Source organism: Labrus bergylta, chromosome 20, assembly GCF_963930695.1.
Source record: "Labrus bergylta chromosome 20, fLabBer1.1, whole genome shotgun sequence".
Taxonomy (NCBI): Eukaryota; Metazoa; Chordata; class Actinopteri; order Labriformes; family Labridae; genus Labrus; species Labrus bergylta.
In genome coordinates, this window is record NC_089214.1 from 23001806 (window position 1) to 23071805 (window position 70000).

Here is a 70000-nt window from a genome sequence, read left to right on the forward strand (position 1 = left end):
CGGGTCTGCTCAGGCTACTGCTTGCTCATGTTAGCATCCAAGCACCTGCCCTGCTGTCTCAACAGGTGAGATTCTCGATCACTGTTCTGCAAAGTGACAGACTTTTGGATGTTTCATATTAAGTCCAGGTGACTTCATGTCTGAGGTGGAGAATTCAAAATCACTGCGATCATTTCTGATGTTGTTTTATTTCTTCTTGTGTGCTAAGTTACGCTAACCGGCTAGCCCTCCGAGCTCACGGTATGTCATGTCATGAGAGGTGAAAGGTCAAACTGAGTGTCTCGAGAGATTGAAGACGCTGAACACAGAATTTAGAACAGACCTGGTTTGTAGTACGTTTGTACAGATCCAGGCCTCTGCGTAACGATTCACTCACTTTCAAAAGCTTAAAAAGTAATTGCAAACGTCTCCACAGTGCAATCATTTCTCAGATAAAATTCATATTTTTTTCCATCACCAGCATGTTTTCACTGAAACCAACCGGAGCCTCCATTAAAATGCTTCTGAATTCTCGGCGGCTCTTTGGGATCAAATCAAATGGAGGGCTTTGACCGACGGGCTCAGCGTGCATGTTAGCAGGAGATGAGATGTTGCTCTCCTCTGACTGCCTGTTTAACTAAGAGCCACCAGGGAGAAAATCTGAGTGTTAAGCTGCAGAAAAAAGGACCCTCCAGTCAAAAGGAGGAAATAGAAATGACCTTCTGGGCGGTAAGCAGCAGTGTGAGCTAAAGGTCAGACTCAGAGGAGTGGGAAATGGAACAGCTGAGACCGACATGGAGGAATATAAGCTGCTGGCACATTATGTTCAAGGATTGAAGAAACTGAAAATCATGCTCTACATAAAGCGAAGAGAAAGGTAACACGGCAGAGGGAGAATAACGAGAAAGGGAGAGGACGATTTGGAAAGAGTGAAGCACTAATGGAGGAGAGAGAGAAAGAGAGAGAGAGAGAGAGAGAGAGAGAGAGAGAGAGAGAAATCAGATAAGACAAAAAACACTAAATGGAGAACTTCAGGATTCAAGACAAACACAAAGAAGCTGAAGGGAAAAGAAACAGGAAGAGGACACATTGAGTGAAGAAAAAGACAAAGGAGTGATTAAAGATGGATGACGTGTGCAGTGGAGATTCAAACTGTGAGAGGGGAAGCAAACAAAAGACCCAACTGAGATCTCATTAGTGAAAGTGTTGAAATGTTCCTCTCTCACTTCTAACTGCAGAGTTTTCAAGTTCAAACGTTTTTGCAGAATAATATTACTGTTAAAACTAATTTCAGTGTCTTTAGAAACGACGTGCTGAGCTTGATTGTTTCGTTCCGTGCCTGAGCGCGATTGTTTTGATTTGATGAAGGATAAGAGTTATTCACAATAAGGCGTGTAGCTGACCTGATTGACAGGTGGGCGCGGTGTAACGGTTTGTCAGGAGGTTTAAAACCCGCCTCAGCTCCAGCTCTCAGTCTGTCGTTAGGTTGACTGAAAGTTAGACTGAGACAGCATTTCCAGCATGGAGACCGCCATCGATGGGACTCCAGCGCCCCCTGCAGGAACAGAGGGGTGACATCACTCAGGCTTTAAACATTAATATTTACAGTCTGTGTATGAGACTCATCACACTCTGTGCTCTGTGTGTCTGACCGACACGACACTCAGGCAGAGAGACAGATGCTCTATGTCTGTGATGCTGTAAAGTGAGAGGGTCCAAATTAAAGATTTAAAAAAGTGGGTGGGCTTTGAGTCAATTGTATTAAATAGCTCCGACACCAATGCACTACACGACCCATTCAGACCACGAGATCACACACCTGCTGTTTATAATAACCATTCCACAGACACGGGATCTCACAGAAAGTCACATGATCAAACGGGACTTAAGAAGAAAAACCAACATGGAGGGTGATCGTCGTCGTCAGCTGGCTGTCCTGGCATGGATGACAAAAAGAACATGGGTGAAATCATGGCTGAGAAGTTGCCATGTTTGTAGGCTGTTTAAGTACGCAGCCTCTTGTTTTGGTGACGCTTCCTGGTGTGCTCGCTCTCATTGGCTGTTTGGCTGACGGTATTCCTTTGGAGGCAGCCACGACCTGGGAGGCTCTGACTCGATCGAGAGCAGGAAAAGAATCTGACTGACACCAAGTACTTGAGTTGGTGAGATGATACAAGTCAGGCCCCCCCCCCCCCCCGCTTGTTGGGTGGGTGGATAGGGGGGCAGGATGGTGTCACAAATCCCTCGTGTGTAGCCAGCCTAAAGGACTCGCTGCAGCTGTTACTCAAACACAGTGACAGTACATTGTTAAGAAATGGCGTTTGGATCATTGTGTGTATTTATGACTTTGAAACAGAGAAATGAACCCGGCTGTGTTTATGAACATATCAGATGAATCTTTGCTGATGTTTCAAACATGAATGAAGACGGCGTCACACCTGGACCAGAACTTCAGGACCAAACTTTCTTTCTTTGCACGTTATTAAAAAGTTTGATTCCCTGAAGGCATCAAACTTTTATTTTTCTCGGTCATGGTAACCGTTAACTCCAAACTCAGCAGAAAGCAGAGAAAGCAGAACGTCGCTTCCTAACACTTCCTCAGGAGGACGAACTGCTGCTCGAGGATGGACGCCACTCATGATTTTTTTTCTGGATATTTCGCCTCGACACCTTGTTTGTAATCCCGGAGAGTCCTGCTGGGTGCGGTGTGATGATGAGAGAAGAGAGAACAGAGAAGCTGGTTTCTCCTACTGTGACGGAGCTTTACAGAGAGTTATGCTTCGATGTTTCAGTGACATAAAAATGCGTTTTAATATTCTTTTAGTGATTTTTATGTTGCAGACTCTTGGCTGTTTCTTATTTGCTCACGTTGCTGCATCAGGACTCTCCCCCCCGTGCCCTCATTATGAACCTCAGATGTCTGATTGAGCTGATGAACCATCCTCTGCACTTCCTGATGATGCATTCACCGCTCTCAACATTTCACTGGATTTCGTCAGATTTTTAATAAAAGTCAACATGCAATTAAGACGTTTTTTAATCTTGGGGATATTCAAATTCTTTAGCTGGGAGTGTTCTTCTCACTGCACTGAAAATAAAAGTCTGGAGGATGCTGAGAGTCAGGAGGCCGTTTAAGGTTCTCCTGAGCTCGTGAAAAAGCCAAAAAGAGTTTCTTTAAAAAGTGCTTCTCGAGCTGACAGCGATGATTAGCCCTCCTCTCTACATCTCCTTCACAGGTGCTATCTGAGCAGCTGATTCATGTTCGTCTGAGTGCTGCTGTCAGATCGGTGAGTCCTCCGGGTCTCACTGTAACGGTTCTCCTTACTTCAGCCTGAGGCGGCTCCTCACCGAGGGGATTCATGCAGCGCCACTGTCCCGAGCCGCAACACTGAGAATGTCCGCCCGCTCAGACTCTCTGCACAGGCTCAATGTGATGAAAGGGCCGTGGTCTCTCTGTGGGACGAGGGCTTCATCATGCAGATTCTGGTTTTTCACACCCCGCCAAGAGTGTTTGATGCCCGTCTTCTGGTCAGGACGTGGCTTTGAATATTAAAACCTGCAGAACAGTGCAGGAGAAACTTTGAAGGAAACATCTGCATCAAAAACGGCTTCACTGAAACCTTTGATGCATTTCTTTAATGAAAGAAAAAGAACTTCAAATGGCTCTAATCAGCACTTAAAAAAAAAATTGACCACATTATTTCTTGTCTAAAAGTCCATCCTGCTGATTTAAGCCTTCGTTTCGGCAGTTCCCTCCGGTATACCTCGTTCTTATTTCTCTAACTTTAGTGTACCGCTTCACTCTCAAGGTCCAGCGTTGTATTTTTGCACAGCAGGCCACCAACATTTTGTATACTCTTATATGGATGCTTTTGAAAAATGGAGAGAGGTTAGAATGCAGAAAGGTTTACAGACCCATGCAGAGTTGGCTAAAACAGAGGAGGGGGGGACAGCTCTCTACAATGGTTAGACTTTGGACTGCAGTACCCATTTTAAACACTAGGGGTCAGAGTTACATACTGCTCCTTTAACTCCTACACTAGTTAGGTGTAAGTGCTCACTGATGGGCAATACCTGTAAACTAGTTAGTTTGTAACCAAAGTTGTGTCATTGTTTGGTTACAATGGAGACGTAAGCTGCATCTTAACTAGAAGAGCCTGACGTCCAAAGTAACCTAAACATTTTGTCTGAAATCAGGCTTGAACTTGATGAGACCAATCAGTGAGCAGCATTTTTTCTTCCTGCAGTGTTTGTTTCTGTTCACCGACATTCATCCACAAACAAAAACAACAGCAACAAAAACCATAAATGTTAGTAGAGCGTACACTCTGTTGTAAGATAATAATATAGAACATTGCTAAATAAATTCAGAATAGTTGGAGCAGGAGTTTAAAAGTCTTCTAGTTAAGCCAGAAACCAGACCAACAAAAAGACATCTCTGCAGCGTCAGACACTCTCAGAATGAGTTTCTCTTTGTTGCTTGTTAAGCTGGAGTTTGAAATTCTATTTTAAATTTGTCACATATCTGTTTGTGAAAAACTTGCAGACCTGTAGGCGATGATAAAAATGTAAGCAGCGTCATTCTAACATTCTTCAAACGGCTCCTGCTTCAGAGGACGTTTTCAGATCTGCTCTGCAGTTTGAGAAGAGATTCTGAAACAGTTAAATAATTTAAACTCTTTGTGCTTTAATGTCTCATCAAACCAAACACCTCTGCAGTGGAAAGTGACAGTAAAGGTGAGCTGAAGGCTATTGTTCTGCAGCTGGAGGCAGATTATAACTTTATGTATATGGGGCGGGGGTGACCTCGCCTGGGGCTAAATGATCTGTGAGCGTCCCTGAAGTGATTGTTACCCAACAGAGAGACCAACCTGCGCTTCAACCATCATCCACAGGACTTTTCAAACCCAGCGTCCGAGCGGAGCTGCAGCTGACATGGGGCCTCCTAATGAACATTTCCCTCATGTATAAGCATGAATTGTGTGCAGATAACGAGAGAAAGGTGAAGAGAGATGAAGCCGCGCTCAATCCGATCTGCCTCCTCTGCCGTGAGTTTCCTCCAATGGGGAACAGAGCCGCCTGAATCCGTAATGATCCGCCTCTCTGTAGCTGCATTATAACTGCATCCTGTTTCATGTTTCATGGCAAGATAAGCCAGCCTGCTGCTCCTGCACAGCTGCTGTATGGGAGGGTCTGTGAGTGAAGCTGTAAGCAGAACCCTGTGCTATAAGTTCAATCACTTCCTGACTTTCTGCACAGCTCCCCCTGGGGAGGCAAAGACAAAGCGTGTAGCCTGAAGGCAGAACCGAGCCGCCTCAGAGAGCCGCGGTGGAAACGACGCTTCCTTGCATGTGTTTTCCTCGCGCTGCTAGCTGTGCAGAATGTAATGTGGATGGTACAGGCATGGTGTGATTTATTAGCTCTGAAGACAGGAGGCGGAGTGTTTGAAACCTCCGAGTGTATGATGTAGCTCCCGAGGCCTCGGATGAATAAATCTACACGCTGCGCTGTGTTCATGTGTCTTCAATTAGGTGCCTCTTCTTTTATCCATGTCGCTAAACTTTGATTCAACCTTCTGTTTGAATAATCTCCTCCACAGATTACTGACTTGATTTACTGATCGCACTTCAACAATTTACCACCGTTTCTGCAGATTTGAGTCATTTTGATGTTTTTTTTAATTTTCCTCCCTGTTCTGGCAGCTTCAGGTTCTTCAGTCAGAGTGTGATTCACATCAGCAGGAGGAGTCTCAGCCTCGACACCTGACATGCATGAAAACAGGAATATTCTTCCTCCTCTGTCTGCACATGTTTCTGCTTCTGTCCTCCTCGGCTGCTGCAGGATGATAAGGAGGCGTGGACCTGCAGAGTAATGATTTCCCTCCATCTCCGCTCTTCTTGTCTTTTATTGTTGACCCTTAAAAATGTCACTGCAGCTCGGGGAATCTCTCAGTCACTCCGATCGACACTTTATGGATTATTTTATGGAGAGAAGTGTTTCTTCCTAGTTGTGCTACGTGACGGCAAGGGTGAAGTGGAGTCTCATCGGGGGGGAAGCGGGTGGTTCTTTCAGATAATGCCCGCACTGACTCGATTGACTCTTCGGTTTCACCCCATGTCCTCACAGCCTTCATTCTCCTCCTGCTCAGTTATCATTACATCCTGTAACATGGTATGTAGTGTCTCCTGTTAAACATGTAAAATATTCAGGACATCAACGTTTTTTTCCTCCTGTGCTTCCCTAATCATAAATGCTGGCTTTAAAAATGGATGCAAGTCTCAGAAGCACAAAAAGACACATACCAGAGTAAGCTTGTATGGCTTCTTGATGATTGCATGAATTTGAGCGAGTGAGCTTCCTGCTTAACTTTAATAAAAGTTGCGACCTTCTCGCTGTGCCTGCAGGTGAAACTTGGTTCAGATCAAAGCCTTTTTTACACATGCACTCCTGAAAATGTTCAGCACATCTTCCTGAGTTGCTTTTTTTTTGTTTTTTTGTAACTGCGGTACGATACAGTTTTGCAAGCAGATTTAGACAAAAACAAACAAAACAAAAGAAAAAGGGTCCGTAAATAAAATAAATGAATTAGAAAGAGGGACAAAATAAGTAAATGAGCAAACAGGACAAAGAAAAACATGGGGACAGTATAGTAACAAAATGATGTAAAATAAAACTGGTGGGATATAGGTTGTACACATGGTGATGATTTTTCTTGTTATTTGTTTTGTTTTTTGGGGAAACTGTGGCTCATTTGGTAGAGTTGTCACCTCTCAACCGGAAGTTTGAGGGTTCAATCCCCAGCTGAGCAACATGTCTGTTGTGTCCTTGGGCAAGACACTTAACCCTGAATTGCTCCCGCTGCTTCAGTGTTGGTGTATGAATGGGATTAATTACTTCTGATGGATGATACTACATAGTGATCACTACCATCAGTGTGTGAAAGGGTGTGAATGGGTGGGTGTGACATGCAGTGTAAAAGTGCATTGAGTAGTCGGAAGACTAGAAAAGCTCTATATAAGCTCAAATCCATTTACCATCCATTTACCATTTCACTTTGTATGGGTGCTAACCATAGACTGTAAATATTACTGGACGAACCCTGACCCGTCTGTGACATAGGCAGAAAATGAGTCCAATCGACGGCCGCATCCATATTGGATTTGCAGTCTCAACCTAACTTCGGATCAACCTAGCTACAGCAGTAAGGCGGGACCGGCGGGACTTAGCTCCGCCCATTCAGCTCGACGTTAGCAGTCCACTTGACAGCATAGCTAACAGCTAGGCTGCTATCATCCCCTATTCCTGCTCGTCCTGAGAAAACTCTACAAACAGTAAGTTAACATTTAACTTTTCTACAACACAGTTAAAACGAATTATATTCAACACAAATATTTAATTAAAGTCTTAAAACTACACTTTTTTAAATATACAATTATGTTTATGAGTTATTTGTTAGAGAAGTTAGACTTTGTCAGTGTTAGCAGAGCAATACATTAACAAAGTTTTATCCATAAACTGTAAATATGAGACATCCAGAAGAAATCAATATTACAAAGCATACAGTTCATGTTACTGTTCTGACAAAGAGGAATGTCTGTGTCTTATATTTACTGATGTCAACAGCGATGAGGTGAACATGACAATTGAAAAATAATGATTTAGTATTTATTGTAAGACATTTGTTTTCTATAGAACCCCGTGAAGTCATGGAGTCTGTGGACAGTGTCAGCTTCACACCAAAAACTAAGTATTAGAAAAAATAGTGTTTAAGACTGGCATCTATTATGATGAGTTGCAGCTACCTTGTTCAATATTATTCCTGCAGATGTGGCTAATAACAAAAAAAACACCCTGAGCTGTCACATGTAGTTAACTGTACATTTTGTCTGAGGCATTAATTGAACATCTTTGTATTTCTCCTATAGACACAGTGTGGATTATTGGTGACTGGTCCATCGAGGTGCCCAGAGAGCTGCAGAGACAGAGGAAGAAACCTGAGCCTCAACAACATCTGTATTTGTTGGTTCTTCTGGGGTGGACTTCGGTTGCTTCTCTTCAACAGGTCGCTGCGAGGGAGGTCTCCCCCGGATGGCCTGAGTGATGTCACCCACAGGCTGAGAGCTGGAGCTGAGATGGGTTTTAAGCCTTTTGACAAACCGTTACACCACGCCCACATGTCAAGCTGGTCAGCTACACGCCTTATTGTGAATAACTCTTATCCTTCATCAAAACATTCACCCCCCCCCCCGTACAGAGTGTGTCTATCGAGGCATGAGCTAATCACACCTATTTGTTTGTTTTGTACCAGGCTGTAAACATGTTAATCTCTGCTGTAAAAACAGACTTTTTTTAATGTTGTTTTTCAGATTAAATAAATATTTCTATATAAATGCACTCCTTTATGTCTACTTATGAGTATACATTTCAGATTAATGCTCAACTGAATAGCTAAGGGAAGGAAGTCTACTTTTACACAACTTTTTATTCTTTTGACATTTTACCAAATACTAATGTAGTTCATTTCTGAAAGTGGGATGGAACAGAGTCATTGCAAAAATTTGCCCTTAAACACAGCCCCATTCTTAAATCAAGATACATGGAGAGTAAATAAGATCAATAACTTGTGAATAAAAACACAGTTAAAAATGATTTAGAAATGTAGTCTTCCCTGATCAATATCACATAATATCAACTTCTCTCATCTAAACTGGACAAAGGGTTTTAAAATAGGAAGAAAATGGTTTGATTGCAAGTTGTTTGGAGGAGATCTAGTTTTATTTGAACAGCATGAATACAGTCTTCCAAGGTGCAAACCCTCCTCCTCCTCCTGAAGCTTGTGGAGCTCCTTCATGTACTGCGGTCCTATCTGCTGGCCATCTTCTCTCAGCAGAACTTCAACTGTTGAAAAGTCATTCAGAAGAAGCTCGAGCATGTGACATGGATCCAGGAGAACATGGACTTTTAGTGAGGGGTCTTCAGGATGGCAAAGAAAGAGAGAAAAAATCAGTTATTCATTAAATCATTTTGTTTGTTCTCATCTATTTTTCTGTATTCATCTGTGTGTAAGAGCACATTTATAAATTCAACAGTGTACTACCCAGACAACAAAGGTACAGTATTCAGGTAATCAACATCTATTCAAAGTTAAGAAGATAAACATTATTGTAATCATGCTGTTTTCAGCTCTCTCTCTCACTCACTTGCACAATGATATTCCACATCAAATTGTCTCAGATTTTGTGAGGAAAAATTCAGCAATTTATTGTGGATAGTACTTCATCTTAACATGAAACAAATATAACCTGAATTATTTGAATCATTAACAGGTCCCAACTCTCTGTGCTTCAGTACAGAACATACAGTAACTCATTTATTATTAACATGAGCTCAGTACATGGCTGTATTCTTCAAACTATTGCTTATACTTTATATCTATGTGCTTTATATCTTATTTTCATTCCATATGTTATTTATATTTTATATTTCTACAGCTATATTCTGTGTATGAGTTCAGTGAAAATTAATATGGTTATTAATATAGTTCTTAATGGTTACAGATGCTCTTACAAAGTGAAGTTTTTTTTATTTGTTAACAGTTTGCTCAAATCTCAAGACACTACATCAACCATGTAACTTTAATATCATCCTCTATAACCTACACAGCATATTAGGTTCAGTTCAGTTTATGTTACTGACGGATAATTACTACACAAAGTTTGTTTTTTAATGTCCACATTTACGTGGTGTATAACATTCATCATAACGTCAGATAACCATATTTACAGTCTGTGGTTAATCACCGAGGTGAACCTTTAGCTTCTAACATCACACAAACTCACTATTTTCAACAACAACATCTTAACAACAAACATTTCTAAACCATTGACCGTAAATAATGTAAATAATGAGCTACACAGTTAGCCGACTGGTTTACAAGCTAACGCTAAACAAGCTAGGTCCGTAAATATAAACACATGAGTAAGCAGTAAATATAACACTACTATATCACTTACCGAAAAAAACTGAAGCATCAACTTCTTGGATGGTCTGTTAACCGCACAGCAAGCCGTGTATGTTGTCAGATATGTGTTAAACAAACTCTCCAAACGATGTAAAAAAGAGGAGAAATCAGACGGATCAAGCTGTTAGCCTCCTGACCTGCTGACCTGACAGACAGATGCAGCGCGCACAGCTGTCAATCAAATCTGACACAACCAAATATGGGCATAGTCGTTTTCCTTAATAGAATAAAATCCGATGAGTTATAAAAAAATTCACCCCCCCCACAGTGTGAGGAGAAGGGGCCGTCAACTTCTCAGATACATCTCGTTTTTTGAACCAGGCTGTAAACATGTTGATTCCTGTGGTAAAAACGGGCTTTTTTGGCTGTGGGCTTATGGCACTTCCGGCGCTTCTGCAGCCAGCCTCAAGCGGAACCTCGAGGAACTGCAGTTTTTTGTACTTCCGCATAGGCTTCATTTTTCGAGACCGGAGGTTGCCCCTTGGTGCTAACATGATGATTGCCAAATACAGACTGTTTGTAAATGATATTAAAATTGTTGTGCTAATTTCCTCTCTCCTCCTCGTTGACCTGCCTGGTTCTGCTGTGGCATCAAAATGGTGGTGAGAATTGTGGAGTATATTTTGTTGAATTCTGTGAGTTGGTTTTTGAGTGTGGCTGATTGTTGTTCCATTGATATCTGTTGTGTAAGGAGGTCTAACCATTGTGATGTGCTGATCTTTTTCCTACCTGAGCTGCTTGTTAACATTGTGCACCTCACACAGGAGGAGATAATCCCTGTCGTAAGGGAGGGTGCGTCTCGGGAGGCGGGACATGACGTGAAAAAGAAAAGAAAGATTTAATGGTAGTTTCACATTAGGGACCCGGGCCCGAATCCCGGTTGTGCTTGACCCCAAACTCTGGTTCATCTGATGAGTGTAAACACAGACTTACTGTACTCGGGTACGGTGCCCGAGGCGGCTTGAAGACGTGGTCTGGGGCACGATTCATGTGTACTTGAATACGGTCCATGGGAGATGTTAATGCAACTGTGCTAAAAGGAAGAAGAAGACCGCTATACGACATAATCCTAAACGGCTTCTGTCTCTTCTGTGGTGTCCGTGGAGCTCGGGTCCGTTTGGTCCTCTGAGTTGCATGATGGATGTGGACATCGTTGTTGGTGTCTCAGACATAAGAAAACATCCACAGTTAGCAGGACGGACTGCGAGTGGTTGCCATGGTTGCTTCTTCTTTCTGCTTTTTGGCGGTGTGCAAACCCTCCTGTTGAGAGAGGAGGGGGGAGCAAGACGACAACTCACCTCTATTTTCTTGTTGTTTAACTCGAGCAGGACAAATAATGTTGGTATTTTCAAGACAGAAAGCTCACAGCTGAATGATCACCAGACTGTGTTTGTTTACTGCACAGGATGCTGCTGTCCAGATTCAACCTCGAGTGGAAGCAAAAACAAGTAAAGAAGACAAATCATGATCAAACAAAACATTTTAAAAAACGTCTTTCTCTGAACGCCATAATCACACGAGGTCCTGGTTTAATGCAGAGACTCCAACGAGGATGAGTCCTTCAACACCTTGTTTTGTCCTTTTCTTGCCTGTTCTGCAGTCAAATGAAAATCATCCTGTTTTTTTTTCTCTTTCCACTTGAATGAAACTCTTATTCATTCCTGTGCTCGTATGAACAAACTGTGTATCTGTGGTGTTGAGAAGAGCGGCTGATGTGTGGGCGGTTTGAAGATCTGTTTACTGTTGATGTGAAAAACAAAATACTTCTCAGCAGCTTGGTTGTAATTTGAGCGAACGGCTGGAAGCGTGATGCGGCTCTTTTCTCTCTTCTTCTTCTCACTCCAAACAAACACTCATCATCGCTCTCCAGCTCAGAAATTCATCTGAGAGAAAGTCCAGAATGAGGAGCCGAGCTAGAAGAGTGCCGTGTAGGCTATGTGAAAATGTGGTGACACAGAGAAAGTAAATTACAACAATCTATCACTAAAGAAGTCCTGGAACACACAGCAGCGATACCAGATTGGTAATTTGGGGCCAGAGGAGGTATCTTTTCTTAAAGCTACAATCTGTGCTGATAGTACTGGCCCCACACCTCTCCCATTACCCTCTTGTGGTGTCTCAGACCTGTCAGGAGGTCCAGGACTCACTGAGGCTCATTAGAGAGCCACACACACACAATCTGTCCCACTGATTGGACGAGTCAAAGGCTTCCTGTGGGGAACAACGTCTGATCAGAGACGGAGGGCAGCTGTAAAGGTAACTGTGTGCTACGCTGGTTGAATTTGTTGTGCATTCTGACGCAACTCAAATATACTTTGAGCCCGGCTCAAAACTGAAAACATGATTGGTCGAGAAAAGAGGTGAATTAAAGCCCTGCTCACTTTGTGATTCACTGAACAACAAACTGGTAACAAAGAAAACACTGCCCTGGTTCAGTTTGTCATTTACAAAGAGGACAACAAAAACCTGAACTGGGGCGGCTGTGGATCAGTGGTAGAGTCGATGAGTTAATACTGATGGACTCTTTACTCAGCAGTCTCTACCATCAGTGTGTGAATGTGTATGAATGGACGAGTTAATACTGATGGACTCTTTACTCAGCAGTCTCTACCATCAGTGTGTGAATGTGTATGAATGGATGAGTTAATACTGATGGACTCTTTACTCAGCAGTCTCTACCATCAGTGTGTGAATGTGTCTGAATGGATGAGTTAATACTGATGGACTCTTTACTCAGCAGCCTCTACCATCAGTGTGTGAATGTGTATGAATGGATGAGTTAATACTGATGGTCTATTTAGCATTACCATCAATTGCCCGTCAAAGACCTTAGAAGACACCATTTCCTATTGGATCCAGGTATTATATTGTACCTTTAGCTCTTAACCCTGGTAGGTGTAAACACACTTTATTATTTTATGATTTATAATGTTCATGGTCTGAACGCTCAGGAATCTGTGGTTTTAAACCTGGACTCGTTACTTCCTGACAGCGAGCCTGCAGGTGGAGCATGTGGCCGCAATCAGGTGCAGAAGTTCCTCTCCAACTCGTCCTTCTGTTTTTATTTTCTTGTTCTCTGCTGCTCTGTATTCCTCTCTATTTTCTGCTCCCTCCTCTGAGCTCTTTGCTAAACCACAACGTGTTTCTGCAGCACACATGAATGCAGATCAGCTCTCTGAAAGCACCAGAGTTTCCAGCCTCACTTTATTTTTCTCAATTTATTTTTTATAAAACTCAGTGCAGGTTATTGTATGCCTTAGGATGCCTTCTTATGGTCAACACCTGTAGGATCAATGCATGTAGTGCTTGTCAGCTGGTCGTGCAAGAGTCACAATGTGTCCACTTTAATAATGATAAATAGATCACAAACTGTGTCAAGCTTGAATGTAGGATCACCTCTTTGGATGCATTTATTAATATTATTCATTATGCAGCTTTATAGGTATTAAAGGGTTGATACATATATCAGAGATTTTTCCTCTGCATCGTGTTTCTGCACAGACCGTCCTGCACTGAATGTGGTCAAAGCGATGATCACAGCAACGGTCAGAGGATTTGTGGTGTTTCGGATTAAATACATTTGCATTTGTCAGAGTTTGGACCTGGAGCCGGAAGGGTGGATTTAAGTTTTCTTGTCTGTGTGTGTGTGGGAGGAGCAGGAGGAGCAGGAGGACTGCAGGCTGGAGAGTAACGGCACCAAAGGGAGTCGTGATTTAAAGGATTTATGTTGTGAAACTGTGAATGTAGATGAGAGGAAAGTCACAGGACCAAAAACATACCATGAAGTCAGCTCTTCTTCTTTTAGTCAAATTTTAAAGTTTGAATCTTTTCAAAACTATTCTTGGCAGCCATGTTTTTTCAGCTTTAGCAGTTGTATGTATTTTTGGGCTTTCCCTCTTCTTGTGTTGTTGGAGTTCTTATTTCTTGTGCTGCTGGAGTTCAGGTCTTCTTCTCACACGCACTGCGCCCCTGATAGCTTCTCAACACGATCCAGGTAAGCTGCATGTGTGAACGCAAACTGCAAATATTCCCCCCCCCCAGCGTTATCCCAACTCTTTCCTGCAGCCTCTTGTAAAAAGTTTGTTTGAGGTCGGGGGGTGAGCTGATGTGTGAACGCAGCAGCGATGATGTTGGTCACGTTGAGTGGCGTTCCTCTGCCTTACACTCTTTACTGCTCGCCTCGGTTCTCTCCTGCTGTGTTTATGTTGTGGTGATCTTTACTCCTCCTCCTGCTAACTCAAGGACTAATGGTAGTTAGATATTTCAGGGCTGTATCCTCCAACTCTCCCACAGAGAAATTAAGACTTCACATTCATTAACATGTGCTTTCTAGAAGAAAATGGAAGGAGGTAGTTTGGGGGCCTGGAACAGAGATATGGCTCGATGTATGTCTTTAGAAAAACATGCATGCACACTCAGAGTCATTGTCCACTCCAATCATCCTCAGTGTGGTCTGACTGGTGCACGCTGCTGGCAGACTGCATCGATAGAGTTCTGGATCAAACAGCTTTAGCAGCCTGCAGCGCAGACGTGTCCTGAATGATAAACTCTGTTATTTATCAGGGCTGCTGCATGAGAAGTTAAAGAATAACTGAGATCGCCTTTATTTGCTCTGTGTTCGGCTTGTTCGGTCTGAAACTGTGTGAACGAGAGCGTTCAGGTAGAGAGAGAAGACAGAGTGCTTCCTCACTTGCTCCTGACAGGTTAAAGAGTCACTGCAGAAAGAAACTCTCATTGTGCCTCTCAGGTGATCGACACGTTTAGGCTGCGAGTCAGAGCGTTTAGACATTGTGAGGGATGTAAATAATTTGCACAAGATGCTATCAGGTGGAGCTGTCTGTGTGACTAACACAGAAAGAGAGAGCGGGTACAACCCCGAACATGAAAGGTTTAAAGACCTTTTCCACACTTAGAGACGTGATCTGTGTCTGAGCTTGACTGGAGTTAGAGCAGCAGAGTCTGAACCTTTATAGATGATTCTACAGAAAAGTTATCAATCAACATGTCAGATGAAACTGCTGCTGTTTTGTTCCCTTTGTCTACTTCTCAACTGAGACTAATTAAAAGTAATATATTATATAAAACACACTTCCCCATGTTCCTCTAACTCTAATATGTGTCCCTAGTCTGTCTACAAACCACCCAATGATGAGAAAAGTTCATCCTCTCCGTCTTTTGTCTGCTCCACTTTCCAGAAAATGTGTGCTCAAACAGGCCGTTTGGAGATTTTCCCTTCATGACATCACAAAGGGCAGTAGCCCCTCCCCCAGGTGGGTGACACTCCCACAGCTAGGTGTTTGTTCTGCCCTCTGAGTCTGCCTTCTCACCGTAAACAATAGGACTTGGAGAAAGAAAGCCCGAGTACACCCGAGCCCTTCCAGAGAGGGGGCGTGGTCAGCCACAGCTCATTTACATATTTAAAGGTACAGACACAGAAACAGCCTGTTCTGAGCAGGGCTGAAATAGAGGGGTTTATAGACATGATCAAATACAGGATCAGAAACTTTACACACATGTTTTGAGGAGCTCTGAAACTTGTTTAAACTGGTTGAGGAGGAGGAGGATATGTGACCTTTACAATTAATTGTTTGCACGTCTTTCAGTGTATTGTGATCGAAAGTCCCTGAATACAGAATCTTATCTTTCTTGTCACACATTTTGAGTATCTTGCAGCTTTGTTAGTCCTCATTGATCGACTGTTACCAAAGCTCTAATGTTTTTTTCCCCCTTGTATAGTGCCTCTTACAATGATATGTATGTTTTTGGATGGTTATAGTTCATAAACACTCGTGCATAGTTTAAGAAGCTCTTTATTACACAGAACAGAAATGTTATCTCACTACTGTATCACTCAGAGTCTCTTTGCATCATTAATATATTCTAACTTCTTCTCTGACATTGAGAGAATCTGCACCTCTCCTTCACTCTCTCGATGAGTCCAGACGACAGTTGCAGCCACCGAAGGAGAAACCGGCTCCAACGGTCGTAAATCTGGTCGCTAATCACTCACAGCCATGAATGAAGTGTACTGTATGTAAATCTGGAGCTGAATATTAATCAGAAACCTGTTAAATGATGACACACAGTCTGAAGCGTGCGGGACGTTGAGACAGTTATGACGACGCTCTTTTCAGTTCTCTGCTCTGTCTTCTGGTTTTTATTTCAATTAGAGGAGAAACAATGTGCGACCTCCCTCCTCATTAAGAGAGAAACGAGTTGGAATACGACTGTTTCCATGCAAAGCAACTCTATTTGCATTTGAGCCTCAGAAATTAGCATTTATAGTGTTTCAGTCGGCTTGTTAAGTTGTGTGTTTAATCATCGGGGTTATTTCTGTAAAGGAGAGCCTCATTAAACCTCTGTAAAGTCTCAAAGTATTAATGCAGTGGGCATGTCTGTCGGTGTAAACAATAGAAGAAGAAGAAGAAGAAGACTCCAAGTTTTGATGAGGTGAAGTTCAGAAGTCCAAAGAGGTGATTCTCCTGACTCAGAGAGATTTATGACAATGTTTTGGTTGACACCCCGTTGCACACACTGGATGTAAATAACAGCTGGAATGATTAATTTACTCCAAAAAGTGACACAGGGAGGCGAGCGTGTGCAGAATGAGAAGCAGGGCGGCGAGTAAATCGAGTCAGATTTCATTATGAAGTGAATTACTCTCTCCTCTGTTATTACAAGTGCGATAAAGAGCAGCCACGGGCCTTCTGAACTCATCCGCTGCTCTCTGCACCGCCACTCTCTTTAATCAGACGGCTAAATTATATTAGAGCGGGCAATCACACGGTGTAACAACGCAGATCAACAGAAAATGTGGGAAATATCAACACGGGAGAGACATCGAGCACAGGAGGAAAAGAGACGTTCAATGACATAACTCACTTTAAAGGTGGAGTCAGAAGAAATGTTTGTAAACATTCAAATGTGGCCCCTCCTCCTGGGCTCATCTCCCACAGAAGCCCCACCCCCTGCAGGACGTAATATGTACATTTACTGCTTGTAGCTTCACTTCAAGCTAACACATGCTAGCACAAGCTAACGGCCGGTGTTTGTCACCTGCCTGTCCAACAGGAAGTAGACCAACTCCACATCCACGGGTAAAAGACAACACAAGGTTCACCCTCGTTTTAGAACGAGCTTTATCCACTTGGTGTTTCTCCTCACTCTGATTATATTTTCTCTTCTTTGCTGCTACGTCCACGTCCGTCATATTCACCGGTTTGAATCTCGTTCAATCACTGAATTATATCCACTCCTAAACTCACCTGCTGCGCTGTCATTGGCTGGAGGAAACACACCAGCTCTCTTCCCGAACGGGAAAAGCAGTTTACATAATGGATGGATGAATTATCTACATGAAGTATTTCTTAAGAGACAGGACAGTAGAGAGAGTCAGAAATCAGAGAGAGAGAGGAGTAAAAGGAGCCGCTAGTTTGATTCCAACACGGACCACTAGGCCACCAGCGCCTGATTTTCATGTAGTTTTACCATTAAATGATGTGTTAAAAAGTCCTGACTGTAAAATAAATCAGCCCTCTGCTCCCTCCTTTGACATGCCATGTAATGTTACTTATAAGTCAGGTTAAATTAAACTGTTCAGTCTGTCATGACATCATAATAAAGACATTTAAGACTCCTTAGGATGATAAGGGTTTAGACTCTGCATCAGGACTGATTTCTCGAGGGTTCAAGGAGACATTTTTAATTAGCCTAACTGTAATAATTATTTAGCTATTCATTATTTTAATCCTTCCAAAGAGACAGCGTTGGGTATTTTTTGTCACTCATCTCTGGTGTTAATCTCAGCCATGATTCATGTTGTTTCTGTGTGACCTTGAAGGTGGTGCAATAACCAGAGACCCGTCCTCAGAGACTCGTTTCATTTGCACATGATTTGGGTGTCAATCACACGGCGGCGTTTCCTGCCTGCCAAAGAGCGTCCCGTCTGTGAGAATAAAGACAGGTTGACATTAAAGCGTCAGAACAGTCACTTTCTAATTTACCTGCTCGGATATCATCTCCTGCTCTGCACCTCGGGAGGAAACCTGACATCGCTGCACCAACTCAGGCAGGAAGCTCTGAATTCTTTATTTCCAAGTTACAAAAAAAAAACCCAATGAAAAACTTCAATAATAAGCTGAGTGGACTCTTAGTTTCTAAAGTAATGCTCTTCTCTTTAATGGTAAATGGACTTGAGCTTGTTATTTCTTTTTTAGTCTTCTGATTACTCAAAGCTCTTTAACACTGCAGGTCACACCTACACATTCACACACTGATGGTAGAGACTGCTGAGTAAAGAGTCCATCAGTATTAACTCATCCATTCACACACATTCACACACTGATGGTAGAGGCTGCTGAGTAAAGAGTCCATCAGTATTAACTCATCCATTCATACACATTCACACACTGATGGTAGAGGCTGCTGAGTAAAGAGTCCATCAGTATTAACTCATCCATTCATACACATTCACACACTGATGGTAGAGGCTGCTGTGTAAAGAGTCCATCAGTATTAACTCATCCATTCATAAACTGTTGCCGAAGCAGCAGAAGAAATGTTAAATGTCTTGCCCAAGGACACATTGGACATGTTGCTTCAAAATTCGGGGATTGAACCCTTGACCTTCCCGTTGACAGATGACGAAGGGGCGGCTGGGGCTTAGTTTAATGTCTCTCTTTAAAGGAAGAATGTGCAACTTTTAGATTCAGTAGATTTCGCCCTTGAGCAACAGCATGAAACCAAAACAAACTGCTGTTAGGCCACACCTCCTCCATACTGAAGCCTCTGCTCTCCTCCAGAAACATACCGCCAGTTAGCTCATAGCTTCACATTTCATGTAAAGTGACACAGACTGAGCGTGATCTAAAAACTCTTACTAACATCCAAATAATCAGTGAGTATGTTCTTCTTCTTCTCTCTAGTCCTTAACTAAAACAGCTTTTATACACAAGGGGAGGAGCCGGCCGTCCCGTCCATGTAAACACGGCTCTGACAACAACACAGCCAGCGGGACTCGAGCTTCTCACTCATTGTAGACAGTCAGGACTCAGAGACACATTTACACAGGACAGACTGGATTTATGATTTTTTTATGTGGAACATGTTGCACATTCTTCCTCTAATATAAACTCAACATTCCACAGATCGTGCTAGAAGCTGATATGTATTGAAACACGTTGTTTCTTCACAATAATCTGTTTATTAAGACCTTATGACTGTAATGTAATAAATAAAATGTTTAATTCCTCGCCTGTCACTGTTGAGCTTTCATTTATCTCAGTCATTCACTATTCCCGCTGTAATTAAATTTTCCAGGTGTTTGATGCTAAAGCATATTAAAAAGCTCCCGACGCTCAATCAGGAGCGCTGATTTGATCTGTGGGTGAAAGCCGAGTCCCTGAGCCTGACATTTCACCCAAATGAATCTGTGCATGTCTTAATGAATAAACTGCAGCCTCACCTTTGCAACCTCTGCAGAGCACACACACACACACACACACACACACACACACACACACACACACAGAAAATCCATCCCATTGAAAACTAGAAAAAGAGTGATCTCTCCCTCCCTTTCTCTCCCGTACTCTGCTGTAATTCTGTCTGAAACCGGGTCTTTAGATGAAGTTTCAGCCGTGAGACAGACAAAGTTGAGCTACAGTAAGTGAGAGTGACATTGACTGCAGGCTCACCCTCCATAAATCCGATAGAAATGGATGTTAGAAAAGCGGCGCTGCAGCTGAGACAGCAAAAGAAGAATAAATCCGATGAGGATGTCTCTATACGAAGCATATTGATGCGCTCTGGTTAATCTCTGGCAGCGTGCCATGAAAAGGCAGCGGCTCTGAAACTAATGCACACCTGTGGGAATAGAGCGACGCTCATTTTCTACGAGATTGAATGGAAGGAAAATAATAGCATGAGCTTAGAATCCCCAGATACACGTCATTAAGAGCTGTCTTCTTTCACATTTCTTTAATCTGAGCCTTAAATGATTCAGGAAACCTCCGAGATCAGAGCCGGCTTTGAGCTCTCACTCATTCACTCCTCAGTCTGCACAGATCGGACTTAAACAAGGCGACGCTGAAAGAGAGCAGAGAAGAGAAGGGCGTGAAACTGGTCGACATGTTTTCACATAAATGAAAGTCATTCTGGTGTGAGAGCGTCGATAAATCTCTCTGTTGTTGTGCGACTGCTTGTTTTCGCTGTGATTTGTGTCAGCAGTGGTTTTTGTTAATTGATTAAAGCTTCCTCAGCTGCAGTGACGGGTCCATCCCATCAGCAGCCGTATATCTCCCTGCGATATGAAAGACATTCATCAGCTGATCAGGACCAGCAAGTGAGGTGACAGCAGCGGCTCATGAAACAGGTTTGTAGAGCAGCTGAAACGCTTCACATTAGAAAAACAATTCAGCAAACTCAGAAAAAGATACACAATCAAAAAATGCACGATCAGACGTACAAAATAAATGCTAATCAACTTTACAGCTGTGTGTTTGTGTGTGAGAAGGACCAAAGTACCTAAAGGACCGCTATCCCAACTTTGATCTAACTCTGGGTACAACTAACAGACCTCCACCTGATGACCTGAGGGGCCGGGTAGGGTCGGGTTGTAGTCTTTGAGCAGGTAAGAAATGTCCTCAGGAGCTCAACCACTGAGGGCTTTATGGACAAATAAAGGGATTAAAGGGAGCCAGTGTGGAGTGTGATGACTGGAGACACAGTATGTTCAAATTCTCTTTTTTTAAGGCCGAAGCTAATTGCTGCTCTCCTGAAATCAATGAAAAATCAAAAAAGACACGCACATCCCTAAGTGGTTTCTGGATCAGAAATCACTTAAGAGAAGCAAACAAAACTCAGGTAAACACACAACTCACTGTCATAGCGTGATTTCAGGAGAAAATGGACTTGAGCTTGTACAGTATAGTTCTTTTCTAGTCTGAAGCTCTTCTACACCGCAGGTCAAACCTACACATTCACATTGAACCCTCGACCTTCTCATTCAGAGACGACGACTCTACCAACTGAGCCACAGCCGTCCCTGTATAGGATAGATCAGAAAAGGAAACAAGATCAGCACCCAAGAGACTCTGTTTGAAGGATTTAAGATAAGTCCGTTTCGAGCCAACAATCTCTTGTTGGCTATATGTGCTCTTCACTTTGCATCATTTGTGTATTTGCAGTGTGTTTCATGGTAATGTTTTGTCTTTTTGCAGCACATTTATTTTCCATTTGCAGAACATTTTGTTCATTGCATTTTTTATTTCATTCACGTTTACATTTAGGATGTTTACTCAATATCTTGATTTAGTCATCTTGTTATCTCGGGGTAACAACATTGGTGTTCCCTTCATAGTGAGTTTATTTCTCGAGATCTCAAAGCCAAACTGTATGTGTTAACACAGTGATATATACAGTATATTGGTGCACGTCTTTGTTTGGGCTACTCGATGTAAATAGAGCACCGGGAAAAGAGGTTTAGATAATGGATGGATCATATACGTACATGAAGTATTTTTTAAGGTTTATTTTTTGGGGCTTTTTATGCCGTTATTTAGAGACAGGACAGTAGAGAGAGTCAGAAATCAGAGAAAGAGAGAGAGAGAGAGAGAGAGAGAGAGAGAGAGAGAGAGAGAGAGAGAGAGAGAGAGAGAGGGAGGGTAAAAGGAGCCGCTGGTCGGATTCCAACCCGGGCTGCACGCCTTTGAGGACCACACCCTCCGCATATAGGGATCAGGTACTCACCACTATGCCAGTCGGGGATTCTCTTCATCACCTCAGACAGTCACAGAAGTCTTTGTCCAGCTTTATTCCAGAGGGAAACGAGATCGAATGAGTGATGCAACGAAGGTGAAACACGAGGAGCAGCTGCCGTGATGAATGAAAAAGAGTGAACGGTTATTTTTCTGGGATTAAAGACAAACTTCACTTCATAATTGATGACGGCTTTCTGAGAAATTGATCCTCCTGGTGTGATCCATCATCTGTGGTGGATGGCAGATCAACACGCTGCTCAGTGCGGAGCCTCGTTGCTTTTAGAGGCTCTTTAGATTCACTCTCACGTTTTGATTAACTGCCTCCCGGTGACGAATGATCTGAGATTAATCAAGAGGAATACAAATGAATCTATGTCGTCTTATTTTAGGTTGTCATGTCCCCCTCTTTTCAAAATGTGTTTACCTTTTCAGAGGTTTTTCTCTACTCTGCTGAAGTATGTGCAGTAAGTCTTATCCTCACTGTCAGTATTGATGATGTCACTCTTGGACACCTGTTGAGGAGTGTTGCGAGACATGGCGCTCTGAAACCTCCTCATTTATTTCGTACTGGTGTCATTAAAATCCCTCTTTTCAGCCTCGGCCTGAAACGCTTCATTTCAGCTGCTGTCTCTTTAAGGCTCGCCACCCACCCCTCCCCCACATGACCACTCTCCTTTGATTGGCCAGCTCTGTTTGTAGTCGCAAACTATGCGATTCATAATTAAATATGGACCAGGATAGATCTCCTCTCTGATCGAGCACTCAATACCAAACATATAAATAAACACCACTCACAGTTTTGTACTTTAATTCTGTTTAAATTTAAAAATGTATTACAATAATAAGAAGATCAGAGACTTTTATTTTGAAGATAAAGTTTTTCAGATTCTATGAAATCTGAAGCCTGTAAAGCAACAGCAGAGACTCGTTTTTTAAACTTGTGTTATTTCCTTCCTTCTGCTGGGAGATGTGAGAGCAAATCCTTGTGTGAGTCAGCCTCAGAAAAACAAAAGTAATTGAACCCTCGTATCAGCAACAAGGCTCCATTTTCATTTCTTGTCACAGAGTCCAGATCGGCTGATTTCCATATAAATCACAGACGGGCTTTGTTATTGTGCTCCCGTCTTTGGCCTTTACAGCAGATTGAACTGTTGTCTGTTTTTTCCTGTGGATCATAAGGTCGTCTGTATAGATAGTTTTAATTTCGTCCTAGCTCAGACTTGAGGTTTAAGGGTTTTGGATCAGCTCCAGTAGCTCGCCTGAGCCGGCAGCAGAGAAACCAGCTGGAAATGTTTCAACATAAACCTCAGAGACAAATACGCCCGCTCAAAGTTTCCACTGACAGGCAGCTCACATTGTTATTGTGTGTGTATGACAACAAAAAGAAAAGGATCCCTAACGAGGAAGCACTCTGCTAACATGTGAGAACCACAAACAGATGTTTTGATGTGCAGAACACGAGCTGTGCTGGATTCACGCTGCTCTAATGTGTTTGGTGTTTTAAATCGTTTATTTGGATCCATCAAAAAAATGATGTTACACACAATATGTGTGATGTGTTCAGTTTCCCCGGGGGGGGGCTGTTCACAGCCGTTCAGGTTCGCGGGGGGGGGGGAACTGTTCACCAGCCAATCACAGAGCTGACATATAGAGACAGACAACCAGCCACACTCACATTCACACCTACAGACAATATAGAGCAGTTAACCTAACCAGCAAGTCATGAGGAAGACGGAGTACCAGGAGAGAACCCACACATGAACGAGGAGAACATGTAGACTCCTCACAGAGAGACTCCTGAAGGACGGGGATTCAAACCAGGAACCTCCTCACAGAGAGACTCCTGAAGGACGAGGATTCAAACCAGGAACCTCCTCACAGAGAGACTCCTGAAGGACGGGGATTCAAACCAGGAACCTCCTCACAGAGAGACTCCTGAAGGACGGAGATTCAAACCAGGAACCTCCTCACAGAGAGACTCCTGAAGGACGAGGATTCAAACCAGGAACCTCCTTGCTGTGATTGGACAGCGCTGACCACCATGCAGCTCTGTTTGTTATAACTGAAAGTGAAAAAGTTGGCTTGTTCCAGAGAATCTCAGAAGAATAAAACAGACATCAATCAATCAATCAATCAATTTTGATTTTGTATAGCGTCAACTTATAACAAGTGTTATTTCTAGACACTTTACAAAAAGCAGGTAAAAGACCTTACTTATTGTTATGTTACAAAAAGCAGGTAAAAGACCTTACTTATTGTTATGTTACAAAAAGCAGGTAAAAGACCTTACTCATTGTTATGTTACAAAAAGCAGGTAAAGAGATGAGAGAGAGAGAGAGAGAGAGAGAGAGAGAGAGAGAGGAGCTCAAGGTGCCAGTTCCCCCGGTAGTCTAAGCCTATAGCAGCATAACTAAGAGCTGGTCTACACCAGCACCAGCCCTAACTATAAGATTTATCAAAAAGGAAAGTTTTAAGTCTATTCTTAAAAATACAGACTGTGTCTGCCTCCCGGACCCCGGCTGGAAGGCGGTTCTAGAGGAGAGGAGCCCGATAACTGAAGGCTTAACTCCCATAGTACATTTAGAGATCATATTTCTTTCATAGATTATATTTCTTTCTAAAGCTGACAATGTGGCGTGCATCCGGTGGTCGATCAGTCGGTAAAAAGCTGCAGGAAGTCAGAAATGTAATACAACAGTTTGTTTTGCTGTTCAACCTCTCGCCCTCTTTTAGTGACGGGTAATATTCTCGCTGCACCCCGAGGCACGTCGAGGCTCGCACATTAAAAGACACATTACTGCTCCACTTAGACGGGTGACATGATAATTATCTGGAGGTCATTTCTGACAGGGAGGGGATTTTTTTCCCCCAGCTTTTGATGAAACTCACCATGGAGACAAAGAGAGCGCAGAGATTTCTCCATCTCACAGAAGAAGAAAAAAAACGAGCATCTGATTTGTGTGTCCTAAACTCTAAGCAAGCTGAAGAGGCGGATGAGTCTCATAAAACATATATTACATTAGGGCTTTGGGGAGATGAGGAGCGGGATTTCTTGATGCGATTAGAATTTATCAAAGAAAGTTTAGCCTCCTCTGTTGACGTGTCGGCTTAGATATACATTGTGTTTCTGAACGTCGGAGTAAACCGGTTCTGGCAGCTGTTTCCTGACTCCTTCTCCTGACTTCAAGTAAATGACTGTCTCAGAAAAATAGAGGCTCTTTCTCACTTCAGTTTCCAGCCTCAGAGGGAATTGGCATACAGCACAAAGCTCGGAGCAATCTAACCTGTGCAGGTGACTCAGAAAACAGGTCGTACATAAAACCGATGCTGCAGAGGCCGTGCATGGGGAAAGTTTCTCAGGGGATTGGAGGCAGAACTTTAGAGGCACCTGGTCTTATTCCAGGGTGAGGTGAATTTAAAATCAATTATGAGCTAGCCGGGATTATTGACAGGAACCACCCAGTCATTACAGCGTGTGAACAAAATGACTTTTCTGGGGAACTTTCATTAATTTAGCTGAAATGGAACTGAGAGCAGCAGCCCTGCAAGGCCACCGACCGATCAATGGAAAGCAACCGCACAAAAATACCAACAAATCCTCTCTGATCAAAGCCAGCAGGAGGCAAAGGAACAAAATGTGTTCCATTAGATCCCAACAATCAACAACACAGAACATGTAGCGATATGAATCTACTGCTGCTGGAATAACTGAGGATGTATAATGAGTCATTTACTGTGAGCGTATTTTATGCTAGAGGATCTGACATTTGATGGTTTTATACTGTAATCCTTTGTTTTCATATTTGCTGCATGTGTGTTGAGTCTTTGGAAACCTCTTTAAAGCAGTCACATCCACCTGTGTTCAGTCCATTAAAAAGGATGACACGTCAAAATGGTCCTCCGACCCTTAACAAGCAGATACAAGTTTATAACTTCCAGACATTATCTACCGCTTCTCCCGCTCGGACTGTCCTGTAGCCCATCCCAGTTTTCATTGGGTACACCCAGCGGCAACCTGCTGCAGTTCCTCGAGTGCCCACTAGAGGCTGGCTGCAGAGGCACAGGAAGTCACATACATACCCATTCTAAAAAGCCTGTTTTTACAGCAGAGATTAACATGTTTACAGCCTGGTTAAAAAAACAAATAGGTCTGATTAGATAACCTTCCATGGGCGCTAAAATAACCATCAACTTCATAACTTTGTGGTTTCTCTGGCCCTTTTCAAATTGCAGTTCAAGCCAAGGTATTTACGCCCCGGTTACGTTTCGTCTTCAGTCTGAATGTTGCAGAGGGTAATAGGGGGAAGAAGTCATCCACTCTCTGTACCGTATTCACAGGTAGTAACAGAGGCGCTATAGACGAGAGACTGTTTCAGTGGAGCCAGCAGAGTCAATCTGAATATACAAAGACGTGGTGACAGCTGAGCTGTGTTATGACAATGTTGCAAAAAAAAAGCGTCCTGAAAAGGGCTACCGTCTGTTTCTCACGCTGCTCTGTTCCTTTGAACATTTTTCAGATTCTGACCCTGAAAGAATCCAATTAGAGGGACAAAATAACTCATCACAGGTGAGTCTGATAACCTGAAGCCGAATGCAAACCTGTTGTGATACAGTCTGTTATCAAACCACTGGAGTGTGTCCTCGTGAGTCTGTGTGTGTGTGTGTTTGTCCTGTGGCAGACGCTGAGCTCAGATAAAGACATGTGTGGTCAAACACGCACACTTTGATCTGATACTCACATTTCTATGAATACATGAGCAGCCAGGATGTGAACAGGGACAAATAGAGGGAACGTCCACTGCACCAGACAGTTTAGAACCAAGCAGCGACCTTCGCTGTTGAAACATGAAGCCAATGCTGAAGTGTAAAATCCTGCAGTTCCTGGAGTGTCCACTAGAGGCTGGCTGCAGAAGCACAGGAAGTCACATACACACCCATTCTAAAAAGCCTGTTTTTACAGAGATTAACATGTTTACAGCCTGGTTCAAAAAACCAAATAGGTGTGATTAACTCATGTCTCGATCGACACACACTGCACACATATACGTAGTGAATGTTCACATAGACATGTGTGACTGGAAGATTCCTCTAGAGGGAGCACAACACTAATCAGATGGTAGTTGCGGACGTGATCGATTGACTCTTCTGTCTTCAAAACTTTCCTCCATTGTTGTAGCGGCTCTCTGGTGTCTCCGATGTTGTCACTTCCGGTCTCATCAACAGACAACTCTACACTGCTCCTAGTGGTTATATGTATATTGCGTCTTGCGGGCGCATATCGTTAATTTCTGAGGACGTGCACAACCAACGCTCCAAACCAGCGCAGGATACGCAAGGCTGATATCATGCGTTTGCGTACACGTAGTATACTCAGGGCCTTAGGGGCGTAGCTGAGATGATTGACAGGTGGGCGCGGTGTAATGGTTTGTCAGTCGGTTTAAAACCTGCCTCAGCTCCAGCTCTCAGCCTGTCGTTAGGTTGACTGAAAGTTAGACTGAGACAGCATTTCCAGCATGGAGACCGCCATCGATGGGACTCCAGCGCCCCCTGCAGGAACAGACGGGTGACATCACTCAGGCTTCAAATATTCATATTTACAGTCTGTGTTTAGAAGCGACCAGAAAAAAAAAGAGACCTTTTTTTAGTTGTGTTAAAGGTGGAGTTTGGATTTCTTATCTGTCATGCTGGAGGTAAAATCATTAAATGAGGGAGGACAGCAGTGAGGGCAGGAAAAATCAAATCCCATAGTAAGATAATCTTGTGAAACCGTTCGACTGTAGAAGTTATTTTCATTCTAATATGCACTTGTACTTTCCACCCACAGCCTTTCTCTCACATCAGGTAGAGGAGTAAGACAGGTATTAACCTTCCAAGCAAACAGCGCTCGTTACTGAGTCGTGTTTCTGCAGCTCTGTGATAGATTACCTGCAGGTTGAAAAACATGCTTTTAAATCTCTTGTTTAATTAGATTCTCCCCAACAAAAGCAGAGAGGTGACTAACTTTGTGTTGCGGTGAAAAGCCGTGTGTCACAGAGCTCCCTGTGATCTCTGATGGAGGCTGATGAAATTAACAGATTACCTCCGTGCTCCAGCCGCGTGTCACTCTTTGTTTATGAGGCTGAATGCAAATGTTCTCCGCCTCGGGCGTGTTTCATTATTTGTGGATGAATCTGTGACTGCTTACCCATAAAAATAAAAAAAAAGAGAGACCAGACTGTGACAGATTCACGGCTCGCAAAGCAAAGCAAGCTTTTTCGTAAAAGCAAACATGTCCTGCAGACATGGACACGACAGTGAGAGGGAAATCATAGTGAACACTGTGAATCATCATCATTTGCATATTTTACTCTTTATTCCCGCGGGATTTTGTAGTTCTCCTGTGATGTGTCATGGTTGCGCTCCGCTGCGCTGACCTCCCAGAAACGGATCCAGTGTGAATGGGCATGAGCCGTCCGACGGAGCAAAACCGTGGCGCTGACAGACCGTGGCATGCATGGAGTATGTGTGAATTGGGGGTCACAGGGCTTCAAACTGACGGCCAGGAAATACCGTCATTCCTGAGGGAGGCTGTCATCACCGTAGATTATCAGTATCTGTTCATAAAGAAAGCCTTTTAAATGCTAAATTATAATTTTATTCTAATGAGACTGTTCTTGTGTATTTCATGGGCTTATTGACTTCTGATTATTTCCCTGCTCAGCGTTAGGCACCTGAGTCTAAAAACACCCTCAGCGTTCTCACTGCTGCACTCGTCAATGCCACTTCCCCCTCATCAACCAATCAAAACAAGGAATGGGTGGGACTTCTGATAACAATTTTGGGGGTCAGAGGTCAGGCTGAAATCAAAGCTGACTCATTTGTTTCTCCTGCTGATAGAAAGAAAACCAGTTGAAACCGTTTTAATGAAATGTACAATCATTTAATATGAATGACAGATTCTCTCCTACGACTTAAGTTTTATAAAAAATACAAATATTTTCTTTCACAGAGACGAACGTTACAGCAAAAGTTTATCAGCCGGTTATTCAAAAGAAGGAAAGTTCATATATCGTACAATCAGTGGAGTTCATGGAAGCGAATACGCAGAAGAGTTTAAATACTTTGAATAGATTTTTAAATATCCCAAAAAATGCAAAACACAGATCTTTGCAACAAAAGCACACATATATTAAGAAATCATTGCAGACAAAAAGTGGACTTTCATGCAGAAGCTTCCCTTGGCTAGCAGAGCAAACACGGAGCAAAGAAGGCAAAGCAGAGTCTGGATCAGCAGCAAAGAAACGTGAGTCCAACGTGTTAGTATCAGTCGGTGGCGTCCATGTTAAGTCCAGACGAGAACGCAGAGCCACGGTTCAGAAAAGTTCAAGAAGTGGCGAGTAAAGATCCCGCGGTCCATATTTGAAAAGGAGCCACGGTTAATCAGGAGATCCTGGTATCACAAAGGACGGAGCTCCAGGTGTGTCTAAAAAGTTTAAGAGTCATCGTCCGTTTTTATGACGTGGAACAGCGTGACGTTAAATACCACCTGGTGTCCGTTGTTCCAGGCGTACAGCGCCCGCTCTCTGGCGTTGTAGTCGAGCATGGAGATGTGGAAGTACTGGTTGTGGAAGGGGATGTCGATGTACTCGTAGGTGGATGTCTTGGTGGAGAAGGCGTAGTACACCTTGGCTCCTGACAGGTGTGAGTTAGTGATGTAGAGCGTACCGCAGATCATGAAGGACTCGCCCGCGTTCCTCTTCGAGTACTCCGTGTTCCACGTCTTCAGGACCTGCAGCGTGTCTGGGTCGATCTGAGAGATCACCACGTTTCCGGCGTTCTGATTGGTCGCGTACACGGCCCACATTCCCAGCTCGTCCGCCATGACGTCGATGTCTGAGTATCCTCCCCAGGTGTATGGGTACATGTTGTGAAAACCGGCGAACTCCAGCGCTCTCTGAGCCAACACGCTGCCTGACTCGAAGCTGTACTTCACGATGATGTTGCTCTGGTACTTGTTGTAGTAGAGCGAGCCGTTGTAGACCATGTGATTGGTTCCCTCCCACTTAAATGGGAGGCTGTAGGTTCTGGAAACAGCACCTGCTACGAAGTCGTCCATTGTCTTGTACTCGCGCACAATCTTACTGTTGGTGTAACTGTCCATGTACCAGACCTGCGTCAGACAAGGGGGAGAAAGGGGGAGTAAGAAACACCAACAGGCCTTTTCTCACCTCATTTTAAAGACCCACTCCAGAGCTTCATTTCTATTTTAATTATGGAAACACTGACAAACACTACAGAAAGCTCTTCTGGATGTTCTAACCCTTCTCACCGTAAACAATAGAGCGCCACAGGAAGGAGTCCTAAAACCAGGAAGTAAGTTAGCATTTGAGCGCCATGGGATCTAACGTCTAAAAGTCAATGTGGATTTTAAATGGGTTTGTGGTTAGACACCTGAAATAAGGTCTGTGGTTAACACAAGCTTTAGAGATGTTGGTGTTTTGTTAGACCACATAAACTACGTTAGGTAATACCCCCACTTGTGAATTTTGAAGTTCTTACTCGTCTTTAAAAAGGCGGTTGCTAACAAGTGGCTAAATGTGACTACAGTGTTTGTCGGGGACATTAAAGGTCATCACGCCGGACACAGAGGGCGGGAACTCTCTCACTAGTCTGAGATGTCTCCTGTAGGTTTAATCTTTAGGTTAAGGTGAATATTATGTTAGTAAACTATTTATTAAGCTGATTAATTTATCAGTGATCGTCTGAAGAATAACGTGACGTCAGAATCATCCGACCGTGGTGTAGTTAGCTTGTAGCATAACGTTAGCTTTTTACTTCTGTCGGCCGCATTAATGCTTCAAACATCATAAAAATGGTGTTCATCTGTGAAGATTATCCTGCTGAACAAAACGCCTACGCTTCAGAAACGTGCGTTTCTGCAATGATCCAAAATCCAATGCAAACATCACATAGGCGAATTCTCGTTTGGCCCCATGGAGATGTTACTTCCGGGTTGGCCAACAAAAATACGTCATGGTTTGTTCTCTATAGGGCATGGAGTAAGAAAGCCAGAGCCACCCGAGCATTTCCAGAGAGGGGGCGTGGTCAGACACAGCTCATTTACAAATTTAAAGTACAGACACAGAAACAGCCTGTTCTGAGCAGGGCTGAAATAGAGGGGTTTATACACATGATCAAATACAGGATCAGAGTGGATTTAGAACAAGAAACTTCTCACACATGTTTTGAGGAGCTCTGAGACTTATTTAAACTGGATGAAGAGGAGGAGGATATGTCACCTTTAAACTATATTTTCATTTCAGAGTTATCCATGTGGGGAGGTATACAACAGGCCTCTACTGTACAGCTTCCTGTGGGCATGGCCCCAATAAGACAACAGAGACTACACAAAGTAAAGGTGATTTCTATCAGCTCCGACCAGGTGTGTGACTCCAGGAACAATAAAGACTGTGGAGGGACAGCAGGGTCAGACCGGCAGGCTGCCATGAGCCATAAACGGCAAGAAATCCAGCTTTTACTGAAGGATCGTTCACCCAGATTTATGTTGCCTGAACGAATGAAAAAAGAAAAAAGACGAAACTGGTTCCCATCCTGAAGCACAAAGTCCAGTTATTAACCATGCCTCTCATTTATCAAAACAAACTTGGAAATGCTGGAGTGGGACTTTAAAGCTCAAACCTATAAATGACTTCTCTAGAGTATAAAACCTCCATGGTAACAGTCTGTCTGCAGAGATTCTGTCTACTTTGAAGACACAATAAATATTACACTTTAACATTGCAGAGCCCTTAGAGATGCCACCCCCCCTTCCATAACTCACCCTGTTGTTTCTGGTCGATGCCACAGGATCAGTCATCCATGCACCAAACCGGGTTCCAGATGTCTTTATTGTCGCAGGTCCAGTGATTTTCATTAATTTCCCACACGCTGTTAATAGAGAAATGCAGCGATAAGATGTGCTGTGCTGGGTTTTGTCTCTAACTAGATTTCTCAAGCCAATTTCATGCCTGTGCCACCAGAGTCTTCGCCCTCCGTGCATACTAAGAAAGCTCTGCATGGCACAGAGTGGGAAGCAAACTGCTGCAACTGCTGTCTCCAGCTCTGGACGTGTTTCCATTTCAAACAACGTGCACAAATATATTGTTGAATATCATAAAAAGTATGCAGAATAATTTGGTAAACTGTGAGAGATTATGTTTGTGCAAAATAATCAAAATACAAAGATGAAATGTAAACAAATAGCCACCCTGCTCGCTCACAAATAACACTCACAAGACCTCTGACACGAACCAAAACAATACACATAAATATACGCATGACTTTAATATGTTGACTCACTTAGACCACTGCCATGGGCGTATCTAAAGGGGATAACCAGGGGTGGCATCGGCCCCCTAAAAATCTGATTAAATAAATATTTTGCACATCTATTTCATAAGACGGGGACATGGGTAAGCAACGCACACACTCTGTCTGACCTGTAACATGTCGGGACCAAAACACTGCCAACTGTGCAGGACTTAGCATGCACATCAGTACTTTAACTTGTGACTTTGAACATCTTCTTCGTGTGTCATTAAAGCTTTTGCTGCCATTATCTTGTGTTATAAAGTAGATATTATTGATGAGGATACAACGGGTAAATAATGTATATTTATTTGTGTGTGTGTTTGTGAGCACATCACACTTCAGGCCACCCCTGCATGAGTCAGAGCCTCAGTTTGGTCACCGCAGTAAAGAAAAGTCTAGACACGCCCCCTGGCCACTGCAAATAAAATGAGAGCGTGAGATATTTGGCGGGACGACGAGGCCAAAAACTTGTGGGTAGATTAAATGGATTCTCCGGTTTAAGATATTGATCCTGGCTCTCCTGCACATTGGAGCAATTTGTTGCTTTAAACGATTAAACATTTTAATATGTGAATAAAGAAAAGTTTATAACAAATCAAAAGATACAGAAGAACAGTCATTAATGGTTCTTTTCTTTACAGGGTAAGAGACCAGGATTTAAAAACCTTTCCACTGACCCCATCATGTTGAGGTTTCTGTTTTGAAATGTGAGCAATCAGGGAGCGATCATTTCTGAGGCAACATCAGGTCGGTCATGAGGAGAATATTGGGATTAAATGCTTAAAAAAAAAGCATCATGAAAATGTCTGGCTTGCATTAAAAAAGTTGAGCTTGCATGAATACACACTCTACATGTTTGCATAAGTTGTGTCGGGTGTAAGTTTCTTTTTGTGTCTTTGCATTGTGTTTGTATTTAGTCTGAACGCAGAACCTCATATTTCCAAACAACGAGGACAAAAGCAACAGACTGTCGTCTTTAGTCGACATTTCCTCTTTGGCTTTTTCCTCCAGCAGCAGCAGCAAAACATCAGCCAACAATTTAAAACCTTCAGTTTAATTTCTGATGTAATGCCACTTCAGACAGCTCTAAGTATCTGCTACATGTAATGTGGCAGTGAGCCTCATGCGGTTTCAGGACTTACTCAGTTTGCCCATACAGCTGCGCAGCCGGCTGTCCAGTTTCAGAACTCTCTTGTAGAGCTCGTCGTAGTCGTACGCTCCGAGCTCCTCCTGGATCCCCGTCAGCACCGCTGACAGGTTCCTGATCTCCTCCTTAAACTGCGAGATGAGCGCTGCGTCCATCTTGTACTGCTCCAGCACGGGGATCAGCGGTTTCAGCTCGTCCATCTTCTCCTTCAGCTCCTGCAGAAACCACGGCGACAGCAGCAGAAATGTGAAACCGAGAGAGGCAGGCGGAAGGTTTGTGTGAACGGTGTGAGGGTCAGAAAAAGATAACTTTGGTATAAAAATCAAACGCTCCCTGCTAACATGTTAGCATTGCAATGACTGCTTTATTTCCACATTATGCCCGAACACTCTGCAGTCCGTCAGCAGCACGACATGAGCAGCTGTACTCCCGGGTTCTAGTTTTAAAATGACCAGACGCTCTGTGTGTTCCTGTTTTCCTGTTCAGGTCGGTCTACTCTGTTCAGCTCCGTTAGACGGTAACAGGTAAAGGATGCCACACACAGTTTCTCTCAACGTGTCAACTCATTGTCCCGTATCAGATCGTGACCTCTCTGAAAGTCGACAACTGCTCTGAAGATCAGTGTGTATTAGTAAGTCCTTCTCTTTGTGTCGTACCTTTCTCTCTCTCGTCCCATGTTTTCTGGTTGCTCACCTGCGCACTCAGATGTTTGTAATTATCTGGTAATTACGGGGAAAATTGTGCTCTGAGAAAGAGGCTGATTGTGTGTCTGCTTGCTGGTTGTAACTTAGCTTGTTTTTAAGCATGCATTGTTCATGCTTTTAGCATTTCTCTCAGAAGAGCCACTGAATCCAGGCTTTGTTCCTCTTGCCATTAGAGCGCCGTCTTTCTCTTTTTCACATTAAGGAGCACCTTTATCCAGCTTTGTTTGAATTCAGAGCACTGAAGACTCTTTTCTCTGTAAACTCATCAGCCACTCTGCAGAGTTCTCCTCTGATAAGCTTCTCAACAGAAACACGATGAATACATAATTTGTTATCCAATCAATGTTCAACTAAAAGCATAATTTCTCAATCTACAGCCTGGCCATGACAAAGCTCCTCCACCACTGCGCCCAGCACTCAGGAGGACTTTATCAAATCTATGTTGTTGTTTTTTGAGGTTATGTAGTGACAATTTTCATGAAGGTGTTCAAATGTCACTTAGGTCGTAGAACTGTGGTGCCGAGTAGCCTAGCCGTTATGTTGCGCTCCCCGTGTACAGAGGTTATAGTCCTAGTTGCAGCGGCCCCGGGTTTGAATCCGACCTCGGCCCTTTTCTGCATGTCGTCCTCTCACTCTCTCTCCTCCCAACGTTTCCTGTCACTCTTCAGCTGTCCTCTAATGAGCGGCTGTGGATCAGTGGTAGAGTCGGTCTCCTGTTTGTGCGACTGACCTCTGTGTGAGTGTGTGTGTGTGTGTGTGTGTGTGTGTGTGTGTGTGTGTGTGTGTGTGTGTGTGCTGCTGGTGAACCCTGATTGGTATGCAGCAGAACAACAGTCACTCAACTGCTAAACTTGAAACAACCAAAACTGAATAAAACAGCTGCAGATATTTAAAGTAGATAAAAGCTTCAACCTTTGCTTTTAATGCTTTTAATGCTTATATATCGAACGTTTTTGTGTGAAAGAAAAGCTACCTGATCTGTGTGAAGCAGTAGTTAAATAAGGATATCAATTACCTGGAAGTTTCGGGCCATGATGGATTTCCTGTCGTCCTCGATCTGTCTGAACTTGGTCCTCAGGCCCTTCATCTGGTTCTCCATCTTCATGACGTACTGGAAGTCTCTCTGCGTCCTCAGGTTCAGCACCTCGATCGACTGAGACATGTTCTGCACCTGGAAGACAGCATAGAAAACCTTATCACCTCATAGGATGTTTAAAAAGAACACAAAGCCTTGTTAAGTACAGTGTAGTGCGGTGCAGTAGTTCAGTTAACTCAGCAGGTGAATAAATGATGCTTTTCTTCTCTCCTTCCTTTCTTTCACTGCAGCTAATTGAAAGGCACTTTGATGGCGCTTCCCCAGCGAGCCTGCGAGTGTGTGTCTGAATGTGTAGAAAGGACTATTGCAGAAAAAGAACAAAAGGAGCAAAGCCTCGCAGGCTGTGTTAGTGAATGTGATAAAACCTCTGGTATTAGTGAGGAAATTACACTACTGGGAAGAATTCTGAAACTTTGCAGGTTTTTGGTGCTCGTTGCTCTCATCAGGACAGTTTGTCTGCCCGCATGCGCACGCTGCAGAGGTCAAAAAGCTCCATCAACACTTGTCCAGTGATGACCCTGATGAAGGCCACAAGCCGGAACCCTAACCCTAATCAAGTTGATCTTTAAGACCCCTTCAGATTTTGGTGGGCACTGTGCACAGCTCTCGAGCCCATAGTTAGCTATGTGTTGCACGGCGCATAGTCCATAGTGCATGCTGCGCAGATGTTTAAACATTTACAATTTGGGCACAGCTCTCCCTCATGACACCTCAAATCACAACAAAACGTTGTCCCACTTTCTAAAAGCTCTAGTTCGTAAAGACATGTCCGACAGTTTGGGAGTACCAGGTGTGTTTAAATCAGTAGCAGAAATGTGTGTAGTGTTCGTGCAGTGGTCGTTATAGAGCTGCAGCTCCTCTTACCTTCTCCAGCAGCTGGCGGAGCTGTCTGCTCTTTGCGTCTCTGGAGCACAGACTCTGTTCTGGAGCCACCACAGTGCAGATACATCGACCGTCCGCATCCTGAGCCGAGCTGTACACCTGCCATCCCTCCTTTGGGCCGATAGTCTGCAAGAACAAACCACAATAAGAAATAAGAAATTATGTTCTGGATTTCATTTGTAGATGACACGCTGTCGCATTTTTTGTCTTTTTTTGGATTCAGAGACAGACTGATTGGAGACAGGAAATGTTGGGAGGAGAGTGTGGGGGACGACATGCAGCAAAGGGCCGATGAGGAATACAGCGTCTGTACATGGGGTCCGCGACACATAACTGCTAGGATATTAGCGCCCCCAATTTATATTTTTTAGTGTAAAATGTCTACATATTAACCCTTTAAGTTTTGTTTTTATAAAGCTATACTCTGAACTTTTCATAAACCGTTTTTCTGAACACAAACTGCTTCAACAAGTGCAGAAATCAAAAGCTCTGCGGACACGGTGCGCTCAGTACCTGAGCTCTGATCGCTTGTTATCTCAGAGCGCGCTCTTAGCAGGCAGCTAGGGAACCCATGATGAGTGCAGTGTATTTCATAACTGCTTCAGTTAGAGTCCATCCTCTGTACAAACAACAAAGTTTTGTTCACTTTTAGAGAAATATTGTCTCTCAAACTTTTGTTTTCATATTCCCTGACATTAAGTCACTTCTCTCAGAACTTCATGATCTAAAGATAATCCAAAGCTCCTGGCCTTTCAGAATCCCGGCAGCTTCAATGCCTGAGCAGAAGATTTACAAAACTTTAAAAACTTTAAGAAGATGAACTTTGAGTAACTTTGTGTATTTTTTCACTGGTATTCAGAGAGCCTGAGTCCGTGCTTTAGCCAACACTTCAATTGTGCAAAAACAGAAAAACAATCCTGAAGACGTTGCGTATTAATATTCATGTACTTTTCCACCAAAAACTGCAGGTAAAGCTCGTCATCCACTTTAATCCCAGTGACATATCAGAGGAGAAGACGGTATGCTGGGAGCAGAGGGGCGTTATGAACAAACACGAGGACTGAAGAGGTTTCATGAAGGTAAATAGAAACTCAAAAAACACAAAGAAACCAGGACAGAGCTGACAGAGAGCAAAAAGAGGACCTGACTGTCAATTAGAGGAATACAGACGGAGGTAGAAAAGTAGGTACACAGACGGATATCTGAGCACAGAGAAGAGCAAAGACAGCAGGAATGAGAAGACAAGATGAGGTGAGGGATAAAGAGGCGGAGCTTCAATGTGCATTGAAGAGAAAACACACAGAGAAGTCAAATAAAGACGAGTCCATCAAACTGAGGCTTCATTATTGATTCAACTGATCCATGACGGGACATTAATATACAACAGTGTCTCTATACAAGCACTGACTGACATGACTTACTTACTAAACTCAAACTGAGAAACTCATCTGATACAGCAGCAGCAGCAGCAGTCCTATAAACACTTTAAAATATGATGATCTAGGCACCGCCCCCTCCAGTCTCAGCTTGGGGGGGCCAGTTAACAAGTCAGAAGGCAGAGAGGCAGAAAGAAATATTTAAACTTTGCAAAATAAAGCTGTCGAGGTTGTGCTATCTTAAACATGCAGTATATACATTCCACCACCAGGGGGCTCTCAATCAAAACAATAACAAAAGATGGCCCGGAGGCTGGCAGGGAATCATAGCCACTCCCCCCACCCCAACCCCGATGAAAACAACATCTGAGTCGATCGGTTTGACGTAACATCCTGTGTTTCCACGGCAATGATAAACATGTCGCGTCTGTCATGGTGGCCAGATCATGTATGGCAACAGGCAAAGTAAATCAACCAAGAAATCCAACTTCTCCTGGGGGGGTACAGAGGGGTTCTCAGGCCAAACGGATATATGTTCCATCGAGCGAACTCTGAAGGAGGACCTGAGACTGGAGGAGGACGTGAGACTGGAGGAGGACGTGAGACTGGAGGAGGACCTGAGACTGGAGGAGGACGTGAGACTGGAGGAGGACCTGAGACTGGAGGAGGACGTGAGACTGGAGGAGGACGTGAGACTGGAGGAGGACGTGAGACTGGAGGAGGACCTGAGACTGGAGGAGGACCTGAGACTGGAGGAGGACCTGAGACTGGAGGAGGACGTGAGACTGGAGGAGGACCTGAGACTGGAGGAGGACGTGAGACTGGAGGAGGACGTGAGACTGGAGGAGGACGTGAGACTGGAGGAGGACCTGAGACTGGAGGAGGACCTGAGACTGGAGGAGGAGTTTGATATCTTTGGAATCAGAGCGAGCTGGACTGTACGATGAATAAAACAACATGTTGTACTTTCTGCAGTTTGATGTCTTTAGATTTGTTTTCCTTTGAATTGTGTCGTTAATGAGGCGGAGGCTAATGTTCCCCTACTCGCCGTCTCTCTCCGTGTGCCGGGTAGAAGCTCAGACTGAGAGGCTGCCATGGTTTCACAGAGCTGAGCACAAAGTCTGCTCATTAATCATCCCACACAACGGCAGCTCAAAGCTTTCCCCAGCCAGCAGCACGCACACACACACACACACACACACACACACACACACACACACACACACACACACACACACACACACGCATGAGTGGTCACATACTGTACACACACATACAATCACATTCAGGGCTGTCTGTAGTTCTTGGGGGGTTTGACGAACGGCTTTTTAAACACTTCTTCAATCTTGTGGACTTTGAATCTTCTTGAGACGTCGTTCATGACTGTCAAAGGAACAGAAGCTAAAAGATACTGTGGTGCCAAGGCCGTGTTTTCTTTCACACTCCTTCAATTAAACTTCAGTTATCACAACATCTGCTGTAAGATGAATCCACCCTCTCAAATCATTGTTTTTAAAATCACATCCATAAACATCCACAGAGTGCAATACATCAAAATGACCTTTCAACTGACACCTCGTTTGACCTCCCATTCACTGTTCCCAGCCAATGAGAGCCAATCAGATCCTGAGTTGAAAAGAGGTGCCTGCCCCTGTTCTGATTGTTTCTCTACCTGGCCAGTTGTACGCGACTGTGCCGATGACTGACGTTTCTTGTAGCAAATGAAATCCTGAACATGTAGATGTGTTGCTTCAATCAATAATAATAACCATCCCAAAAGCAGGAAGAGTTTTTCTAACACCAAACAGACTGTGATCAGTAACAAACTCCCGCCTTATTTCCACAGCAGGACAAATGTTTGAAGGATTTTCTGAAACATTTCAACACATTCTGAATCCGCAGATTGTTAGCTTTAAAAAAGACCTGATTTCTACTTTGACTACAAACAGTCTCTATGACATCAGTCAAAAACAATGGCCGCTGTATGACCATCAGTGCTCTGTTGCTTACGTACAAAAAAAAAGGACGCTGGGTGCTACACTTGTTCTCTGGGGTCCGCTGCCTGCATGTAGCTTAAACGCATTTCAGGGGCTGCAGGTTAGGGGGCGCTGTGGGGCCATTTTGTGATGCACATGTAAGAAAGCATCTCACGTAAACTTCACCTACTTTCCAAATATTGTGCAAAGTTTGTTGAGTTTTCGGAATAACTATTATGCTGATAATAACTCCTTCAGTTTCAGTAGGGTCCTCGCTCCCCTTCAGGGCGAGCTCGGGCCCTAAAAAGAAGATGGCGCTCATAAAAGAACAGCAGGTGGACTAAGGCCCTGACTTTTAATTGATAGCTTTCCTCTTCACATCTGAATCTGTCTGTCGGCAGTTCTGCTCTTCATTCTAGAAAGCGAAGATAAATACAATAAACAAATATGTGACGATATGGCTCAAATAAAGAGAAACGACTGCCTACAAAGAAAGCACTTGTTTGTGTGGTGGTTCCCCACGGGGTCGTGTAAGAGCCGCCTCTGTGGTTAAATGAGCTAATAGACGTTAGTGAGTGAAAGCTGCTCAGACAGCACGGGCCTGTAATCATGACTCATCACGACTTTATTACTTTTACTGCTGCACCAAAGGTCAGCCTCTCTTCTTGGTTACGGTTAATGTTGGACTTTATGAGGCGACCTGATTGAACTGTGAATTAGCGCTCAGACTTTCCCTGCCTCACTGAAGGCAGGAGTGACATTAACAGAGTTTTATAACATGACTGTGTCTGACAGCCGGCCAGAGAAGAAGAAGTGGAGTTACTGTGAACCTTATTCGACATGAAATGCTCCCGTTTTATCCTCTATTATCAAGACGCACGTTTATGTCTTTGTCTCTCGTGTGTTGTTGTGTTTACGGCTGCTCTGGTTTACTGGAAGTGGTTGACTTACATTAATATCACTGAAAGGATTCCAGTTTATTATCTGCTTTAGAAGACCTTGATTTCTGGAGTGGAGCCGGTACTTGCCTATAAAGCTGCCTCTGCTGCAGTTAGCTGCAGTCATACTGGAGGAGAGCTTTTATAGCCTCGTTAGCAGCACGGCTCTTTGCATCCAAGTCGCTCTGCAGCTTCAGACTTAAATATCTCTACAGCTGATGGATGGAATACTGAGAAAGAATTTACCGACATTTATTGGCCCCTGAAAAATTTGTCTGTCAACTAGAGAGCCACTAAGATGTTGACCTGTTTGTTATTCATAGAGAAGCACCAATCCAACTTCTTTGTTATCAGTAACAACCCTAGAGATCTAAAAGAACAACCTCATTTCCTGAATTTGAATTTATAAAAAAAACAAAAACAAGCTACGATCTCCAAGCCGATGTTCCAGTGGGAAATCCTGCAGTTCCTCAAGTGTCCACTAGAGGCTGGCTGCAGAAGCACAGGACGTCACATACACACCCATTCTAAAAAGCCTGTTTTTACAGCAGAGATGAACATGTTTACAGCCTGGTTCAAAAAAACAAATAGGTGGGATTAGCTCATGTCTCGATGGACACACACTGTATGGGGGGTGAATGTTTTGATGACTCATCAGTTTTGATTTGATGAAGGATAAGAGTTATTCACAATAAGGCGTGTAGCTGACCTGATTGACAGGTGGGCGCAGTGTAACGGTTTGTCAGGAGGTTTAAAACCCGCCTCAGCTCCAGCTCTCAGCCTGTCGTTAGGTTGACTGAAAGTTAGACTGAGACAGCATTTATATCAATACCTGTTTGCTTTCAGCTTGCAGGCTGTAGAAGTTCTGTATGACTCAGGAAAACATGCATGCTAGTAGAGACTATAATGTAAAATATAAATGATCGTCCTCACAGGTACCCTGCAGGTTTGACACATTATTACATCCTTTCTCTGTTTATTATTCTGTCGTCAACATGTGTTTTAGTTTGTCTCAAACACACCCGATTAACTTTGTCCTCATCAACCTTTTTGTGATTGAGGGAGAGATGTGGGGGGCTGATGAGGGAGTCAAAGCGAAGGAAAAGGTTCATTTAGGTTCAGATTGAGTTAGTTAATGATGTTGTTGAGAGTTTGCAGCTGTTACCAGATCAGAATCACCTCCTCTGCCCTCTCCTGTGTCCCTGAACAGTTTATGATGAAGCATGACTGAGAGGGAGAAAATATCAATCTGAAGTAAATGTCTCTTTTAGAATAACCTCTCTTCATCCTTGTCCATATGTATGAATGGATTAGTTAAAGGAAGAATTTTTGATCCAGTAGATGTCACCCTTGAGCAACAGCATGAAACCATAACAAACTGCTGTTAGGCCACGCCTCCTCCATACTGAAGCCTCTGCTCTCCTCCAGAAACACACCTCCAACCCCCTCCACTCGAGTTCGCATCAAGGAGTTAAGCAGCAAACATAATTGTCCTTTGCTCGAGCTGCAATCACCTGATCTAAAAACTCTTACTAACATCCAAATAATCAGTGAGTATGTTCTTCTTCTCTCTAGTCCTTAACTAAAACAGCTTTTATACACAAGGGGAGGAGCCGGCCGTCCCGTCCATGTAAACACGACTCTGACAACAACACAGCCAGCGGGACTCGAGCTTCTCACTTATTGTAGACAGTCATGACTCAGAGACACATTTATACAGGACAGACTGGATTTATGATTTATTTGTGGAACATGTCGCACATTCTTCCTTTAATACTGATGGACTCTTTACTCAGCAGCCTCTACCATCAGCGTGTGTGAATGTGTAGGTGTGACCTGTGGTGTTAAAGCGCTTTGAGTAGTCAGAAGACTAAAAAAGAAAAATATACAAGCTCAAGTCCATTTACCATTGGTCCTGCTAATGTGTAGTCTTGTTTAAGCAATGCTACTTTTTTTCTTTCCATTATTTTCTAGACAAGAGCGACAGTTAGATTTGACCAACATTTCTGTAAAATCACATCATTTGTTATTTGATAAAAAGTTATTTTGCTGCTCTTTGCACCTTTGTTTGTGAGTGTGTGTGCTCTGTAAACCAATCTCCACCCTGCAGAGTATAACTGAGATCTGTTGATCTAATTTCTGCTTCCAGTCTCTCAACAGCTGATTCCATTTTCTGGGCTGCAGCACGATGAGTCTTTGCAATCTGAGGAGCTCCCCAGAGGGGTACCAGGAGGGACAATTTAGTGCAAAAATAATTAAAAGAGTGTCAGCAGCAGTGGCAGGAATCAATCAGTTATAAATACAGTCTTAAATAGTGTGAGAGGAAACTGAATCCTTCAGCAGCATCAGCCTGAGCTACAGAAACAAACGGACACACAAGATTGTGGCTGTCATCAGGGTTTTTGTGGGACTCTGTGATGGTCTTATATTCTCTGTTAAATGGGAGCTTTGTCCCAGCAGCTTTAAGTAAAGATGGAAGGGTAGGTACAGTTTGACATACAGGAAATCCCATCAATTATCCAGACTGCTTTCCCTGTTTGGGGTTGTGGTGGGCTGGAGCCAATACCAGCTGTCAATCGGGTGAGAGTGGGCATGGGTTACACCATGGACTGTTTGCCAATCAATCACTGGGCTCACATTCACACCTATGGGTAATTAACGAGCATGTCTTTAGACTGTGGGAGGAAGGCGCATGCCTGTCCCACGGGGACTTGAAGCAGGAACCTTCCCGCTGTGAGGCAACAGCGCTAACCACTGCACCACTTTGCAGCCCTCGTTCAGGAAATAATTCTCGTAAATTCCTTCAAAGCTGTACTCTTCTCCTCACTGGATGTCAGAACATCAGAGCTATTTTCACTGCAAAGATAACAACTTACACTGAACTGCAGGGGATTGCAAACAACAGCCACAACTGCAAAGATCATGATTTTACTTCATTCAAGAAGCTATAGAAAGTTCTAGATTTGCACTTTAACATGCATGTCTTGACTTGATTTGACTTGATGCAGAAAATCCGCCTCCTTTTTTTGAAAAAACAGTTTCCTAAAAGACAGCAGGAGAAATTCTGACAGCTTGAGAGCCCAGACAGCATCACTAAGATCAGGGGTTCTCACCTGGTCCAGCCTCAGGATCTTTTTCATAAATCACATTTATAATATGAAGATTTGTAGAGCACAGTACACTTTATCTTCACAGCACATAATCGTGACACACTGAAAAGTTAATTTTTCATTTATTGTGTTCATCAGGAGGCAGAAAACTGAAAAGGTGTTTGCACCTGATTAAGTGGGCGGCCACATGAAAGTGACACAAGACATAGAATAATATCTCACTCGACAAAGGACAGTGCAAGAGGAAAGCACACCTGACAACACAAAGTGCATAAACTACATTATAATTCTAAAAGACGATAATTAAAAGATTCTATACATAAAACGACTGCAAATGAATTGCAAATAAACTAAAGTAGGAGGGATTTGTCTGGCCTCTTTTTAAACTTGGATTCGTAGTTTCTGTTGTGCTGCAATAAAACTGAGAAACAGCGCTGTAAATAAATGTAGAAACAAATCTTTGTGCCAGTGATGTTAATAAATTGGACTCTCGTATCCCGGCGGAGCTGCCGTCCTGCTGCCAGCGCACAGAGACCTAAACAGATGCTATCTCTCCACCCATCGATCAACCTGTCCAAACAAAGAGCCGCCCGAGGATTACAGGCATGTCAGGACTGTAACTGATGGACGTTCAGCCTAAACCAGTTAACATTTGAGATCCAATGGTGGGGGATGACGAGCTTCATGTGCAGGCAGATCTGAATGCAGACTGATGCTGACGTTTAGGACAGAAATGACGGATGGTGACGATGCTACACGCCGCAGAAAGAAAACAAACATAAGTGAGGGTCCTGACAGAGAGATAGTGCACAGGGAAGAGACGCTGCAGAAGACCGAGCTCTCTCCTCTTTCAGGTGTGACTGTGATGGGAGGCGTGCACACAGATTAATTTCCTCAAGGAGGGCAACCTTCTCGCCTCTATTGACCCCGGCAAGGAGCAGACTGGATAGATAATTCTGCACATTCAGAGTCTGAGTTTCTACCTCACAGCGTCATGCAGCTGCTTCAGGGAGTTTTCTGACTGAACAAGAAGACGCGTCAGTCCGAAGCAGCGGAGTACAAAAATGAAACCTCAAACATCCTCGGGGGAGGGAGAGGCAGCGGACAGCTCCGGGTCGCACTGAACGACAGACTGAACACACACACACACAGATCTTACTGTACTTATTGAAGTCGGGTGATGGATGTCTCTATTATAAAACTTAAGAATGAACCCTCCTGATTTTAACTGTCAAAGCGAAGACAAAAGAGAAGATAACAAGACAGACTACTGTAGAAATGATTAGATAACTAAGACTCATCACTTAAAATAGCATCATGATAAGAAGATCAAGAAGCCACCATCTGAGCAGAACTAAATATTTAAAGGTCACGTAATTGAAGCACCACTGAACTTACTGAGAGCCAGATTTAAAGAAAGAATGACGCGCAGTATTATCTTCATCAAAGAAAACAGGACCTGTTTTATAAAGTTGTTAATTCAGTTTTTGAGTTTCTTTGACGACACATTGGAGCCATAAGGGAGCAGTATCTATTTATCAAAGGCCTTTGATACAGTTGATCACGGATTATTGATCAAAATCCTCCATCAAGTTGGTTTATCAAAGCAAACAGCCTCCTGGTTTGGCAACTATCTGTCAAACAGAACACAATGCGTGCAAATGGCAGGACCCACCTCTTCCTTTTCAGAAATCTCAAAAGGGGTGCCCCAAGGTTCGATACTGGGACCTATTTTATTTTCCATTTATATGAATAACGTGAGAAAATTTGTCAAATGACATGTATCACTTTTATGCTGATAACACTATCATCTATTGTTGCTCAGCATCTGTTGCACAATCTTTTGAGTATTTGCAGTCAGCTTTCAATGTTGTCCAGTCTCGTTTGAGGGAACTAAGGTTGGTCATAAACACTGATAAAACAAAGCTCATGTTGTTTTCTCGTTTAAGTCGAGAAACAACAAATGTCCCTTTGATTTTAACTTCTCAAGGAAATGTAATCGAACTTGTCAAAAGCTACAAGTACTTGGGATTTATTCTTGAATGTGATCTGTCTTTTAAATCACGTATTGCCAATTTGGCCTCTAAACTTAAGGTAAAGTTAGGATTTTATTACATAAATAAATCCTGCTTTTCCCTCAGAGCAAGGAAACTTCTTGTTTCATCAACCTTTCTTCCTTTGTTGGATTATGGAGATGTACTGTATATTGGCGTCTCGGCCAAATGTTTACAGTCATTGGACACCATGTATCACTGAGCTATGAGATTTTTGACTGGTTATAGATGCTTCACTCATCACTGTGACCTGTACACTAACTCAGATTGGCCATCTTTGAAGGTGCACAGGCATATACACTGAAGCTTATTTATAAAGCTCTTCTTGGTTTGGTGCCTTCTTACTTATGTTAATACCTTCAAAGAACCAAAAGCCACTATGCCTTGCCTTCCTGTGATGTCTTTAAACTGTCTGTGCCTCGTGTCCGCACTGAGCTCGGGAAAAGAGCGTTTGGTTTTGCTGCTCCCACTGCATGGAACTTTCTCCAAAATGAATTGAAAATGGCGGATCTCATTTCGCTTGAAGCCTTTGGCTCAATCTTAAAAGATAAAATACGCGAGACAATTGGACAGTGCCTGTGTTTCTGATTTGTAATCCGTGATCAAGATTCTGCACTTTATCTGTAAATCAATTTGCACATTGTAAATTGTTGTTCTCTCTTAACTTATTGTTTGTAAACTGTCTCTTTATCATGTAATACTTTTTATGACGTGTGCTGCTGCCTTCTTGGCCAGGTCGCCCTTATGAAAGAGATCTGATCTCAATGGGTTATTTATCTGGTTAAATAAAGGTTAAATAAAAATTTTAAAAAAGTATGTAACTCTGACAAACCTAGTGTTTAAAATAGGTACTGCAGTCCAGATTCAAAACATTGTAGAGAGCTGTCTCTCCCCCCCTCCTCTCTAGAGTCCATGCTCACACAGGTCACCATGTGGTGGATACTGAAGCTTCAGTGTTTATCCAGCTCTGCATTCGTCTGTAAACCTTTCTGTGTTCTAACCTCTCTCCATTTTTCAAAAGTATCTCCAATATTGATCCTAGTTTGAGCACGTTTCTGCTCGTGGAGCTTATTAGAAACACGCAGAGGCTTTTTAGGTCGGGTACAATCACTTCTATCTGAACCACTTCTCTTGACCGCTTCCATCACTGCAACACCTGTTGACCTGATAACTGCTCTCATATCTGACAAACTGAGGGGCGTCCAAAACGGCCGTGTGGGGGTGCCTTAAAAGCGCCTACCTTCTCTGGTCCAAACAAATCCAGAGCATTCAGGAGCAGAATCTAAAGTTAGAAGGAGGACATACTGGCTGCTGCATTGTTGTCAGAGAAGCCAGCACTTCAACATAGCATGTTTCCTTAATTTCTGATCATATAGTAAGATACCTTTATCATTTCACTCTTTACACATCTCACTGATTGGACCTTTAACCAAGATGTCAGGATCAGCTAAATGTTAAGATGTTGAGTGTGTGATTGATTGGATATCATTTGACTTTCAGCACTGTGACTTGTATAAAACCATGAGCTGTACTTACATCCCTACTCATTTAGCTGGTAATTCTCACGTATCAGTGTGCAGGGATCAGAACTCTTCTTCAGCTGACGTCTCTGCAGCCTCTCAGGGTTAAGTGTCTGAGCATGCTCATTACAAACTCTCAACAGCTTTCCACTCTTGGAAAAGGACATTCCTGCCATATTAATGTCACTGACTGCTGCGAGAGAGGTAGTTCACCTGATTATTTCATGCTCTTCAGCAACCTTTTGTGATTTTCCTCCTTCGAGTTATTCTCTGTCAGAATGTGAGGATGAAATAAATCTCCTCTTCAGCTTCGTGTTCACACTGATGTGGAATCAGAAGAGCAATAAGTCCCATTTTAAAATCTCCTTTATGTTAAAGTAACATCAGAAGAAAGTGCTTTAAAGATACCAACAGAAAATCACATTAGTATGTTCAGTGCAGGCGAGGAGCTTCTTAGAAGTTTTACTCAAATTTATTTGCTCTAACTATGTTTCTTTTAGTGTAACCTTAAATGTTTTGTTTCTTAAAGAGCCGTAGGACAGAGAGAGAGAGAGAGAGCAGGGGGAATGTTGTCACCTGTCTGTTCCTGCAGGGGGCACTGGAGTCCCATCGATGGCGGTCTCCATGCTGGAAATGCTGTCTCAGTCTAACTTTCAGTCAACCTAACGACAGGCTGAGAGCTGGAGCTGAGGCGGGTTTTAAACCTCCTGACAAACCGTTACACCGCGCCCACCTGTCAATCAGTTCAGCTACACGCCTTATTGTGAATAACTCTTATCCTTCATCAAATCAAAACTGATGAGTCATCAAAACATTCACCCCCTCAGACACGAGAGGAAACAAACACTGCAGGAAGAAAAATGCTGTTCATTGATTGGCCGCAGGAAGTGAAAAGGTCATATCTGTGACAATGTTTCAATTAGTTTGGATGTTATGCTCTACTATTTAAGATGGACCTAACGTCTCTGTGGTAACCAAACAATGGCACAACACTAGATAGAACCTAACGAGGGTTTAGTGAGGACTATAACACAGAACTGAAAACAGAACAAACACAAAGATGGTGTGCAACAGGAAAGAGTTTTTAATCATCTGTGTATTTCTTATATTCTGAAGCACAGCCTCTAATCACGTCCCCGGCTGATTAAGTACAGTATCATTTTACCGAGGCCACAGATGTCTCCCGCTCCTCTCGAGTCCTTCCTCTCAGCTCTCATCCTCTGATACGGATCCAGGAGGGACATGTCTCTACTCCTGTTATTACTCTTAAACTATCATTAATTCAGAGGCATTCAGAGGAGCTCCAAACAAGGAAGAGTCTCTTCACATAGTTATTATCTGCAATGTAAAGCATAATTATAGAGATTCATTTGACCTCCAGCGGCGTGTTTCTTTGTTTGGCTGAATGCTCCGAAACTACAGGAGACCATGAAAGGTTCAAACTGCACACTGTCTCTGTCTCTGATCGAGCTAGTATCATCCATCATTACGATGCATTTAAATAAACCTGACAGAGATCGTCCTCAACTCATGAAACCTGTCTCCATCGCATGACTACAAACAGACACAAAGGTGAGAAATATATTTATTTAAATTTAATCTAAAACTCGATGTTTCAAGAGGGTGGACTGGACATGACAGACTAAGATGAGACATTATCTCTCGTCTTCCAACTTAGCGTGTTCTCGAAGGAACACGCTAATGAAAGAACAAGGTTTGTGTGGAGGCGCTCACCCTCTGCGTCGTGTCACCGTGAGGAGGCGGCTGTGTGAGGAGGTCGTAGGGAAGCATACACACACACACACACACACACACACACACACACACACACACACACACACACACACAGAGAAAATTCCCTCTCATTGATTGGCCCTCCTGTTGATCGTTAATGTGGGAAACACGGCGAAGCTTTCTTTGAAGGGATGTTGTTGCACAGCTGAAAGGCTCGTCTGCCAGCAGCTGACGTTTCCTGCTCGTTAGAAAGCCGTTCTGTAGTATCACCCATCAGAAGTAACTAATCACATTCATACACCACCACCAAAGCAGGGGGAGAAATTGGAACTGTGCACTCAGGAGCGTTTGTATTAAACATGTTTGTGCTAAGAAAAGCGCTGCATGTCCGCCCTGTCTCCATGACAACAGTCTGTTGACAATGGCCGCTGTATGACTGACATTATGCCGTTATTTTTTACTGTTTTCAATTTCAGATTGTTTTTTCACAGAAACGGAGCAAAGAGGATTGGAGTAAAAGACACAATGTGTAGGACGCAAAAAAAAAGAGTAAACAGCGCCTTTTTGAAAAGTTGAACGATTTTCAACTTGAAGAGCTCAGAGCACCGAGAAAAAGGTGTAGCTTTGAACAAAAAGTGTAGCTTTTTTTCTGAGGGCCTGCTTGCTGCTGCAAACGCTCTCATTGAAACCAATTGAAAAAGATGCTGTCGCTCAGAAAAAAACGCCATGTGGACACGGGGCCTAAGATTACCGCCACGTTTCATACAAATGTCCTGACTGTAAGTAAGTGAAATCATCAGACTCTCCTGAAGATGCTGCAGGTACTTCAGAGCACTGACAGCAAAGGATGGGCCCGGTCATAAAATAGAATAATATTAATGGACAACGCTGATAAAGATAAAATACAACTCACATAAAATCAATGGGATTCCATCTCGAACCTCCAAATGGCCGTTAGCCATTAGCTGTGATGTCTGAGCGGGGTCCTGGATGTATGTATTGAGTTTAAGTGGACAATTGGATTGTGGCAGCGCTCTGACGTCAGACTCCTGAAGTCCATTAAGTCTCTGTTCCTCCTGCGATCGATACGTCCTCCAGGTGCAGGATATAATGTGCAATCATAAAACACAGATTCCAGCCATCATTGGGATCATGATGAGAGGAACACAGTGCCGTTAGCAGCCGCCATGTAATTACCCGGCTGGCACACACCATGAGGGAGAACTACACTATGCAAATATTTCATTTCCTCACAAAGGCTCCTCAGGGATCTGTTGTGTACACTGCAGAGGTAATAACTGTCCCACCGGATCATTCCACACTGCGACGAAAGGGAAACCTGTTCCATTAGCCCCCGATTAAGTCTGTTTATCCAGAACAGATCTGAGGGAAATTAAAGTTACTTCACTGAACCTATCGGGAAGAAGAAACAAAAAGATGGCACGATGTGGAGGCCCCCGTCTCGTTCTGAAACAAACAAAGGTCTTCAGCCTCTGACTGACAGCTCACTCACTCCTTAGTGTCACTACAGGTTTTCCTTTTTCACAGCGTTCTAAACACCTAAGGCCTTCAGCGCAGCCATTTGCATGCAGCTCTGGCTCCAGCCGCATCTCATATTCCACAGTGGATGTTATCTCAAACAGATGAAAGTCATGAGAGGAAACATCATTCATGAAGGCAAAAAGAACGACACAGAGGAGGAGACGTCAGAGCTCTGCTGTAACGGCAACAATGTGATGATTCTTTTCATGGGTTGTTTATCTATCAGCTTCTTCATTCAAATGAACACAACAGAAGCCATCTGATCGTTTGTCTGCAGACAATTATTATTAATTATTAGTGTTGCGTTACTCAAAATCCATCTTGGTCCCTAGACCAGGTCTTGGTCTCGTCTCGGACTAAAAATTGGTCTTGTCTCGGTCTCAGAATGGGCGGACTCCGGATTTTAAATCAAGACCACCTCTGAGAGGGTATTTGTCCACATCATTACTGTGTCATCCTTTGTTATTGTAGTATTGATTGAGAGCCCCCTGGTGGTTGAATCTACTTACTGTGTCTTTAAATAAGCCGATATTAAACTTGTGTTTCTGGTACTGAATCACAGAAAGATTTTACATTTGTGTCACTAAAATGCAGGGTTGGTAACTTTCTAAAACTAGCATGATTTTGAAAGTAGCATTCCCTCAGTGCTCCGTCTGCAACCACCCCCTCCCCTCTGTGCTCCCTCATAAGCCACGCCCCCTCACTTACATACAGAGCTCCATCCCTCCAGAAGTGGACCTCAGCTCATCTCTTACATTTGTAGAGAAACTACGTCGTCTCAGGTCTCATTCAGCGGTAAGTAAACTCACAGTATAAACTCCTAAAGTCATCGGTGACGCTCTCTGAGTGTGAGCTAGAGCACACAAGAGGTAGAGAGCGAGCAGGGAGACTGGGAGGCCTCTGATTGGTTCATCAGATTAGTACTTCGTGGCAGACATTGGTTGAAGTCTTTACAGAACATGAGTTATTAATTTCTGTCAGGTCCTAAAGACAATTTCAACCAAAATCTTAAAAAGTGAATCTGGAAGAAATGACCAACCCTGCCTTTAATATAAGCTATAAGTTATAAGTTTTATTAAGTATAACAACTGGATCTTTAGGTCAAACATCGCCCCTGCTGGCTAAAGAAATAATAATACTGTATATGTTATTATCAAATCGATTTAAATTTTAATTGTACTGCAAGCTTTCATGACATTACGTCTACTGGATAACAAACTTAAGGATGATCTGGTTAACCGCTGCCATTGGTTTTCTGTCTCTGAGTTGATTCATCAAAGACTCTGAGAGGATCAAGGATCTCGCCCTGCAGGAGAGCAAGGTTTTCTTTTCCTGACAGTTTGGCTTAATAATATGCTGCTTTGGGCGTGCTGCAGAGCAGGAGAGCCTGTGTGGGGAAGTTTCAGCACCAAAGAGTGGACAGCTCCTGGCCGTCACCAGCAGAGGACCCCGAGCCACACATTGATTCTCCATTAATCATAAAGGGACCCAGAGACAGAGCTGTCAGCTTTAGTCAGGCTTACTCCATCTCTCCTCTGATACAAATCAACAAATCACTGCTCAGGCTGTTTCCTCACATACGCCTCAGGTGAAGAAGACAAAGCAGCAGAAGCAGGAAGGAGCATCGTGTTAAATTAAGACAAGAGAGATGGAGCCCAGGGGGTGGGTGGGTGTAGGGGTAGAAGACAAACAGGCACAAATGTCTGAAGCATCGCAATGTCCTTTAAGACAGAAAACAATCCAACATCCTGCAGCGTGTGTCGCTTCATGCTGCCTCTCTCAGCTCACAAGCAGAAGAAGATCCACAAGTGGGCAGGAGAAAGGATCAGTAAAAAGGAGTGTTTCTGCAGAAAAGGCGATTTCTAATGTATGTTATGGACTAAATGATTCAGGCGTGTGCTTCGGGTTTCTGCTTTTTGTGTGATGCTGCAGCTTTTCTTTGGAACAATGCGACAGTTTCAAGTCTTCTCACATATTTCCGATTGAAGAAACTCGCTCTGTACCTCAATAATGATCTGTTTATGTCACACATAATGTTTATCACCTAGAACTAAATTTGTTAAACTTTTATCTTTGATTCATCCTTCTTGTTTCGGGTGTAGCAGACCTTGAGAAAAGGGCGTGAATATACTGTAAGTGCGTATGTGCATTTAATATAAACCCAAGTTTAGAGCTTCGACGGCGTGCTTTAATCTTCCTAAATGTTTCCAACATGATTTATTTCACTGTTCCTGGTAAACAGGGCGACATTCAATTGACGGACTTTTGCGTGAAGTTTCGCGTGACAGAATCCGTCAACGGAATCTGTCACGTATCTATCCAAGGTAGAAAAACTCTTGGCTGTATTTATTAATCATAAAGTAAAGTGAACCTCTCTGATGTGACACGAAGAAGATTAGATCATCATGTGTAATCCTGCACTCACCATGGAGGGGTATAATCCGAAGACGGTGAGGAGGAGGACGGGATACAGGAGGCTCAACAGGAGCCGCATGCTGACGGGCTCCGGGCAGCCTCTCCTCTCCGGGGTGCAGTCCTTAAACATAAATCTCCTCCGGTGTCGGTACCTCCTCAGCGCGTTTCCCCCGCAGAGAGAGCATCACAGCCTCCTCTCTGCCCGCTCACACTGCAGGCAGAGCCGAGCAGAAAAGTTTGGAGAGAGGAGGAAAATATTGTAATGTGTGAGGCGCAGCAGACTGCAGGGGAGGCGCAACAAGGACGTGACATCACATCACATCTATCTACACCATCCATCTACCTGGTTAATGAAACATGACCTTCACTTTCACCTTCAGGTAGCCAGAATCTTCTTTAGTGGTTTAAAGAAGACCAAGGTAGAAACATGTAAAGCTACTTTAATTGAAAGGTCTCCATCTCTTCCTCACAGCTCACATGAAGTATTCTGCTAACAGTTGTACATTTATTAACAACATCTAGACATGTTGATGCTACATGGTGAACAGTGGCGATTCTGGAGTCTGTCGGGGCCCTGGTCAAAAATTAATTGGGGGCCCCTCCAACCAGCATTCACCACCATTTTGTCAGCCCGCAGTTACTCCTCTTCCTCTTTCTCTCTCTTTTTTTTGCTCCCAGACAGATAATTCGTGACTTTCATTGACAAAATTTGGTTTTCACAGCAGAAATGCATGCCACACTCAGCAGGGCAACGAGAGGGAGTGCTGTCAGAGGGGGCCCCCTTAGGGAGGTTTGCTGCTGTCATTGCAAAATTTGCACATTTGGAGCCACTGCTGTGGTTTTCAAGTTTGTCAGCCTTAGGGGCAGAAGTTTGGGGGGAAACTCAGAGAAAACAACAAATGGAGTTGAGGCAGATTAGTTCAGGTGGAGTGTGGTAGTCCTGCCCGCAAGCGGCTATCAGCTGATCTGAGAAAGCCCCAATGCCAACCAATCATTATCTGACAACATGGTGGCCTATTCAAACCATTCTGCCTCTCACTCCTGCTGCATCACATCCACTCAGCTGTGCAATTCTCCCTCCACCAGCTTCAGTCAGCTCATTTTATATTCCAGGATGAAGTGTTTGCTTGTTATGTCTGCAAGATGTCAGTCTCATTACATGCACATTCAGGTTCTGTTCTGCCTGTCCCTGTGGGGGGAATTAAATGTTTTTGCTCTCAGGAAGATCTGTGGCATGCTGCACTGATCCTGCTGAGAGCTAAGAGCAAATCCAATACCGCCAAAAACAACTGTACACACCATCAGGGCAATAAATGGTTAAATCTATGATGAGAGTATTCCTGACTGAAATCTTTGTTTCTATCTGAACGTGTACGCAGCGTGACGTTGATAAATTGCACAAGAAGTGGCCGTTCACAGAAAATGACGCTTCATGATGGACTGTTCTTTCAGTTTGTTGTTGTGCATGTTTGGTTCTGTTTTATGTGAATCTATTGTTGAGTTTTAATTTATTATAAAAGACACATAGGGAGGGGCTTTAAATACTGTGGTCCCTTTACAAATAAACATGAAATATGATGTTGCACCCTGCATTGTTTACATTTTTGATTTAAAGTTTATTAAACCAGGAAAACCTCATTTACAAGAGTGTCCTGACCGAGACGGGCTGCAGCACCTTTAACGACAACAAACATCTCCATGGTAACAGAGCAGAAAGTCTTCCTCCAGCACTTCAATCTACTTAAAGAGATTTAGAGAGAGAAGCTCCTTCAGACACAGATCCTCCTGCAGGAGGGTCCAGGCTGCAGGAGCAGTGTACCTGAAACTCTTTTTTTCAATCAATCAATCAACCAATCAATCAATCAGTCAGTCAATCAATTTTTATTTGTATAGCGTCAACTCATAACAAGTGTTATCTGGAGACACTTTACAAAAAGCAGGTAAAAGACCTTACTCATTGTTATGTTACAAAAAGCAGGTAAAAGACTAACGATCTCGAGGAGCCTAAGAGAGCTCAAGAGCTCCCAGGAAAGTAGGTGATTAGTGACTGAGATTTACAGATAGATACATGCAGTAATATGATGTACTGTATATGCACAGAGAGAGAGCGAGAGAGAGAGAGAGAGAGAGAGAGAGAGAGAGAGAGGAGCTCAAGGTGCCAGTTCCCCCGGTAGTCTAAGCCTATAGCAGCATAACTAGGAGCTGGTCTACACCAGCACCGGCCCTAACTATAAGATTTCACATTTCATGATGCACTCTGTGGACAGATAACAACAACACGTTCAGTGACTGGGTCTCATCCCCTCCCCTCTGCTGTAAATAAAGCTGCATTTCTCAGTGAAATTGTAGAGGTGGACTTTTTTTCCTCACGCTGTCTCCTCCCATTTTCTGCAGGAAAGAGAAGCAATCGGGGCGTTCTGGTTTTTATGACTCTTATTCAAATCTGAAGCTCAGAGTTGTTGTTTTTTTTACAAGGTTAAAGGACGCTTCCTGCACACATCTTATGCCTTCTTATAGTTTCATGAATATCTCTCTCTCCTGAGATATTCATGAATGCGTTCACCAGCCGAGCAGCAGAGGGGGGAGATGAGATGCCGGTGCAGCTACTGTGACGATACTGCCTCCGTAGAAGCCGCTGCACAGAGAGCTACAGTCAGCTGAAGTCTTCATCATGTGGCCGTCAGCCCTGAGACACTCTGCTCCGGGGAATCTCCTCCTAAAGTCAGGAAGAAGAATCCCTGCAAAAAGACCATTTTCCTCCTCAGCTAGGTTTAATGTGCATCATCTCATTCCTCGCCTCACCTGAGAAAACAGCAAGATGTCACTCTGAACTCAAATGTAGAGATTGTAAGCTGGGTTTTCTTGGCTCTGAATCAGCCGTGTGTTTTCATTATAAGTCAGCAGCACATTCCTATCCGCCCTCCGTGTCTTTATGGTCTCGTAGATCCTCAAGAGGACCCTCAACAGCATCATGAACATCTTGGGGCACCTGTGGCTCAGTTGGTAGAGTCATTGCCTCTCAACCAGAAGGTCAAGGGTTCAATACCCAGCTGAGCAACATGTCCAGTGTGTCCTTGGGCAAGACACTTAACCCTGAATTGCTCCCACTGCTTTGGTGTTGGTGTATGAATGGGATTAGTTACTTCTGATGGATGATACTACATAGCAACATCTACCATCAGTGTGTGAGAGGATATGAATGTGTGGTTGTGACATGCAGTGTAAAAGCACTTTGATTAGTCAGAATACTAAAAGCACTATAAAAGTCCATTTACCATTTGTTATGTTTAATAACTCTGACAACTTGTGCAAAGACAGAGAGACTATGTGAGCTCTGAACAGATTGAAGACGACCTGCATCAAGACGTCAGATAAAAAATAAAACAGTGTTAACGGGGACAAACATGACCATGTCTCAAAGGTACAGTGTTTTTAATGGACTCAGCAGACGAACTGACGCTGGACTTTGACCCCGATCGTCTTGGTGCAAAGGGCCGCTGAGCGAGCGAGCTGCTGTGTTTTACATGTTAGTGCAAAAAGTGTTGTGTTTGTGCAACTAGCTTGAGCTCGTGCAAACCTTGTTCACGCACATTGATGTTCGCTGGTTTCTGATGCTCAGATTGTTTCTGTGTCAGAGCATTATAACATTCTGACTTTTTTTATATAATGTTCAGACGAGTGTGGAATGATAACGGTGAGTAAACTAGACTCCTCTGTGCATATAAAGCTAACTGTTCTGTAGAAACAGAGTGTATATGTGTGTGTGTGTGTGTGTGTGTGTGTGTGTGTGCGTGTGTGTGTGTGTGTGTGTTTGCACTCACACACAATCGGACCTGTGGTGGGAATAAAAGTGGTTGATTTATTACCCGCTGTGAGGCTTCAGTACTCAGAGAAACTTTCTCCACAGCTGTCACATCCACTCAACCTTCACATGCAGAAGTTTGGGGGAAATATTGAGAGTACATTTTCTTATTCAACCTCCCGCTTCCCCCCATGCCCACAGCTTCAGGAGTGATATATTTGGTACAGTTTGTCTGCTATAGTTTGCACAGTCTGCTGTTTTTGGAGGCCTGCTGTGTTCAGACTGCAGCACAGTGTTCCCTCCACAAACTCTGCTGTCATCGTTTAAAGCAACAGGGACTGAGACGGCTTTTCAACACTCCACTTTCAGCCCTGTGTCCCGATGAGATCTGCAGACACTCAGACTGAGAGGTCTAAGGTTTCACCATAACAGGTTATAGTGAGGGAGTCCAGAATGTCAAAGAAATGAAACATTAAATGTAATATTTCTTCAATCATTTGAAACTTCAAATACATTTAAATGTATCATCAGTGCCCAACTCTGAACATTATAGTGTGTACTCAACTTCTTTGATTTCCAACATCATGCACACTCTAATTTAGTGTGACAGTCGTATAAATGGTAAAGGTTGTGGATCACAGCAGTCCAAATAATTGAATCCTGCTCGGTGAAGAAAAAGTTTTGCAGGAACACAAATTGAAATGTCTGCTGAAACGGTGTGTTTGGAGTAATTATTTTGGCAAAACTATTTGAAAATACGTAAAAAGATCCACAAATGCATGCATAGATCTGCAAATATTTTGATCTATTTTTATTTCTTTTTAATAATGTCAGAAAAGTGAGTTTTGTTTTGCTGTAAGTCCTGAAAATGAAAACAAATCATCGGGTACAACTGAGGCGAGCCAACTGTTCACTCCAGATCCACAAATGCATACACATGATATCAAATGTGTGAGTGTATGGCTGCAGCCTGAAGCCTCTCGTCTCGTGCATTTTCAAAAAGTTTTGCCAAAATAATAGCTCCATAAGTGTGAAGTGTGGAATCAGCAACAAAAAGAAACCCACAGATGAAACTTGCTGTCCCTGTTGTGAGACTCTTCAGAGACTCACAGAATGAGGTCATTAAAGTAGAGACTCCAGTTTATAGATCAGCGCTCTGATTCATGTAAAAGCAGCTCTCAGGACAGAAAACAACATCGCCTCACAGTGAAACAACAAAGACAACAAAGAACAATCAATTCTGCAGAACAACAAACAAGAAACACTCACAGTGAACATAGACACCAGATTCAACAAAACACAAACAGACACAAAAATGATGGTAGCCTTTAGTCACCTGATGATAGGTTTAAAGTTTCATTAATTTAAATACAACATGATCACATGTTCAAGTCATTAGAAATGTTTGTAAACACAACATTCAAACTGGGCCCCTCCTCCTGGGCTCATCGCCCCCAGAAGCTCACCCTCACAGTTAATAATCAATCATCTTTAAATATGCAAGTTACATTTTTCCAACTGAAGAGAGGTGTAGTATATGCTGTGTCCTCAAACCTAAACAGATTCTGATTTCCTGATGATGCATCACAAACACTCGATCCAAACTCTCATCCAGCCTGTATTTCATTATTATAAGATTATAAGAGTGTATATAGTTTGTAGGTCTGTTAGAAAAATCCCTCCAACGTTGGTCTCACACTCCTGCCTCACTCTTGTTCTTCTTCTGTTATCCTAAAAGAGGGGCTGACACACGTCTCCCCTTCATAAACCATCTGTGTGTGTTTCATGTTTTCCACATCAGAGATCGACGCCACAAACAGACGAGCAGTGAATTCTTATTTAACTGGCTCCATCCCTGTAAACTCCCTCTCCCCTCTCTCTCTCTCTCTCTCTCTCTCTCTCTCTCTCTCTGTCCCTCTCCCCCCTCTCTCTCTCTCTCTCTCTCCCCCCCCCCCCCCTCTCTCTTCTCTGTCTGGTTAGCATTTTGTTCCTGGATTACTTCGGTGCCCTTCTACTCAACTCATCTCAAACACCTTCTGTGCTGTAGCCGTTCTATCCCTCTTCTGTCGTTCGCTCCGCTCTGTTGTTCCTCTTTCATTTGCTCCCTTTGCTCTTTTCTGGCATTGGTTGCTCGGCAACATCAAGTGGCATTTGGTGGTACAGGCGCAAAAAAAAAAAACAGAGGGGATGAAACAGCACTTTGGGTGTGAGGCTTTTTTTTTTGGTCATTCTGCAGAGCTGCAGGAAAACCCCCTCAGATATTTGACTTCTGATAAGACTGTCATTCCCCGATCGTACAATCCTCTACCCGTCACTTCCTGAGTATTAAATAACAATTCATATCAATCTAATGCATGTTCACTCCTTTTCCCAACATTAATTCAACTGAATTTTGCAAACACCTACCGTACATGCACTCTATGAGCAAGGTGGTCATGTACGTTTACATACAGCTGACAGGTGTTATGGTTTAAAGAGCGACCATGTTAACTGGAGACCTTCAGCATGAAATAAAACAAGAAGAGTCCTCCCGAATACCTCTTTTTTTATTTTTCATAAATCAAATAAACTCTCTGGTCAACATGGTCACACGTTAAACAGTAACATCTGCAGAGCGTTGAAAGCTGCTCTCGTTCATGCACTAAGTTACAAGTTTGTTAACCTCTTTTTTTTTATATGCTGAAAAATACATTCTCAAGTCTGTATATTGTGTTTTATTTTGAAATTGTCCGGACGCTCTGTGTGTTTCTATGTTTGACTTCCTGTCCGGCTAGTTCTATTCTGTCCAGCTTGGTGCATGCTTGCAGCAAGCTCTGTTGAAAATACACTCGCAGCGTATTTGAAATAAAGTAAAGCGGAGCGGTGCTGCTTTCACCTTTGAGAGAAAGATGTGGAATCAGGAGAATTGACTAGGTTGGCAATATATGGAGCTGCTGGACGGCGGTGCAGTTGTATCGTTATCAGTGTCATCGTTATCTCATGTCTCAAGTTGCTTTAACATCCCTGTAGCTTGTGTTCTTAACTCTGAGGCAGGAGGAGCTGTGACATCTTGAGACTTCATATGGAGAGCCGTCCACACGCGGTTTCATTAAAGTTTCAGCTCAGTGGAAAGATGCAGCTCTTATGTGAAAGTGTCAAACTCCAAGTGTTGATAATTAATGTGCTCTTAATTAAAGCAGCTCAATTTCTATACGACGTGCTCAATCTGCCCACATGAAGCATGTATAACCATGTCTCAGCGGATCATTAACAACACAGACTGATGAACACACACCTGAACACTGAACACATTACAGTCTCTGTCAACACTTCTCTACCACCTGCTGCTGCAACACTACCAGAGAGCCCACATCAAACCTGCTGCTTTAGTGTCTGTACTCCAGCAGCTTTCCACAGACTCTCTGCTGCACAACAAGAAGCACGCTCACACATTCACACGCTCACAAAATCACACGATCACACAAAAAGCTAACAGTGAAGAGAGGAGGGTAAACCTCAACAGTCTGAAGAGGATCAACAAAAAGTGAAGATCCAATAAAAGATGGTGGAGGATACATGAGCTGTTTCACTTTAGGGCAGGGTGACCATATGCCCCGAATTCAAGCTCCGTGTCCCGACGAATATCTAAAAAACATGAATATAACAGATCAATAAATCATGCTTACAACAATGATGTGTCTGTTCATACAAAAGAATGCCGTTGCCAAGGCGACTGCTTTTTCAACTGATAGAAAAACATCACTTCAGCCTCACTTTTTTGACTTTTTTCCAAGTAGAAAAGCGCTGGCTGTACACTCTGGAGCTCTTGCATGAAGTGTTTTTGCGCTTAGAAGAAAAGTGCTGCACGCCCGTTCTGTCTCCATGGCAACAGTCTGTTTACTACGGCCGCTGTATGCCTGACACTGCACCGTTACTTTTTGCTGTATGTTTTATATTTGAGATTGTTTATTTCCTGATCAGACACGGAGCGAAGAGGATGAGGGTACAAGACACGATCTGTAGCAGGGAAAACTATACAGGGAATATCAAACATTTGGAAAAGAGTGCCGGGTGACGTCAAGAGTACCGCACAAAAAAGGCAGATCGCTTGGAAAAAACACGCTGGGCGCTTCCTTTATTCTCAAGGCACTTCTATTTAGGATTGTCCTCCGATGTGGGAACACAATGCTGTCAGAACCATCACATGATGTAACAAACATTCACAGTACATTAAGTCACATTTTTACAGTTGCACGACAAAAGATATTAAAATCAATCTTATAATTCATCAAGAGCAGCATCAACTTTAATCCTCCTGAAACATTTGATTGTAAAACACAGACTGAGGCTCTAAATGAAGGAAGCAGTGATGTTCATGGTCTGAACTCTTCACGGGATCTTTCACCTGGTTCCTCATCAGTTCACTTCTCTAATTTGTGTTTTAAAGAAGTGAGGTTCTTGATGTCATGTGGGATATAAAATCTCTCTGACATGTTGTTGCTTCTTCAAAATGAGCTCCAGAACTCTGAACAACAACACGCCGATCGCTCTGAGTTCGCCTAATTACAGAGTACAGTGCACCAATTAGCTCTTCTGTAATTGGCTCTTGACTGTTCCAAGTTGAGTGGCCTCGTGAGTATGACTCCCTCTTAGTGCGAAGCACATATAGATCTCTTTATTAGCCTTCAAAGTAAAACAGGCCTCTGCTTATTAGTAGCATCTCATGTTTCCTGGCCAGGTCTGGATCTGACGGGGGGGGGGGGGGGTAACTCACCCTGTCTTTACATCAGGCTCTTATAAGATTATGTTCACACAGCCGAGGGGTAGGAGCAATTAATTGAACACCAAACAAGCCTCTCTCTTCTCTGAGGAAGCTTCTCTGATGAATTTCATTTGATCCTCTTTCTGCTTAGAAAATAAGAAAAGAAACACAATGCAATGAGTCATCAAAAAACTGTAAAAAATGTACACTTTAATAGTTAAATCTTTATGGTTATTATTGTAATTTACATAACGTTCAGTCCTAGATAACCACCAATCAATCAATCAATCAATCAATCAATCAATCAATCAATCAATCATTCGTTTATCGCCAATTCATAACAAACGCAAGCAACATTGAGCAAAGTTACAGTTGATAGAAACACTTCCTTTAAGATGCAGAAACCTTGGACAAGACCTCATGACTCCATGCCTGTCATCATGCTGCTGTTGAGATAGTAGAAGGATTATTATCCTACCCATAATGCACTGAGGGACTGGACAGGTAGCTGGTTTAATTAAAAAAAACACAATGCTTCATTCAGTTTGGTCAGATTGAGGTCGGTTCATGATCGGACTACAAAACAAAAAGACTCCAAAAAGAAAGACAGAGACCCCGACCTTTCCAGGAGGTCTCTGTATGAGGGTTTGGGTAACACAGGGTTTGATTGACAGCTCAAACAAACCGCACTAACTTGGACTCAAGTTTGTCTGAACCAAATCAAACAGGTGAGGTGTAACAACGCTCTGGGCTCTCTCAGCTTTAGTTAAGATGATTTATTCTTCTGATTCTTCATCTGATTGGTTCAGAAAACACCAGCTGTCTGGGTTCTCCTCACCACCATCTATCTCTTCCTGATCGGGCTTTTCTTTCCCTCCGTGTGATGATGAAATGTTTTATAGTGAACTGCAAAAGGCGTGTGAGCAAACAGTCTCACCGCTGCCTTGCATGACAGAGAAGACTTGAGTAAATATGAGCCAAGATCAACCAGCTGAATCCAAACTGCTGGAGCTTTAAAGGTTTCCATCGGTTGAAATGGTTTTTGTATTGGAGCTACTTTTAGCCTTCAATGACGCTCTTTGATGACTCAGAATAAGAGACTCACTTAATGGTCCAATACTGGCTCCATGTTTCTGTCTAACGCTGATTTATATCAAGCACCTGCCTCTCTCCTCCCATGCAAAGAGAGACCTTTAGCATTCTCACACATAATTACTTTTCACCCACAAAAACTCTCATTCACTTGTTTGCTCAATCAGAGCAGCACTCGTACTCTCCACTCCCACACGCTTAATCAAAATCTGAAACAACAAGATGACCTCCTCCGAGGTACCAGGGGAAATAATTTACAGAAAGAGGAGACCAAAAAGGGCTTCAACAGGAGAGAGAATTACAAAAAGTTCAAATATTACTACTGGATACACAAAAAGGACTCAAGGCTACATATTTACATTTAGTCTGTTTATGTGATCCAACAGGCTTTATTCTCCTAATAACTTAAAGTTAATTAGTTACTCTTCATGTTCATCAAATCTCCCTTTTTCTCTTCTCAATTATTTATTTTGGGCTTAAATCGACAGTATATGCATTCTGCCACCAGGGTCTGGACTCCATCAGGGGACGTGTCTTATCTTGCTGTCAGTCTCACTACCCCTATGAGGTCATGAAGTCATCAGGACCATCACTAAAGACCTTACATTGAATGATTTCTAAACTTAGAAACTGTGACCATCAGAGGAGCACCTGAATGCAGCATCAGTAAAGGAGCTATTAGAAGAGGGGACTAGTGAAGGGTCAACAGTATCTTTAAAGGTCACATATTATTCAAAACACACTTCCCCATGTTCCTCTAACTCTAATATGTGTCTGTAGTCTGTCTATAAACCCCCCAATGATGAGAAAAGTCCATCCTATCCGACTTTTGCCTTCTCCACTTTCCAGAAAATGTGTGCTCAAACAGGCTGTTTGGAGATTTTCCCTTTATGACATCACAAAGGGCAGTAACCCCTCCCCCAGGTGGGTGACACTCCCACAGCTAGGTGTTTGTTCTGCCCTCTGAGTCTGCCTTCTCACTGTAAACAATAGGACATGGAGAGAGAAAGACAGAGTACACCCGAGCCCTTCCAGAGAACAAAGTGTGCAGTACCTGGGATGTTTCCATTATCTCACAGCTTCAAGCACACACACACACACACACACACACACACACACACACACACACACACACACACACACACACACACACACACACACACACACACACACACACTCGCTGAGTATTTTCATGTGTGTGTGATTAAATTACGGGTCAGTTCATTTTCTCTAAAGCCCCGAGGAGGAGAGCAGCGTGTGACTCGTTCTTTCAGTCTCACAGATGTAAAATTACCCAGGAACGTGTCGTTAAAACGTCAGCCCAGTTGGTTGATGGTCAAAAGCTCAATAATTGCTGGTTTATCTCTCTGCAGCTTCCAGCTTAAGCTCAGCACCGTCCCTGAGAGTTTTCATGTCCTCCCTCATTTCAAAGTTTAAAAGCAGCCTGACTCTCTGCCTGTGATTCCTCCACAGACTTCTCCCTCATGAAGTTGAAATCTGAGGTAAATTTTTGTCTTTATATCAAGTTAAAGTCAAAGGAAGTGAAGAGCTCTTTCTTTCTTTACAACCATCTTCATAAAGGGATGAAAGGGTTAAATAAAATGCTTGATGTGTGAAGATGTTAATCTCCACTCTTCTTTAATCTCTGAGTACTCATCCAGGGCCGTATTCACAAAGCTTCCTAAGTACGAGAGTCGTAAAAAGGACTTTACACTCGGGAGATTTTCTAAATTCAGATTAGATCGGTGTAAAGATGAAAGTTATTCACAAAGCTTCTTAGCCCTTCAGAGATCTCCTCAGGTGAGGAGGAGTGAGGAGGACTTCGAACAGGGTGAAGAGTTTCTCAAGCCGAGGAAGAAACAGAGAAATGTTCCTCAGACACGACATGAAGAATATTTCTGACTCATAGTCAGGCTGAACAGACAAAAAATGATTCATGCAGACATTTCAATCCGTCTCTGACTTCAGCATAAAGACATGCATGTTGACTTCCTCTACGTGTGTTTACCTCCACAGGTTCATCACATCACTGATTAATCAGCACGTGAAGAATTTGCTGCAGCAGTGGGCATGTGATTTTAAACATCTTGTAGGTTATTAAAATACATCTTACAAGTCATCACACAGATGAGAATTTCACAGTTTTTATAATTACACAATGTCTGACTAGATTCTATGATTTACTTTTTTTTCTCAATTTTTTTGGATCAACCAATCAAAACTTCTGAAAAAAAGTGTCATACCTAGCAACAGGGTCGACCATGCCTCTTCAATGAGATAAAGGTTTTTGTCTCTTCCTTGAGTCGCTCTAGGAACGTTCCTAAATCACTGCTAGGCTAAGCCTAGCTTAGATTTTAAGTAACTCTCTGAGAGGATTCTCAGAGAGTTTGTGAATATGGGCCTGGATGTTATTTACCTCAGAGCTTGAGTCTGAAGTAAAGTGTTTTATGATCTTTTCTGTTTTAGTTACATCTTTGTTTCAGACTTTACTCCTTTACTTGAACTCTAATGTCTGATTTCCAGTTCAGAGTTTCGTCTGTGGTCATCATGAGGTGTTGGCTCTCACATCTCTGCTGCAAGACATTCTTTTTCCTGCAAGAGCCTGGTGAAAACATGTAGATTGTGAGGGGAAGATTTGACAAATGAAAATAGTCCATTTCATTGTGGGTGCATTTGATTTACCTCCAGAGAGACACAGAGCAAACTGAAGTAGCAGAGAGTGTGAGAGCGGTGTCCAGTGAGCAAAAACATTTAAAAATCTGAAATTGACTCAACATCTTTTAGGACGGAGCAGGTTCACTCAGAGACCTCACCTCCCCGCCTCGTGGTCGGGATGTAAAACCCGACCGCACTGCGTTGCCTCGGAGAGCGTTTCCAGCTCAAAGGATCAGAGCGCTGACGTGTGACATCATCACATTTTCAGCTCAAATAGCCTGATCAAACAGAGCGGCCTGTGATTCCTCCACAGACTGTTTGTGTAAATCTATGAGTTTAAGATAAATGTGAGCAGCAGAGCGAAGCTGTAACCTCATGATGTATTATTGAACATGTTAGTGTTGCAGGAGTGGACACTAACGTTTGCAGATAAATGCAGAAAGTAAAATGTCAGTGGGAATCAGAGGCTTTTTAAACGAGGTGAGAAATAGAAAAAATAGTGTGTGGACAGAAACGACGGCGGCTCTTTGTCTGGCTTTAGTTGATTTTCAATTGAAAATGCCAATCTCGCAGGCAGAATATTTTCTCTGTGCAGGTGTGACAGGACTTCAGATGGCGCTGACGTGAATGAGGCTGCAGAAGAGATGTGGGCTAAATATCAAATCCATCACAGACGGGTCAATAGGTGCGACCTTGTATACAACATCCTTCCCCACCCGTCTCAGAGGGAGAGGATTTTTCAGAAGTGACAGCAGAGGAGCGTCCTCTCAGGAGGGAAATACTCCTCTCACACTTTTAGAGCGTCCGTTACTCTTGTCAGGCGGGGGATGTTTGGATCTGATGCTTAAATAAAAGAACCAATTGGACTCTAAGAGACTCCATTAAGACAAAATCTGATCAGGTCAAAACAAAACTGAGAAATGTAAAAAAGTGGTAAAGCTTAATGTTACATATCCTATAAATATGTCACATTGAAACAAAGCTAGGAACTGTTTTAAAAGAATTTGGTTCTTTACAAAAAGCAGGTAAAATACCTTACTCTTTGTCTGTTAACATTACAAAAGAGCAGGTAAAAAGACCTTACTCATTGTTATGTTACAAAAAGCAGGTAAAAGACCTTACTTATTGCTATGTTACAAAGATCCGGCCTATCCATCATGAGCACTTTAGCAAAGCAGCAAAAGTTACAGTGGTAAGAAAAAACTGCCTTATTAAAAGGCAGAAATCTTTGGCCGGATCCCCGGCTCATGACGAAACAGCCTACAACAGGCCTAGATTGCGCCGGGCTTGGAAAGGGATAGGTTGGAAAGTAGGTGGTTAGTGACTGAGATTTACAGATAGATACATGCAGTAATATGATGTACTGTATATGCACAGACAGAGAGAGAGAGAGACAGACAGAGAGGAGCTCAAGGTGCCAGTTCCCCCGGTAGTCTAAGCCTATAGCAGCATAACTAAGAGCTGGTCTACACCAGCACCGGCCCTAACTATAAGATTTATCAAAAAGGAAAGTTTTAAGTCTATTCTTAAAAATACAGACTGTGTCTGCCTCCCGGACCCTGGCTGGAAGTCGGTTCCAGAGGAGAGGAGCCCGATAACTGAAGGCTTTACCTCCCATAGTACACTTAGAGACTGTAGGTACCACCAGCAGGCCTGCATGGGACTGCAGTGCTCTCGAGGGACAGTACGGCACTAGTAGCTCCTTAAGATAAGATGGTGCCTGGCCATTTAGAGCTTTGTAAGTGAGAAGAAGGATCTTGAATTCTATTCTAGACTGTATAGGGAGCCAGTGCAGAGAAGCCAAGACAGGAGTAATGTGGTCCCATTTCTTAGTTCTGGTCAGTACACGAGCTGCAGCGTTCTGGACTAGCTGAAGAGTCTTTAGAGACTTGCCAGAGCACCCTGACAAAAGAGAGTTACAATAATCCAATCTGGAGGTAACAAATGCATGAACTAGTTTTTCTGCATCATTTTGCGACAGGATATTCCTGATCTTGGATATATTACGAAGGTGAAAATAGGCTGTTCTTGAAACTTGCCTGATGTGAGAGCTAAGACATATCTTGATCAAATAGAACTCCTAGATTCCTAACAGTGGTGCTAGCTGCCAGGCTGATGTCACTAAGGACAGTCAAATCACTAGAAAAAGTCTCTCTGAGGTTCTTAGGGCCTAGCACAATAACTTCAGTCTTGTCTGAGTGAAGTAGCAAAAAATTTCTGGTCATCCAGGTCCTAACGTCCTTAAGGCACGTTTCTAGCTGACATAACTGACTGGTGCCATCGGGCTTCATAAATACATACAGCTGAGTATCATCTGCATAACAATGAAACTGTATGGAGTGTTTCCTCATAATATTTCCCAGAGGAAGCATATATAATGTAAAGAGAATTGGTCCAAGCACTGAACCTTGTGGGACTCCATGGCAAACTTTAGTGTGCATAGAGGACTCATCATTAACATGTACAAACTGAGATCGGTCTGATAAGTAGGATTCAAACCAACTTAAAGCAGTCCTTGTAATTCCAAGCAAATGCTCCAGTCTGTACAACAGGATCTGATGGTCAATGGTGTCAAAAGCAGCATTAAGATCTAACAAGACGAGCACAGAGAGAAGTCCCCTGTCTGAAGCTAGAAGTAGATCGTTTGTAACTTTAATTAGTGCAGTCTCAGTGCTACGGTGGACTCTAAATCCTGACTGAAACTCCTCAAATAAACTGTTGTCATGGAGAAAGTCACACAGCTGATTAGCTACCACCTTCTCCAGGATCTTCGAGATAAAAGGAAGGTTGGATATAGGCCTATAGTTAGCTAGAGTTCCTGAATCTAGAGTAGGCTTTTTAAGTAGAGGTTTGATTACCGCTACTTTAAATGCCTGTGGTACATAGCCTGCCAGTAAAGACGAATTGATCATAACTAATATAGAGTTGCTAACTAAGGGAAAGACTTCCTTAAACAGCTTGGTTGGGATTGGGTCCAAAAGACAGGTTGACGGTTTCGACACAGAAAAAATGGAATATAGCTCTGAAAGGTCGATTGGAGAAAAACAGTTAATACTAATATCTGGTCCTGGAACTGTCTCTGCCATATCAGATGTGTCCGCACCAGGTAAGGGCAGGAGGTTACCAATTTTGTCTCTGATGTCTAGAATTTTGTTGTTGAAAAAGCTCAGGAAGTCATTACTGCTGAGGGCTAGAGGAATACAACGCTCAATGGAGCCATGACTCTCTGCCAGCCTGGCTATAGGCTGAAAAGGTATCTAGGATTGCCTTTGTTTTCCTCGATTAGAGAGGAGTAGTAGGCAGCTCGAGCGTGACGTAGAGCCTTCATATATCTTCTATGACTATCCTGCCAGAATAAACGAGATTCTACCGTTTTGGTCTAGCGCCATATTCTTTCAAAATTCCGCGACGATTGCTTTAGAGTACGGGTTTCTGAGTTGAACCATGGAGCCACTCTCCGCCGCTTGACAACCTTCTGTTTCAGGGGAGCAATCAAATCCAGAGTAACTCTCAGCGAATCCACTGCACTATCAACAAACTGATCTAGCTGAGAGGGACTAAAGCTATCATAAGAGTTTCCAACTGGGTTGAAACACGGTACTGAATCAAAAGCAGCTGAAATAACTTCCTTAAATCTAGCCACAGCACTATCAGACAAACTTCTAGAGAACACACCTCTTCCAAGCAGAGATAATTCTGGTAGGACAAAGTCGAATGTAATAAGGAAATGGTCTGATAGAAGAGGATTTTCTAGGAAAACTGTAAGGTTATGGATTTCAATGCCATAAGCTAAAACAAGATCCAGGGTGTGGTTGAAACGATGAGTAGGTTCGTTTACCATCTGGGTGAAACCAATAGAGTCTAATAGTGACATGAAAGCTGTGCTAAGGCTATCATTATCAACATCCACATGGATATTGAAGTCACCTACAACAATTATTCTATCACTGCTAAGGACTAAATCTGATAAAAATTCTGCAAATTCAGATAGAAACTCAGAATATGGGCCAGGAGGGCGGTAAACTACAACAACTAGAACTGGCTGAAAGGTTCTTGAGACTGGATGTGAAAGACTAAGAACAAGGCTTTCAAAAGAAGAAAAATTCAGCTTTGGTCGAGGGTCCAGAATTAAAAATAGCTGCTACTCCACCACCTCGTCCGGTGTCTCGAGGTATATGAGTACAAAAATGACTGGGAGGAGTGGATTCATTCAAACTAACATATTCATCTCGACACAGCCAGGTTTCAGTCAAACAAAGTAAATCAATATGCTGATCTGATATCAGATCATTCACTAAAAGAGATTTGGATGCTAAGGACCTAATGTTCAAAAGTCCGCAGTGAATCTTCTGATGAGATTTTGACGATTTACGCCGTTTGGATGAAAAAGGGATCTGGACCGGGGTTCAGACACAGTACCTATAGTATAACTACAGTTCGATTCAGAATTACAGCTATAGTGACTGGGAGACAGATCTAAGGGAGGCGCAGAGAAGCGTGTAAGACTGCAGCTCTGCCTCCTGGTCTGAACTCTGTCTTGTTGTCAAGGTTTTGGACTAATAACCTCTGCTATGTTTCTAGATAATAGAGCTGCACCGTCCAAAGTGGGATGGATGCAGTCTCTAGCTAGCAGACCAGGTTTTCCCCAAAAAGACTGCCAGTTATCTATGAAGCCCACATTGTGTGCTGGACACCACCTCGACAGCCAGCGGTTGAGTGATGACATGCGGCTATACATGTCATCACTGGTCTGATTTGGGAGGGTTCCAGAGAACACTACGGAGTCCGACATCGTCTTAGCAAAAGTACACACCAACTCCACATTAACCTTAGTGACTTCCGACTGGCGTAGTCGGGAGTCATTAGTGCCGACATGAATCACGATTGTATCAAATCTACCTTTAGTCTTTGTCAGCAACTTTAAATGAGATGTGATGTCGCCCGCTCTGGCCCCGGGTATACACCTAACTATGCCCGCTGACTTCGCTAGCTTCACGTTTCAGACTATGGAGTCTCCAATAATCAGAGTTTTATTCTCAGCGGGTGTGTCGCTGAGTGGGGAAAATTTGTTTGAAACGTGAAGTGGTTGGTGGGGAGGCGTGTGCTT

The 70000-nt window shown here is 43.1% G+C and overlaps 1 protein-coding gene and 1 long non-coding RNA gene across 2 annotated transcripts; both read right to left on the bottom strand.

Moving 5' to 3' along the window:
- Positions 1-7572: 7572 nt before the first annotated feature.
- On the bottom strand, positions 7573-10602 carry LOC136177216 (uncharacterized). Its single transcript, XR_010664854.1, has 2 exons — positions 9993-10602; positions 7573-8952 (listed from the first exon to the last, which is right to left on the bottom strand). It is a non-coding gene; the product is annotated as an uncharacterized lncRNA (long non-coding RNA).
- An 18054-nt stretch (positions 10603-28656) lies between these two features.
- Positions 28657-52880, bottom strand: olfm3a (olfactomedin 3a). The gene is made up of 6 exons (XM_020647096.2): positions 52614-52880; positions 35921-36064; positions 34976-35131; positions 33252-33471; positions 31580-31686; positions 28657-29908 (listed from the first exon to the last, which is right to left on the bottom strand). Exons 1-6 carry the CDS (start codon positions 52731-52733, stop codon positions 29231-29233), a joined length of 1425 nt encoding a protein of 474 aa, XP_020502752.1. The 5' UTR covers positions 52734-52880; the 3' UTR covers positions 28657-29230.
- Between the last annotated feature and the right edge of the window lie 17120 nt (positions 52881-70000).

What these genes read in the sequence shown, in the direction of transcription:
- olfm3a (XM_020647096.2), bottom strand. Translation starts at nt 52,733, where the DNA reads ATGTTTAAGGACTGCACCCCGGAGAGGAGAGGCTGCCCGGAGCCCGTC. An exon ending in TCCGCCAGCTGCTGGAGAAG is followed by an intron (nt 35,132 to 35,920) that starts GTAAGAGGAGCT and finishes GCTGTCTTCCAG; the next exon opens with GTGCAGAACATGTCTCAGTC. An exon ending in TCATGGCCCGAAACTTCCAG is followed by an intron (nt 33,472 to 34,975) that starts GTAATTGATATC and finishes TGGTTTCTGCAG; the next exon opens with GAGCTGAAGGAGAAGATGGA.